The sequence below is a fragment of the Arachis hypogaea genome, chromosome 15, assembly GCF_003086295.3.
Source record: "Arachis hypogaea cultivar Tifrunner chromosome 15, arahy.Tifrunner.gnm2.J5K5, whole genome shotgun sequence".
Taxonomy (NCBI): domain Eukaryota; kingdom Viridiplantae; phylum Streptophyta; class Magnoliopsida; order Fabales; family Fabaceae; genus Arachis; species Arachis hypogaea.
The window spans coordinates 42,400-114,488 of NC_092050.1; the positions used below are offsets into that span (position 1 = coordinate 42,400).

At 33.0% G+C, this 72,089-nt stretch overlaps 6 protein-coding genes across 7 annotated transcripts; all 6 read left to right on the forward strand.

Moving 5' to 3' along the window:
• Nucleotides 1-10,812: 10,812 nt before the first annotated feature.
• Nucleotides 10,813-12,069, forward strand: LOC112746855 (uncharacterized). Its single transcript, XM_072217385.1, is given in 1 exon segment — nucleotides 10,813-12,069. A coding segment is annotated over 1 exon segment (504 nt). The 5' UTR covers nucleotides 10,813-11,190; the 3' UTR covers nucleotides 11,695-12,069.
• A 14,351-nt stretch (nucleotides 12,070-26,420) lies between these two features.
• LOC112747307 (uncharacterized) lies at nucleotides 26,421-28,919 on the forward strand. The gene is made up of 6 exons (XM_025795258.3): nucleotides 26,421-26,961; nucleotides 27,039-27,137; nucleotides 27,212-27,253; nucleotides 27,343-27,490; nucleotides 27,751-27,852; nucleotides 28,617-28,919. Exons 1-6 carry the CDS (start codon nucleotides 26,713-26,715, stop codon nucleotides 28,664-28,666), a joined length of 690 nt encoding a protein of 229 aa, XP_025651043.1. The 5' UTR covers nucleotides 26,421-26,712; the 3' UTR covers nucleotides 28,667-28,919.
• Nucleotides 28,920-31,000: 2,081 nt separating this feature from the next.
• Nucleotides 31,001-32,284, forward strand: LOC112746859 (uncharacterized). Its single transcript, XM_025794986.1, has 3 exons — nucleotides 31,001-31,525; nucleotides 31,755-31,825; nucleotides 31,912-32,284. Exons 1-3 carry the CDS (start codon nucleotides 31,001-31,003, stop codon nucleotides 32,282-32,284), a joined length of 969 nt encoding a protein of 322 aa, XP_025650771.1.
• Nucleotides 32,285-44,924: 12,640 nt separating this feature from the next.
• Nucleotides 44,925-48,162, forward strand: LOC112747308 (uncharacterized). The gene is made up of 6 exons (XM_025795259.3): nucleotides 44,925-45,483; nucleotides 45,585-45,683; nucleotides 45,978-46,019; nucleotides 46,570-46,714; nucleotides 47,429-47,530; nucleotides 47,868-48,162. Exons 1-6 carry the CDS (start codon nucleotides 45,259-45,261, stop codon nucleotides 47,966-47,968), a joined length of 714 nt encoding a protein of 237 aa, XP_025651044.1. The 5' UTR covers nucleotides 44,925-45,258; the 3' UTR covers nucleotides 47,969-48,162.
• Nucleotides 48,163-48,277: 115 nt separating this feature from the next.
• On the forward strand, nucleotides 48,278-53,463 carry LOC112747309 (putative GEM-like protein 3). 2 transcript variants are annotated; one of them, XR_011872629.1, is made up of 5 exons: nucleotides 49,660-50,239; nucleotides 50,329-50,430; nucleotides 51,132-51,403; nucleotides 51,617-51,777; nucleotides 52,992-53,463. XR_011872629.1 is itself a non-coding variant. In XM_072217387.1 (4 exons), the coding sequence occupies exons 1-4, from the start codon at nucleotides 49,939-49,941 to the stop codon at nucleotides 53,178-53,180; spliced, it is 864 nt and encodes a 287-aa protein (XP_072073488.1). In that variant the 5' UTR covers nucleotides 48,278-49,938; the 3' UTR covers nucleotides 53,181-53,463. The 2 variants fall into 2 exon arrangements, 1 of the variants encoding a protein (XP_072073488.1); XM_072217387.1 differs by lacking the exon at nucleotides 51,617-51,777 and having other exon boundaries at nucleotides 48,278-50,239.
• Nucleotides 53,464-66,243: 12,780 nt separating this feature from the next.
• Nucleotides 66,244-69,458, forward strand: LOC112747310 (protein MAIN-LIKE 1-like). Its single transcript, XM_025795262.3, has 3 exons — nucleotides 66,244-67,830; nucleotides 67,928-68,015; nucleotides 68,109-69,458. Exons 1-3 carry the CDS (start codon nucleotides 67,127-67,129, stop codon nucleotides 69,372-69,374), a joined length of 2,058 nt encoding a protein of 685 aa, XP_025651047.2. The 5' UTR covers nucleotides 66,244-67,126; the 3' UTR covers nucleotides 69,375-69,458.
• Nucleotides 69,459-72,089: the final 2,631 nt, after the last annotated feature.

The window sequence follows — 72,089 nt, forward strand, 5'->3', positions numbered from 1 at the left end:
ACAAATAATTGAGGTTGGCCTCATCTCGAGTTGTGTCACATACACATGGAGTCATTGCTTACCTCATCTTATTTTGTCATTAGATTAGATGGTAAATAATATTTATCCATCTTGAGAGATTACTATAAGGACATTATTTTAATTAAAAAAAAAAGTTTAGTAACAAAAAATTTGCAATTCCTAAAATTTTTTATAATTTATTTTATTTATTTTATTTATATTATTTAATAATTATTTTATTTTTTATTTTACTCTCTTATTATTTCACTTATCATATTTTTATCAATTTTACTTATTAATGATATTAATTATAATATCATATCCCTTACTATTAGACACTCTTGTAATCAATACTTAATATTCTCTTTTATAATTTGATTTTTATATTTAAAAATATAACAAAAATTAATAATAATAATAATAATAATAATAATAATAATAATAATAATAATAATAATAATAATAATAATAATAATGAGGTGTCAGGCATTCACCAAATTAAAATGATAAATATTAGCTATTCGAACGCCTATTCAAGATAAATTTACAAGTTACAACATTAATATCACACTTTTAAAATTAGACAAAAAATAAATTACAGTTGCTATCCTTCTCAACTAAGCTCAATATTATATGTAAGTAATATATATTAAAATTACTCTATAGATGATAAAATTTTATATACAAATGTAATCATTAATTATGTTAACACAGATACTGAAATTTAAAAAAAAATATATACTAGTATACTATTAAAAAGAGGCCGGTTAGAACATTAAATTTTTATACTATAACTGAAAAATTATTAACTTGCCTTTTCTTTGGAGGCCCTTCATCAACATTTATCATCTGTTGTATTTTCAATTGGCGTGTCAGCCATTGTCTCATTTTCTGTGGGTATTTTTTCGTACATATCTTGTTCATATACACTCTATTCCCCCAATGTATCCGTTTTGTGACTCTTGACTGCACTTTTTGTTTAAATAAATTGGAGGTTGAACAACTATAAGTGATAATAAAAAAAGTCACCTAATACAAATATAATCTGATCAAGTAAATCTAGTACGCTAAAACTTATAAATGAGTTTAATTCAAAAGTTTATCCAAGGCTGCTTCGTACAGAGTAAAATAAAGAATGGACAATAACATCCACAATTCCAATTAGTTAACATCTATAAGGCCACACGGATAACATCAGGTGTCAGTCATACATAACATCCGAACTAAGAAGACAAATATTAGCTATTCAAACTTCTATTTAAGATAACTAATATTAGCATTAGTTAGATCTTTATTAAATTGGAATAATGCTTATCAAACTATCATACATGTTGCACATTAAAACCAAAGTAGCTTAGTAACAAGGTTTTTAACTATACATATAAGGGAGAGTAGAAATGATGTTATACATATTAATCTGTCAATACTCACATAGTTTTCAAAGTTATTATTTTATGAAGTGAATGCTAAAACATAAAAAGATATATCTAAATATGTAAGGTCAATTGCCATGCTCAACATAAGTAGCTCCAACAGTTTTTTAAAGATGGATCTATAAGTTACAGCATCAATATCACACTTCTAAAATTAGATAAATAATTAATTACTCTATAGATGGTAAAAATTTATATACAAATGTAATAATTAATTATGTTAACGCAGATGCCCAAATTAAAAAAAAATTATACTAGTATACTATTAAAAAGAGGCAGGTTAGAGCATTAAAATTTTATACTATAACTGAAAAATTGTTAGCTTACCTTTTCTCTAGAGGCCCTTTATCAACATTATCATCTGTTGCATTTTCAATTGACGTGTCGGCCATTGTCTCATCCTCTGTGGGTATTTTCGTACATATCTTGTTCATATACACTTTATCCCCCTCAATGCATCCGTTTTGTGACTCTTGACTCACTTTTTGTTTAAATAAATTGGAGATTGAACAACTATAAGTGATAATAAAAAAGTCACCTAACACAAATATAATCCGATCAAGTAAATCTAGTACGCTAAATATATAAATGAGTTTAATTCGAAAGTTTACCCAAGGCTGTTTCGTTCAGAGTATAGTAAAAAATGGACAATAACATCCACAATTTCAATCAGTTAACATCCATAAGGCCACACGGATAATATCAGGTGTCAGATATACATAACATCCAAACTAAGAAGACAAATATTAGCTATTCGAACTCCTATTTAAGGTAACTAGTACTAGCATTAGTTTGATCTTTATTTAATTGGAATAATGCTTATCAAACTATCATACATGTTACACATTAAAACCAAAGTAGCTTAGTAACAAGGTTTTTAACTATGCATATAAGGGGGAGAAGAAATGATGTTATACATATTAATCTGTCGATACTCACATAATTTTCAAAGTTAATATTTTATGAAGTGAATGCTAAAATATAAAAAAAATGTATCTAAATGTGTAAGGTCAATTGCCATGCTCAACATAAGTAGCTCTAACACACTTCTAAAATTAGATAAATAAGAAGAAGAGATCAGTAGAGAAAGAGACAAAAAACTGGATCAATGACAAACAATAGGGGCAGGAACCTAAAATTATAGTAGAGAAGTTAAATGAAATCTACAACTTTGTTATTAATGATGTAGCAACAAAAAACTTGAGGCATCCTTGGTAGGACACTCTCATTGTCAAGCTTTTAGGTAGAAAAATACAATTGATAGCCCTAATTAAAAGGTTAGAAACTATATGGGAAAAAATAGAAGCATTGAAGTTATATATTTGGAAAATGACTTCTTTATTGTTAAATTTTTTTCTCAAGAAAACCTGGTTTTTGCTCTAACTAGGGTCCATGGAGAATTCATGACCATTATTTCACTATGAGGTTCTGAAAACCAACTTCAACCCACTCCAAGCTACCATTGAGGCTGTTATAGCCTGGGTCAGATTACTCGGATTGGTCATAGAGTATTACGAGGATGAAATACTGAAACGGATTGGGAATATCTTGGGAAGAACCTTAAAGGTTGACTCTAACACAGCAGAAAAGTGTAAAGGCAAGTTTGCAAGGTTGTGTGTGGAGTTTGATTTAGCCGAGTCTCTTGTTCCTAGTACTCTATTAAAGGAAAAAAACACTATAACATTAGTTTTGCTGGCAGAATGGTGGGACATGAGAAAGCTCAATGCCCCAAGTGAAATTTTGCGGTGGCAGCACCAGTGCCGGATAAAGATGCGGCCGTTGACGGAGACAATAGAGGTACGGAGGCTAGAGAGAACAGGTCTCAAAAGAAACAACCTATAATAATAAGATGCCAGAGAGAGTTCCTCCACAAAAGACAAAGCAAGTTTTCTAACTTGAATCTAGAATAAAGAACACTGCTATCCCCCCAATCCAAGCCCATAATGATGAAAAAAGATCCAACAAAATAAAGAAGCCCACAACCGTTTCTCAGAGTTCTCTGGCCCAAAACAAAGACATCAAAAAAATCTCCCCAAAGTCTCAACCCAACTCTGAACAGACCCAATAAATCTCCACCATAACCCATGTTTCAACCAGCCCTGAACCCTTACTTATATCTGTTTTGAACAAACACGTAGAGCACCAACAGCCCCACTCCTCAAACCACCCTATGCTTGCCCCCCAAAAGCAATACCTACCCCATGTCCAATCTGATGAAGGAACCACCATTCCGGAAACAGTTGAGATGGGGGAGGAGACTGAGGAGACTTCTGAACTTAAACCACCAAATCTACACTCAATAGATTCTACCATTACGGCTGAAGCAGCTTTGCTCTATGAAAGAAACATAAACCAACATGGTAAGAAAGAAGATGATTTACTTATGGAGGAAGGAGACGTAGGAAGGTAGGAAGAAGAAGATAGTAATGGAGAAATGAAAGAAGGAGAGGATGGAGAGGCAGCCCTCAGAGACGATGAGATGCTCTTGGAGCATTGAGGTTTGTTTCTCATTTTGGTTTTTTGCCTATTCTTATGATAATATTCAGCTGAAATTGTAGAGATGCTACGAGTGATGCTTTTGCTCGCACACTTAAAGAATATGTGAGACTATATAGTCAGAATATTATTATTTTGTTAGAAACAATGTGCAATGAGATCATGTGAGAAAGGTGGTTAATAGAAATAGTTTCATTTATAGCCATATCAAAGAAGCTCAAGGGTTCAGTGTTGGTATTTAAATCTTTTGGAAGGACTCAGATATCTCAGTTGTTATTGAAAACTCTACCAAACAGTATGTCCATATGAAAGTCTCAACTAATGATTATAGATCCTGGTTCATGACCACTGTGTATGCAAGCCCAAATGAAAGAATTAGGAGGCAGGCTTGGGGGGAGATAAAATCTATGCCTGATAACTTGAATGGAGAGTGGTTGCTTGTAGGGGACTTTAATGAAATAGCCTGTCCTACTGAAAAAAAGGGAAGTGGCAAACTAATAGGCAATAATGTGAGCTTTTTAAAAACTGGATTAGCACTTGTTGCCTCATTGATCTGGGTTATATTGGCTCAAAATACACGTGGAGAAGCCCACAATGGGTAGGCTTGGAAAGAGTTTATAAACGACTGGATAGAGCACTCTCAAATGGAGGTTGGAGAATTAGATTTGAAGAATCCAGGGTGGAGGTGCTACCAAGAACCAACTCGAATCATCACCCTCTATTAATAACAACAGAACCTCCCCCCAACATATAAAAAATAGGCCATTTCGTTATAAAGCAATGTGGAAGATGCATCCGAATTTTTATGGAGTCATTAAACATCATTGGATTCAGGGGGTCCTTTTTTCCTTGTGTTGGCTTCCCTAACTAAAAAGTTGAAACAATAGAATTTTGAAGTGTTCGAAAATGTGGGTAGATAAAAGAGAAAACTTTTAAACAAGATTGATGGTATTCAGAAAGTGACTATGCTACGAACTCCTTTCTGTAGAATTTAGAGAAAAGGCTGAGGAAAGAATTAGAAGAGATTCTAAACAAAGAAGAGATCATGTGGTTGCAAAAGTCCATAGAGAAATGGCTAGTTGAGGGGGATCAAAACATGAAATACTACCACACCAAAACAATTATCAGAAGAAGGAGAAAAAAGGTGTTGAAATTCAGAAATCATGCGGGAGAATGGGTGGAAGATGCTGAAGACCTGAAGAGGATGGCAATTAATTATTTCAAAAGGCTTTACACAGAAGAGGACGATAATCAGAGTGACATTAGCTTTGTTAATAACTACCCAACCCTCAACCCATCCATAAAGGAGGGAATTGATAGGAGATAGAACTAAAATCATTTTTTATGAAAAGATCTTGTCAATGTCTGGGGCCAGTTAAATGACCACTGTCAGTGGTTGATAGGAGATGGAACTAAAATCATTTTTTGGACGGACAGATGGTTTGAGGGAATATGACAACTTCAATATGAGACCCTTCAATATATACCTGAGGATCTAAAGAATAGAAATCTGAATTGTTTTCTAAACAATCAAGGAGAATGGGATCAACTGCTTTTGGCTAATACTCTCCCAAGAAATATCATTCAGAAAATCACCCAACAAGACCCCCCTCAACGGAGAAAAGATTAGATAGATTGAGGTGGAAACACAAAGCAGATAGAGAATTTACAGTAGCCTCAACCTATAAACACCTCTCTAATCAGTAACAAAGACTAAGTAGAATTTGAAAAGCTATATAGGGATGAAAAGGACTGAAAATGATCAAAACCTTCGTGTGGCAGCTGGGCCACAACAAGTTATTAACAACCAAAAAACGTGCAAGAATCATGGGAACCCTCCCCTTTTGTCATCTTTATACACAAGTGGATGAGACAGCCTTACATATTCTAAGAGGCTACCCAAGCACAGCCAAAATATGGTCAACTGCACCAAAACCTAATACCCTATCAGTGTTCTTCACAGCACAACTCGAAACCTAGATAGATTTCAATCTCAACTATGACTTAGGTCAGAACCTGGAATTAGAGTGAAAAGACTTTTTCGTGACCACAACTTGGTGGGCCTAGAGATGGAGGAACTAAGAACTTTTTAATAGACCATATTAGAGACCAACCAGTGCAATTACTATGATTTAAGACTATGCCAAAAAAAAAATAGAAATGCTTTCAACAGTTATAGCATGCTCCATAACAACCAAATTCCTATACATGTCAAATGGTATCCACCATCACAAAGATGGGTCAAATCCAATAGAAATGCATCAATTACAGAGGGGGATGACAGAGCTTAGTGTGGGGGATTAATCAAAACAAGCATGGGAGAATGGGTAAGTGGTTTTGTTGCTAACATGAATACTTGTAGTATAACGGAGGCAGAGTTCTCAACCATTCTTCAAGGGATGCGATTGACTTAGGATTTGAGTATGCGTCGAGTGATCTTCGAAGCGGATTCTCTGGAGGCAATTGAAGGAATCGAGAGAGCACGAACTACAGGAGCTAGCTTCAGTCCAATCGTTCAAGAGATCATTAATTTTGAACAAAAACCTTAGGAGATTCATTTTAACCAGTGCTACAGGGAAGCTAATCAAGCAGCTAATTGGCTTGCCCAAAGGAGATTCTAATACCAAGTTGACTTACAATTTCTAGATCTTCCTTCCAAAGGGCTAAAAAATATTTTGATTAATGATGATAATGGGGTTCCTATAACCCGCTATGTTATGCCTTAGTTTCCTTTGTTTTTTTTTGGGCTGTTGGCCCCAATGTTCACCGAAAAAAAAAACACACAAAGTAACTAAACTATTCTCTCTCTTCTCTTCATTTCTCTATTCTCTTCTCTCAACCACTTAAATCTCTTTCAAGAAAGAAAGCATGACAAAATAGATCTGTTAGGGTTCACTTTCTTAAAAGAAATAGGTGTTAGCTACAAAAAAGAAAAAAGAAGAAATCAGAAGTTAGGGCACAAAAGCACAACTTAAAATTTAGGCAAAATAAAAAAAATTCATTTGTAGTATCCAAAAATAGCTTGCTGAAGCTTCCTTCCCCCTCATACACATTTCTAAAATAAAAAAAATAGAGGCTATGGAGTTCTGTTGTGGAACAACGCTAAAAAAAAGAACTTGGAGTCAAAGCAAGAATAAATGGTTCAAATCTTTAGAGATATTGAAAAAAGAATAAAAGAGAAGATGGAAGGTATGAATGTATGAAATCTAAAAGCTCTGCTACAGTTTCATCTCTCTTCTACGTCGTTACTGCTCTGATTTTGTGAAAAGAAGAAATCAAATATGTAAAGTAAGCCTTATGTGTGGTAATTGAACTCATACAAAAAAAAAAGAACTCTTCAGAGTGAAGCCAAGGAGAAAGAATCATAATCGAAGTTGCATTGAGAGTATTTCCTGTGAGAGTTCAAATTTTAGATAATATTTTTACAACAAAGAAATATTTAGTCAAGATGAAAAGTTTTTTTAGAAAGTACTCAAGTTGGTTCTTCTTATAAGGTTTAAGACTATAAATCATCATCTCTTTCATAGTTTATTATTTTATTATTCTATTTCAATGTTTATCTTTTTCTGTTTTTTTTTTGAGTGAAAAAAGATATAAATGTGAGGCATTTAAAAAAATTAAATAGATAAAAGAGACCAAGAAAGAAACTTGAAGAAAAAAGTTAAAGTTGATTTCAAATTTTATTTGTTTGTATTTCTGTATTAAGAATTTAAAACGTTGAAGTTTGGTTTGTCTCCGGAGAAACTGAAAGCATGCAATGCAATCATCATCATATTTACGTGTCAAACACTCAAACTTCTCTTCGGTCGTTACATTTTTCTTCCCTAATTTCAAGTTGTGAGCATAGATATGGCTACCAATTTTTTGGGCGTGAGGGTGTCATAACGGGTATAATTTTTTAGGGTCTTGAAATGGGCATTACTTTTGAAGTACACCTTTTTGGGCCTTAAATGATCAAAGCCCTAAGCTGGGCCTTAAATTCAGAGTAATAGTTTATCATTCTCCGTCTTGGTAGGGGAAAAAAGGAACAAAACAATGTGTTCAGTACTTCAGTATATACTGCAGAGTCCAACCCAAAAAAAAAAAAAAGAAAGCGTGGATACTGGGTTATTTTTCTTAATTAAAAAAGGTTTTATTACATTTCTAAAGAAGTTCAGACGAAATAAAAAATAAAAAGATTTCATTTTCATCTTTTTAATACATTTATGAAATAATATGAGTTTTATTTTCTGAGAATTTTCAGTTAGTACAATGAGATGTATTTATTTATCTCTTGATTCTAGTTCGTAAACTAATAGTAAAATGTTTTACTAAGCCAGACAATCAGTTTGTTTTTTCTTTCTTAAATGATTATACATGTATTACATGTAAAAGGAAGCCTTTTTTAACTTTGTAATATGTAAATAAATATCTATAATTTTCCTTTACTGGCTATGTATCAATTAAATAATTAATACATTTTTATGAATTTCTCTTTTTTTTAGTTTAATTTTAATATACTGATAGCATAAAATTTTTTATACAATCATCTAATTAAATCTATGCATTTAGATGACTTTTTAAATAATAAATTTAAAAATCAATTATTTTTATAAATGAAATAATATACAATTATTTATAAAAAAATATTTTATACTGATAATACATAAAAATTAAAGGGTTTTTTATGAATTGCTAATGTAAGATTATTTTATACAACGTCGGAAAAGAAAAGTAAACTTATGATAGTGGAAGTGCGGTGACTTGAATTTTATAAAGTTGTAACTTTTTTTATTTCATGCAATAGCTTTTCAAAAGCCAGCACAATGTAAGGAACACAATCATAAATTAAATAACCCCCCCCCCCCCCCCACCCAAAAAAAAAAGAAAGTTTTCCAAAAAGTAAAAATGTAAAGAGCATTTCTTGCCAATGAAATATGCCGTCAATTCATATCGGAACCAAAAAAATCAGTATTATTTGATGAGAGATTATACCATTTTATTATGCTTTATGACGAATAAAATTTATTTATTTTTATATATTTTTAACTATATTTTATAATGATAAACTAGTATAAGATATATATATATATATATATATATATATATATATATATATATATATATATATATATAAGAAAGTGTGTTTTAATTTATGGACTTATGGTGGTGCAAATAAAACATATTCCAACTTTATAAAAAAGTAAATTCCATTTCTCAACACTCATATTTAGATAATTTAAACAAAAAATTTGTAGATATCATAAACTTGTCCATATAAGAATTACACGGAATTTAGAGACGGAAAACTTAACGATCAACCATTTGGAAAAACCGAAAAACAATGGTAAGCAAACACATGTATTTATCTAACCCACCGGTGGGGTTAGAGCATATATGGTAGGTTAACCAATAGCTAATCAGATCCAACCTTGCTTCCAATAATACGAATTCCTTGTTGGAAGCATCTATTTGCCTACTGTCTAGTACGTGCTTCCCACTACTTTCATATAATTTTTATTTAAAAAGTGATTTGATATTATTATTTTTCTGTTTAATTATTTTTAAGAAATAGTATGTGGAATGTGGCTAATATTTTTTTACATTTGAACCAATACTAACCAAGTTATTATTAAAGATATTAGTCTTCTAATATTTTTTTAAAAATTATCTTTCATCTTTGTTTTTTTTTTTAATTTTCTTTGAAAATAAAAGAAGACTCGTCAAAAATGAAAACAATTTAAAAATAATAAATAATAAAAAATGACATTATAAATTAAAGAGTGACAATATATGTACTATTATATTGAGCTAATAAATTAAATTATAGTATGTGATATTGAGCATAGAAGACGATGAACCCACGTTCCCTCCTTGACAAGCCCTTAATTTCTTCTTAATTTGTTGAAAATCATGCCTCATGACGTAATCATCACTTTCACATGGAGAAGACGATAGCATTCAACGCTTCATTATTGGCGAAATAACATACTGACTCCGTAGTTTACAAACTATATATCATAGCATAGATGTAGCTGTTCTTTTTTTGGTTTTCTGTTTCAATTTGCATATTATTTAATACAGAATTAGTGAAAATTCCTATATCTTTATGGTTTAGTCACCCATACTTAATTAACATGACAACTAAACTACTTGGAATAGGTGACATTATTGAATATATAGGATATAATTAAAAATTAAATCCTAGAATTGTTATTGCTTTTGATGAATATATAAAGTAATTTAACTAATTTTCACTCAGCTTTATGGCTTCATCACATGTGAGAAAATATGCCTCTCCCCTTTTCTGGTTACGCCAAAAGCAGAGTCTTTTCATTCAAGATATGTATAGTTAACAATGTATAGGATGAACTAGTACCAAGAAAAGAAAATCTAGGATGAGTGACATGTGAAGAATAAAATGAACAAATTTTGTTTGCCATTTTACTAAATTTTTGAATAAGCCTTTTTAAATAAGAGCTATTGCTTATATGCACTTTGTGTAAAAAGTAAAAACTTCTTAAAACATGAATTTATGCTTCTTTCAAATTTGATTTTTTAAAAGCAAATAATAAAACCAACATGAATAAGTTACACACATCTTAAGAAACACATAATTAACAAAGATATTTTTATCAGAATTAAATGAGTTGTAAAAATAGCATTACTCTTGTTCTTTTATTCATTTTAATTTAGTTTGAATATTGTAATTGACTTGGCTTCTATGTCTAATATCGAAATTTTGGTTTGGACAAGATCCAAAATATTTCAGAGAAAATTAAGGCAGTCATCAACATAAACAGCTGTCCTAGTAATAATATACTATTAAAAAAAAAAAGCCCGATGCAGAAGCAATTGAGGCCATAGGTGATACTATGAACACATTAAAAGGCTCATACTTATAAATTGAAGGCAAATTGTAAGTGAAAAGAATGACAAACTATTTTATTATTTAAATTATTAAATGTACAACGAAATCATCATGAAGGTCATCTACATACACAAGTGAACACCAAAACAATGAATCGCCAAATAAATCATCATAAATCATCGTCAAAGATATAGAATTAACAAACACCAGAGACAGAGAGAGAAATAAACAAAATTAAAAAGAAAACGCTACTCATCAACAAGAAGAAGAGCAGGGAGAATAAATCAAACGGATCCCGTACGTCCAAAAAAAGAATAAGATCAACAGCCACCGTGCCTCCACGTGGACGACTCCCCAGGGAAAGAATCTCATAAATCAAATCTTGTGAAATTACAAATCTAGGCCAACACCATGGCCAAGAAGGTTCCAGAAAGAGCAGTGCCAGCAATGGCCACCTTGCTCACCGAGAATGCACCGTTGCCAGCGGGTGTGTCAGAAGCAGCTGGGCCTGAAGATGGGCCTGAAGATGGACCTGAAGATGGGCCAGATGCTGGGCTAGGTGAGGGTGGTGAGGTTGAGGTGGAAGGAGCAGGTGCGCCAGCTGAGGGTGCTGGAGAAGATGCTGGTGGTGGTGTGACGGGTGCAGGTGCAGGTGGTGGTGGAGTTGCCTTTGGTGCAGGTACGGGTGCAGGTGGTGGTGATTGCTTCGGTGTTGGTGCCGGTGCCGATGATGACTTCGGTGGTGGTGGTGTGGTTGTTGGTGGCTGAGTGGGTGCAGCTCCCGGTGCTTGTGCTATGCATGACGTGGCAAACAGACCCAAGATCAAGAACAGTTGCACTGCACGTGAATCCATAACTGAAGCGGTTTTAGTGATGGAAAAGAGGAAGGGGTGGTGTAGAGAAGTTAGTGCTTAGTAGTAGTGGTGGAATGAAATGCGAGGGGAGGGTTATATATATAAAGAGTGAGATTTGGGAATAATGAAGTGAAAGTCTAGAAAGGCCAGCGATTAATAATGTGTCAAATAATGGGCTTAAGATTCCTTTCCAACTCTCTCTCTTTAAATTTATGGTATTTGTTAATAAATGATTGGATAAATTTGACAAAATAATACAAAAGTAATTAAAATTTAGGTGGTACGCATATGACATTTTCATTATTTGTGTTGTGTCTAAGTTCCAAACACTATACCATCTGTTTTCGTTGCATATACAGTTGTACATGTACCAAACCCACCATTATTCTAAAGGGAACAAAAATAAATGGTTAGTGACCTGTGTTCTTTTACTTTTTATTTACGGGTTTCTTCTAAAAGAGTTTTACATTTTTGCTTAAAGATTTTATTGAGATGACAATTTATAATTTAATAAGTATATGAAATATGAAAATCTTTTTTTGCTATCAAAGTTTAATTTGTATAATTAAATTGTAACAACGTATAAAGAACTAAGATATGAATGTTCTTGTTAATTTTATCATGAATGAGGGCATGGCCCTTGTAATGAGGGATTCAACACTTTTCTCCTTTTATTTTCATCTTTCTTTATTTAGTTTTGTTAGAGAGAAGGGAGACAAATGGTAATATTAGTGGAATGGTACCAATTCTTAGCTGGCACAGCAACTATGGAAGCTGTGTCCAAATTAGGGATTTCACAACATTTTGCATTGGCCACGATACTTTCGTGAGCGTACTTACTTTGTCCTCATGTCCATGTTAGTCGCCGAAAGATTAGCTTAATAAGCTTTGTTTGGTGGGTTGCGGAATCAGTGAGAAGTCGCTTTCTTAAGGCACGATTTCCTTAACCTTATTAGTTATTACCCCCCATACCTTAACGCGTTAACCTTCTTTTTCCTCTCAAATAAACTTCTTCAACCACTCTTGTCTTGCAGTCTTGGAGTCGTCTAGTTATTTTACCATATTACCCTTCTCACTTTTAGCCTTGAATGTTGAATCTAGTCCTCACGCGTGGATCTTACCATTTTCAATTTTCATCCATTGATTTGTTCCCAGTTGTAAGCGGCCATAGATTAGGTCGACACGCGGGTCCTTTTACATGCATGTTTAGGCCTTAAGGCATAAGGTGTAGATGCAAGTTGTAGTCTTGCTGTGTTCATTACTTTCCTCAAATGAATTAGCTTTGGATTACAAATCTAAATTCGATTACACACTGTGTATATATATTTCTTGTACATTTATTTTTAGAGAAAAAGACACATTTTTATTATGTATATTATATTTTTTTAGAAATAAAATAAAAAAAATAATTATTTTTTTTATATCTGATTTTTTAATTTTAATTTCTTAAATACGATTTTTTTAAACTCAAATTTTTAAGTAATTATCATAGTAGAGTACACAACAATACATAAACAACAAATATGACTTTTTCAATATGACCGATAATGACAACTATTATTATTATCTTCACAGTACATGGAATAAAATCATAAATCATATTTAATAAGGATTTTTTTCATTATAAATTAAAAAAATTATTATTTTTCCAATAAAAATATGACCTATATATTCTTGTGTATTCCTATGTATTTTGAAATAAAAATGATAATAATAGTTGTCATTGTGAAGTTTAAAAAATTAATATTTAAAAAATTAAAGTTAAAAAATAGAGTTTTAGAAAATAATTTTTTTTATTTTATTTCGAAAAAAATTCCTATGTATATTAGTAAAAATTTTAATTTTAAAAATTTATCGTTTCCTCAAACAAATAATAGATACAATGATATGAAGAATGATACAAATATTATTCATAGTAAAAAATTATATTTTGCATACAAATTGATGATAAATTATAAGAATCTTTATTTTTTATCATATGAAGTTAGTGTTACATTAAAATATGTTATATGATTCATTTACTGCCAAATATTTATTGAATGTTATCTTTAATTTATTATATTTATCAAAGTCTTAATATATATATATATATATATATATATATACATACGGCACACCCCTCCTAATAAGTAATAGAGATTGTATGATATTTGCATTATTGTCTTCTTATCTTTTGTAATTTAAGAGTGACTCTAATACTCTTTTGAGAGGAAGGTAAGAAGATTAGGAGAATTTATTATTTTTTTTGTTTTTATTGTTAATTATCAGTTAAATATTTTTAATTTAGTAATTTAATAATATATTTTTAAATATTAATAATTAATTGATAATAAAAAATAATAAATTTTATTGGCATATTCTTTTTCTTTTGCATGTATTATTGCTATTCTTTTACATTCTTTTTCTTTGTTCATTTGTTTTTAATTTCGCTCACAGCTTTCGAATGTCATATATAGATGGATTTTTTTCAATCGGTCACTTTTAGATGTGTTTCGGCTATTTTGGATTATTTTTAATTTACTTAATATTTTTTATATGCCTTGGTTAATAAAAGAAAAAATGAATTTTGAGCATATACTCATAATTAAAATTGAAAGGGTAATAAAGAAAAAAAAATACAGGAGACGATCGATTTATAAACTTTTGAAATATTATAATCTTTTGTGTTTTACCAAAATACAGGAGAGGATTTATAAAATAAAAAATATAGAAATAATTTATAAATTTTATTTTTTAATTTTGAAATACACAAATTGTTGGGAATGATTTGTTTTTGAAAAATATAAAAATAAAATTTCAGTTTTCAAGAAGTAATTTTTATTTTTAAAATAAAACATATAAACATAATTATTAAGAAATAATATATATATATATATATATATATATATATATATATATATATATATATATATATATAAAGTCATAGAAAACTATTTGTGAGGTTATCATAAACATGTAATTCACTAAAGTCTGCTGTTATAGTGCAATTCATCCACTATACCACAATATACAAATTAATTTGTGAAAAATGGGATATTGTTTTTTGAGAAAAAAATATTACACCATAAATATGAGATTAATTGATTGTATTTTTTTTAATTAGTGGATCATGTTAGCTAGCAAATTAGTTGAAAGTATATATTGGTCGAATAGAATTACTTACTACAAAGAAAGAATTTTAGGTTCTAAAGTAAAATAGAAATTAAAATTGTAACATCAAACATATTATTATGAATAATAACACAATGATTACTTTCATACGTAAATTACTACCCCCCTCCCCTAGCATAGAGCAAAAGTTCTCTCAATATTTTATTATTAATTTTTTTTGTTAACCTCTTGTCACCTCATTTGGGTTGTTTCTAATTATTATCTTTTTATTGTTATTACTAGTATTTTTCAAGATAGTATTTAAAATAAATATGATTGATAATTGGGGAGAGAGAAACAAATAATTAATAAAATACAAGAGCCGTTACAATTGGAAAACAACTACCAATCTAACATCATCATCCCTTCAACTCCTCCATGCAATATTTTTTTCTTTTTTTTTGTTTTAAAAATAAATTAAATTTATGGTGCATGTTTTGTTGTCGCGCTAGTGCTACCGTTGCGATTTGTGAACATGGTGAGTGATTAAAAGTTTAAAACTAAGAAAACATTATATTATGTGCGCAGCTGTAATTATTACCGGACAGCACAGTCATTAACAACACGCACGTGATGCGAAAATTGTTGAGAGTTGAGACCAACCATGTGGCAAAATGGGGAAATCCAATGTACCCCCCATGGTCATTTCTTGTACTCTAATCAGCAAAGTCTTCACTGTATACTATTTTTATTTTAAAAGAACTTTAACGATGAACTTATTAGGAGCTGGCAAAAGCTGGCAATTATTGGAGATCTTAATAATGTAAGTTTACTTGTACTACATACTTATTGTGCAATTTTTTATGTTTGTTCGATTCAATTTCGTGAAACAATATATGAGAAGTGATATCTGATGGTGCATGATAGTGATATATTATGATCCAGCCTGAAATAAAGTATATCATGAAAACTTTTATCTTAATTTGAATTGAAGCATACTCATTTTTTATGAATTATATTATGGTACATGTTATAGTGCTTATGGTTTAAGTAAATATGGTAATAACTATATAATTTTAACAACACTTAAAAAATATTGTTAAAATTAAAGTAATATTTTTTATTATTTAATATTAACTTTTAATTCAAAAATAAAAATATTGTCAAATTATAAAAAATATAACTTTAATTTTAGCAATATTTTTAACCATTATTAAAATTATTTATCCATCATAACCACCATAGTTATAAGCACTATAAACTCCACCTTATATTATAGGTTAAGATTGGGAATTATATGGGAATAATGTTTGATAGGAACAACATTTAATTGATTGAGTGATAGGTAAACTTGTCTCTTTTTTAATAGATCAGAATTCAAAAAATAAAAGTGTGAAAAGAAAGACAGTAATAATTAATTAAATTTTCTAAAGGAACTGAGGAAAGTATTCCTATAAAAACTTGACTTTATTTTATTTTCCACATAAATAAGTACATTAATAATATACTACTGTGTTGTAAAATGAATATAAAATAAATAAAGAAGAAGTAATATAAAATAAAAAATATAATTAGATAAATCTAGTAATAATATTCACCAGGATTTCAATATAAAAATGATTAATATATTATTAATATTATATGCTGTAGTATATATATATAAAAGAAAGAGAAAAATATTCGTAAAGAGAGAGTATTGATTTGTTTATTGTTTTTAACTGTATGTATTACTTCATATCAAGTTCTTATTTATAGGTATACACATGGACATCATTTTCAAACATTAATTAATATGATTTCCTTTGAAAACTTGAGACTCGTAGAAAATGGACATCCACCTCAGACAATCTTATCACAACATACTGCAATTTATTTTTTGATCGAGACTTTATGCATTGTACTACATTGATTATACCATCTTTGCACTTCATTTTTCTACAACATAGGGAATTGAAGGTCGATACAACTAATATGAGCCAACTGCCAACGTATATTGGTTAAGTTTAAAAAGTAGGTGGTTGTGTTTTTTGGTTCGTCTGAAAATATAAAGAAAGAGACACAAGCCTCACGCCCTCAAAAAAGTTGGTTGTTTTTTATAAACAAATAGACAAATAGAAGACCCAAAAAAAAAAGACAAATAGTAATTCCAGATATGAAAAAAGATAGTTTCATACTACCGGAAACTTGGAACATTATATTTCAAGATTGAGAATTGAATTGGATGTCACAATCATCTACCACACTATAACGTAAATAATGCAACCTAGTAGGGTAGTAATAATGTACTAATATCAATGTACATAATTAATCAAAAACGTGACCCCTGTTTTTCTTTTCTTAATGACACTACTACGTTTAATTATTTTTTTTTTTCATATTAACTAGACGATGCGTCTTATCTTTTGACCCAATATAAAAGAACCAATAAATAAATGTCAAGGAGGTTAACTCTCCTCCAAACTCAAATTCGAATTCTCTTAAAATGAAACATTAAAGCCACTTTGTTAAACTCCCAAAGGTTCATATATGGCTTTTAATACCACAACTTGAACTTGCAATTTATTGTTTATAATTTCAAGTTTGTTTCACTAATTATATACAATTGCAAGTGTTTTCTCACTAAAATGCAATTCCAATGCACACAAATAAATTAAAGGAATTACTAGGTCCTAAAAAGAAAAGGGGAAGAAGTGTTGTTTGAATCTTAGATCACTAACGCCAAATAATAGTGAAGAAACAAAAAGTGAGTAAAGTAGTTATTACTTGTTTATATTAAAAAGTAGTTATTATAATAGAATTTATACGAAAAGAAGTAACAGTTATTTTTTTTCCTTTAGTTCGTATATATAGGCCTATAGGGTGCTCAGCTTATATATTTTACACATAAATCACTACAAACTTTATCTAATTTTTTTTTATCTTATTTCCTTTTTTCTATTTATTCTGTTATGTTTTTTATCAACAGATCAAGAAGCTATCCAGAGCTTTAAACAGGGACGGATCCAGAAAGTTAAGTATGGAGGGTCGAATTTTAGATAATTTTTTTTATTTTATAAAAAATTAATATATAGTTATTAGAGTTAATTTTTTAAAAAATTTATTATATATATATAAATTTTTTTCATAATTTTATTTTTAATATAATAGTTACATAAAAAAATATAACAATATCAATAGTACATTATAAAATTATAAAGTACCAATAATTTATAGCGTGCTTAGTTAAAAATGATTACATATCTTATTAATTAAAATTAATTATTTTAAAAAATTTTAAAAATTTGAAAATAAATAATAAATTATTAATTATTTAAAAGACATAATACCTTTATAGAATACAAGATATAAGATATTTTTATAAAAGTTTTTCTTTCAACAATGTAAATTTAGAAGAAAAATAAATATTTTTTATAAGAACAAATATCTAAAGTACATAATATGAATACCAAAATATAACTATGTAGGTTATTATTAATATAATAATATAAATTTTAAAGATGTTAATATAAAATAAACAAATAATTTTTTTAAATAAATATAGAGATTATTATATAAAAATTAATTTGAAAGTTACAAAATCTTGAGGGTATGATATTGAATTAGTTAAGTTAAAATTATTAGTGAATTAAACAATTAAGACATAAATCTATCACATAATAAAAAATAATACATATGAAAATACTAAATTATATAATATTTTTTATTTTTTTAAATACATATCTCATATATAAATATAGTTTCTAAAAATTTTGGAGACCGAGGCCACTACTCGCCCCTCTCTAGGTCCGTCCCTGACTTTAAGTCCAGTAACATAGTAATTATACTGACAAATTCATCATCAACAAAATATCTTTTTCCATCCACTTCGACAAACTCGATAAAAACAACCATATAACATGGAAGCAAATTACACTTATCATACATTGTTCAAAGTTAAAACTTTGTTGATAATTTTTATTTGAAAAAGTGTCTTCAAAATTTGAGAATGATGCTGTGTCAAAACTGCAGACACAAAATCAACTACTTATAATTAGGAATGAAAGTTTCGAGATCTCTCCCTCATGATTTGGCTTCTTGTCTCAGTCTCTCCAACTATCAAGAACAAAATTATCAAATGAGGTCAATTTCATGAAATATGGAGCAAAATCTCATAATGTTTCACTGGTTGTTTAAGAGGCAGAATCAAAAATACAAATTAATGTAAGAAGCTATGCAAGCAATTCGTACGAAGCGATCTACGAACAGATCAAACAAAAAATAGAATTATAAAAATAACTTGAAAAAATCTCAACTACACGAAATCAGACTTAAAAAGAGAAATTAAAGAAACATGAATATTCAACAAAAAGTATTGAGGAACAAATTCTGAACATTACTTAAAAGTTGCCAAAATAACTAAAAATAAGGTAAAGTGTTCGAAAAAAGCTACGAGCTATTACAAAATAAAAACGTCAATATGTCTACAAGTCGGGCCATCTCAAGAACAATTACACAAACAAACAAGAGATCACAGAGAGTCAAAGTTCCCCCGACACGGCATCTTTAGCTGGAGGTGATGGAGGGAACATAGAAACCGGAATTGCCTCGATGATCTCAGGAGAAACATCCACAGTAACAACCTCTGGAGTGTCCTCAGCTCGGGCCTTAGGAATCGAAGAAGAAGGGCCAGGTTGGCCCTTAGGATCAGGCATAGGTACCTCGTCCTCATCAGAGGCAGGAACGATCTTCTCCTTAACCACAACGTTGTCCATATTAAACAAAGAAAGGTCAAGATCAGGAGCCAGAACTCGGATTTGAGTCTTGCGATTCTTATACATCTCATTCATCCCCCCGACCACATGGCCTTGAAACTCGGCAAAGTCATCCCAGACAGATTGAAACTTCTCATTCGTATCAAACAGCTCCCCATAAGTGCGAGAGTAGCTCTCCTCAGCCCTCTTTTTTATCTCCTCTGCCAAACTTGGAGCCGCCTCAGCCTTAGTAGCCCGAGCCTTAGCTTTTTCCATATCCGACTCAAGCATGGCATTCTTTTCCTCCAACTCGGCCTTTAAGCCATTCAACCTCTCCACATCAGCCCGAGCAGCGTTCATAAATGCCCCAGTAGCATTAATAGGAGACTTTCTCAGTTCTTTGGCAAAAGTAGTATTCCAACCAGCCATTCGAATGCAGTTGCGAGTCATATACTAAAGATGGTTAAGAATGGTCACATCATCCATGGACGCATAACTATAGGGCAAGATGTGCTCCTCACTCTAACCAAAACTATCGAAGTCCTTATCATTAATACTCGCCGACCTAGTGGTCTTTTGCTTCTTAGGAGTTGGCCCCGAAGCGGTAGGGGACGAAGGCGCACCCGAGCTCGCCAAAGGCAGATCAAGAGGTATTAGGTGAACAGCTGGAGTGGGAATGACCTTCCTCTGAGTACCAGAACCCAAATTTAGCTTTTTTGGTGAAGGTTGGGAAGAAGAATCCCCAGCTTCTTGGCCTTGAAGGTTCTTAGTAGCAACTGTCTTCTTAGTGTTGCGGAGAAATCGCATTGACGAAGTGGATTTCGAAGCCATCTCTGAAAAAAAAATAGGAATACACAAGTTATTAACATAAATACATAAACGACAAGGTAACACATAAAGACAATAGGTCAGAGAACTACCTAACTCAAACCGGAGAAGGCTGGGATCCCCTAAAAATTTCTTCGTATCCAAGTGAGGAGCTCGACCCCAGCACTCTTCCAACACACCAACAAAGGCTTGTTCGACCTCATCTAAGTTATCTATGCTATACTTAACCACTACAACATTCTCTTGCCAATAAAGGGAAAATGAGGGCTCATCACTCTCATCTAAAAAGAAAGGTCGGACATCTTCCACGACTCAGACCTTGAAGTAATAATTCTTGAAGTCGTGAAATGACTCATCAAAGATAGAGAAGACTTTCCTACCCGGATGGCACGGAAAGAGATCCAATAAGCTTTCGCCTTTTGTGCCCCGGGCTTTGTCAAAACAAATAGGTAAAGAAATAGACTAACAGAAGGTCGGACACCTAGCTCTTGACAAAGAAGCTGAAAAATTTTCATAAATGCCCAAGAGTTAGGATGAAGCTAGGAAGGTGCTACATTACAAGTCCAAAGAATTTTGGTCTCAAACTCAGTAAAAAGAAGGGCAATACCCAATTTGGTGAAAAAACAATCATACGCATAGAAAAAGGGACGCTCAGAACTATCCAAAGGTGGAAAACAAACCCTCTTCTCAGGGTCAGAAACAACTAACTCGTAATCCTTCTCATCTTCCCTATTGACACATATCCTATGAAATCTACGAAACTAGTCACATTACAGTCACGCAACAAAGAACTACGGAATCTACCCAGTTACGAAGGCTAGGAGGGACTTTGGTGGACATTTTTGTTAGAACCTTACGAAACATAAAGCTACACCTACAAATACAAACAGCAAAAGAAATTGTTACAAACAACCCGAACAAGGACAAAGAGGTCGGGCAAAATCTAAAAATTTGCCAACTACCCCCTTTTGTTTTTCAAAAAGGGTTACATTCAAGCCAGAAGGTGCCCTTCTAACGCAAGCAGTACAACATTGCAGTGAGACCTTCGGAGGTAGCACAGACAATCAAAGCAAAACCAACCACTTCCCAAAAATCCACAAAAAGATAAAACAAAGAAAGACCCCCTTTTTTCCTTCTTGCAAAAACAACAAAACGAAAAACAAAATTCCCAAAGATAGCAAGGCAGAATAAAGAAAGCGATGCAAAACACCATCAAAACAAGCACATAAAAAAACTACTAACGTTCGCCAAAACCATCCGAAACAAATAGCCAAGCAAGCAGAAGAGATGTGAAAATCATTAAAATGCCAACCTGGATAGAAGGCAAAAAGGGAGAGCACGTCAAGTAGCAGTATTGCAAACGTTCCCCTCCAAGAAGGAAGCCTCTCAGGAAATCCAAGAAAAAGATAATCTTGGAAGCAAGGATAATCGAAAAGCAACGAAAAAAAATTTTGTTCGCAAAGAGAAACAGAGAGAGAAAAAGAGTTGCAGAAAATGAAAGGAAAAAATAAAAGAAGAAGAAGATGCACCAAGTCTTTTATAAATGACGAAGAGTAAAAGTCCAATAATTGAGCTTTAAAAATGCACACAAGAATCAAGGAAACTGTCGCGCCAATCCAGCCCCGCATTTTATGCAGGGTAACGTTTGAATTTTTAAAACAAAAGCCGATTGCCCGAGCTGCCACAAAAGAAGCACCCGGCATCAGAAGCCGCGAAATGCTTGAGCACGACTTATGAAAAGATCGGCGCTCAAGCAAGGACACTGTTCATACTTGCCCCGAGAACAAGGTCGGGATCAATAAATGACGAAGGGCTGACCTAATAGGAGAGTCTTCCATCCCCTACCCGACCTCTTGGAAGAGGTCAGATACCGACTAGGGAGCCCAAAGACCCGCATACCCAACGTAGCGAGGTCACTGCTTCTAGAAGGCGGTGGCTAGGGGGGATAAGATCTCAACAAACTCCTAAGGTATACGATAAGATAAGATTATTGCCTCCAAGGAGATCATCAAACTTTAATATAAATACATTGGCACCTCCCAAATATAACTCACGTTCTAGTCTACTAAAAACCTATCTAAAACCCTTGCTAACTTAAGTATCGGAGTCTCTTGCAGGTACCACCACTCACCTCCATATGAGAAATTCGGACAGACAGTACATCAATGCCAGCAAGTCAAACACTGCCACTTAAAAAAATCTGAACCTCACATTCAGATCTAACTCAACGTTTTAGGTAACCTTAGAACAATCACTATAACAGGTTATTTCAGAAAATAAAAGGACTAATAAAATTCTTCGATGTCTTAGACCAAATTGATCAGGTAGTAGAACCAATCAATTATTCGAGTCAAAAACAAAAGTTAGAACAAATTCATGCAATATTACTATTTGAAATGAAGAAAGAATATAAATATCACTCTTATTTTAATATATATATTTTTTTATCAATTCATGCATATATACAATATCAAAAAAATATATATGGAGAATGATATTATTAAAAATGGGAATGAAATTATCCATTTCTCCAAATATATGTGCATATTCTAATAAGTCAAAACTTAGAACAAAAGTTAAGACCTAGTTTTCTTTTTTTTAAAAAAAAAGAGCTTCATTTTGTCGCGTGAAAGTACTAAGCTAACATTTAAAAAAAAAAAAAAGCTAATCCCAGTTATTCTCACTTATCACTTACATTCTTCACTACTACATTACTTTAATTAAAGTGGATGACCAAGACCCACCAATTCCAATGCCCAATTACCAACACTAAAATAGTATAGCGGTTATAATGTAAATTTATTTTTCCCACCATAGATTTGGGGGATAATCTTTATCCATTAGTAAAATGATATCCTATGGTGGCCAATTTGGCTGAGGCAAATGGCGACCAACGAACTAACGGCATTTGTAACATTAATTTAATTTATTTTAATTTGAAATTTCCGAATTGTAGAAAGTGCCAATTGAAACTTGAAAGTGTTGTCTTGTTGTTTGCTTTAGAACATGGGAGTTTGCATCGCAGGTTCCACTGTTTTCCATCAAAGGACGAATGGATGCTCAATGCAACGATAATAGCGTCAGAACAGTAGCGACAAATTTTATTCTTCCAACCCTCACTATTTCATTTAATTTAATTTATATATGATCGTGTATTACAGACCCGAATGTTGCATTCATGACCAAGAAATTGTAGACATTAGTCTCCTAAAAGTGGCCCTCACAACACGAATTTAACGTTATTTTGATCAAATTTTGGATAAGGCCTGGAAATAAAAGTAAATTAGATAAGATGTGTAGGCTATATAAGATTGGAATTGCCGTGACTAAACAAAATTCAAGTTCCCTACTATTGCATTTAGCTTGTCGAACACTGGTTATTACTTATTACACTTGTCCATTTGTCATACAAAATATGAAGAAGAAGATAATTAGCACCTTTAATTTGGATTCGTTACCATAGATTGAATGATGTTACTACCGTATGAGTGTAGAAACTTTGAAAAGTGAATTGACTACAAGTTTGTGCGGTATTTGATTTATGAACCAATCAGCGGGTGCTAAGTATATGCAAAAGATAGCTTCAAAAGATTCTATCCAATGCCATTAATTAAGCTTCCATCCTTTTCCTGAAGGGGAAAAAGTGTTATTAGATAATTTTTATAAAAATTTAACTGAAATATTCGATCACATCTATTTTTTTTATAATTGTTTATGTGATTAATATAAAAAATAATGATATGATATAACATTACATAATTAAATACGCATTTAAGATTATTTTATATAGATATTAAAATTAAATTCATTTTATACATATGTAATATAGACTATTTAACAAAAGGGTGATTCATCCGTACTATAAACACATACTTTACTACTTTAGGTAATGTCACAAATTTTTTGCTTTTAATATTGGAATAGTAATGGTATTTTTTTTAAATGTAAATTGTTGGAATATTATTCTCAAACCGTTTAATTAGAGAAGTAGAAATTAGACCGTTTTATTTGTTAGAAGTATAGAAATCGGATCGTCTAATTTGTAGAAATACAAAAATCGGACGGTCTGATTTGTATTAAAAAAATTAAAAAATTTGAAATACAAAAATCGGACCTTCCGATTTATATACTTTTCACAATTTTAAAAAATACTAAAAATTACAGTGTTAAAATATATCACTATTTTTAATTCTATATAAAAAAAATTAGCCTAATATCACTAGTAAAATTCAATTCATTCATTTTAAAGAGTAACCTCTTAACATATTCTTATCTAAATATGTAACTCTTTTTAATTGTAACTTACTTCAAGTTTCACACATATAGACAGTACAATGAAGTCCATGCAAAATATAATGGAGTAATAATACAGGGTATAAGGACGAGGGATTAGCACACTGAATTACATATTGCATTTAATCAATTTAAAGAAACCTGGATAAAATAAAGACACTCGCATGTCAATAATTTTTCGTAGAATTATTTTTTGGTATAATATTTTCGTAGCATATATTCACATATAATAAGACCCAAAGGCTAAAAGAGATTCAAACCCAGCAGCCTAACGGCGTTGAACATATCCATTTTTCTTTGTATCGAGAGTTTCACAAGCTAGCTTTATATTGGGCGGAAACCCATTGGAAAACTAAAGAAATTAGATACGAACAAGAATAATACTTAGTTATTGGATATTTTAAAGTACATCAAGTACTCTGTCCAAAACAAAACACAAAAAAAAGGTAGGTTAGGGTTTCTTTAATCAATTTTAAAAGCACTAAAATTCTGACAAAAAAAAAAGGCACTAAAATTTTAATTATTTAAAGACTATAGTTTTCTTGAAATACCATATTAATTCTTAATAAACTTGTAACTTCCATAATGTGCACTAAACCTTGCCATCTTGATTCAAAGTATATTAGAACTTTATTCTCTCATTTTAACAATCATTTCATTTTAAAAATTTATAATTCTTTATTTTTATATATATTATTAAATAATTATTTAAAAATTCAACTTGCATACAATTAAAAAAAAACTTTATAATATTTATAACAGAGAATTTTTCAACTATATTGCTACAAATAATATCGAAGCTAATTTAAACAAAAAAAAACAACAACAGCAAATCAGATCAACATCCTTTCATTTTTAAAAATTATAAAAAAAACACAAAATTTATTTAAATTTGATAATTGATATTTAGATTGCATATATATAATATATCTAATAAAAAGTTATCAAGTTGACTATCAAATGCTAAAAAATAAGTTGAAAAAAATTCAACAGATAAAACTAACATAACAATATCAATTTATCCTTATCAAATAGTAAAATAAATCTCTTAAATTTAAGCAAAGTACCTAAAAAGTAACTTAATATTTATTTTTGTAAAATAATTGTTGAAATATTAAAGTTGTCTATATATCAACTACTTGATAAAATATCTTAATTTTAAAATAATTTTAAGAAAATAATTGAGTTAACCAAAGGATTTGTGAGATTAATTTATAACAATAATTTTTTATATAGAGTCAAATTTATTAAAATAATTTTTATGAGACCAAATAAATAATATTATTATATATTACTAAATACATTTCTAAATTTTAATGAGTCACTTGACCCACTACCTTATAATACCTAAGATACGTCTCTTAACTTATGATGATAAAGCTTATTATTTAGTGTGGTAGCACAATATAATGGAGGATTGGAGGTAGGGAATGTAGAAGTTTTGTTAAAGAGAATAAGAATGATGGTGGTGGTAGTATAGTTAATTATTATCAGAACCGAATTAATAATTAATTTGATTAAAATATTAGGTTTTTAGATTATTAGTTTAACTATTAGATTATTGATTGAACTAATTTATTTGATTATAATTAAATAATTATATAATTTTTTATTTTTATTTCTTTGTTATGTATTAAATTAAATATTATTTTTGAATTTTAATAATACATTAGTTAATTTAAAAATTATAAAATTTCAAAAAATATTATGATTATAAAAGATATTTTTGTCTTTTTATTAATTTAAAAATTATGTATAATTAAAAAATATTAATTTAAAAAAGAATAAATACAAAATAAAATTAAAATTAAATAAATATAAAAAAAATATAATTAAAGGGACATGAAGTTTTACATTGCTCAGAACTAATTAGTGAAGAATATGTATAAGGCTTACGAGAGAATGGCAGCTTGTAGGAGACTAAAAGTTTAATCGCAAAAACGATCAGATTATCGGTTTATGAGTTGGTCTGATCTAGTTCTAATAGCTATTGGTGAAAAATATACAGTTTTAATAACTATGTGTGAATTAGAAAACCATTGAACTATATATTTATTTTAAAACAATATTAAATAGTATCATAAAAAAAAAAAAAATCAAATACACGAGTAGTTAAGAAATAAATTCCCCCAGAGAGAATGGAAAAGAAGTCGCATCAGTGTCGAATGATGGACAGACATCAAACCCAGAAAAAACCCAGAGTCCTCTGCCTCCACGGGTTCAGGACCAGCGGTGAAATCCTCAACAAACTTGTTTCACGATGGCCCCAATCTGTAACACAAAAGCTGGACCTCGTTTTCCTCGATGCAAAGTTCCCAGCACAAGGAAAATCAGATGTTGAAGCCATTTTTGATCCTCCTTACTTTGAATGGTTCCAAGCCAACCAGGTTCAAACTAATTATATCTTCAATTCAACGATGCATATATAATAATCTTCTCTCTAAGGCTTAAATTTGTGTCACAGGATTTCTCGGAGTACATGAACTTCGAAGAATGCTTAGCATACGTTGAAGATTTCATGGTGGAAAATGGTCCTTTTGATGGCTTACTTGGATTCTCTCAGGTAAGCGAAACCCCGAAAATATTTTTTATTCAAATACTTATTTTCGTTTGGTCTAATCATTGGATCTGGATCAGGGCGCAATTTTGGCGGCAGCATTGCCTGGAATGCAGGCTCAGGTACTATATAATTAAAGACACGCATCTTAAATTTGATTTGATTAGATTAGAGTGATGAATGATGAATGATGATGACGGTGATAATATAGGGTATAGCACTTGGGAAGGTAAAGAACAAGATCAAGTTCTTGATTTTGATATCAGGAGCCAAGTTTGGTGGAAACAAGTTTGGAGCTCCTAAACTAGCTTCTAATGCATTCTCAAAACCAATTGATATACCCTCTATCCACTTTATAGGTACTTGTCTCCTCTTTCTTCTCAACTCACTCATTTTTTCTGCTACTCTTCTCTCTTTCTCCTTTCCATCAAAAACAATATTTTTTTATCCCATTTTATTTTTGAATTTAATCTTGTTTGTTATGCTTTTTTTTAAAATGGTCTTTCCAAATTTCTGATATGAAAAAGTATAGACAAACAATGATAATTGTGTACAATGTGAATAATAAAGTAAAAAAAAAAATTAAAATTGATACATTTTGAGTTGATGTGTGGTGAAGGGGAAACGGATTTCATGAAGCAGGAGAGCACTGAATTGGGGGAGGCATTCTTGGATCCTGTTGTGATTCATCACCCAAGAGGCCACACTGTTCCCAGACTTGGTTAGTCATATACCATTACATATACCATCCTTTTCTTGAATTTCCTAATTCTAAAAATTTAAAAACCTCTAAGAGAAGTTAATGTTGTAGTTTACAAAATATACTATGTAAAGGTAGTATTGAATATATTAGTTATTAGCTAAGTCCTAAATCTTAGGTGAAGTCAATATATGTATTCAGAAATGGAGAGAAATTGGATTGACTTTTGAAATAAAAATACTAAGTGGACATTAAAATTATTGACCAAATCACTCGCTATATATTTGTGTATATATATTTTATTTAATTTATTTTTAATATATATTTTATATGGATAAATTTTGATATTTTTTTTATATACACATAATACGATTAATTATGATCGAATCATGGCCATATCTAATAAATTTTATTTGATTTTATTTTAACTTATCTTTAAATTAGAATGTTAAATTTAAAAATTGTTGATCGAAAAGTTTTATTTTATTAAAATATAAGATTAATGAATTAAGTCAATAGTAGTATGAATTTTAAATATATATATTTTTTTAATTTAAAACCTTTTAGGTAATTGAAAGATTTTCAAAATTGTCAAGAGTCAAATGCCTATACGCGTCTCCTCTACGTCCTTGCAGACACGTACAATAATTTGCCACAATCTTGTTGAATAATGTAGCTAGTAGCTTTGTTGCACTTTAGTTTTATGCATATAAAAGTAGTGAAAAGAAGCATGAGATTTTTAATTTGTTTGGTGGTTGCTTCAATTCAATTCCTTTTATTTGCAGATGATAAGAGTGTTGAAACTGTGCTCGGTTTCATTGAGAAGATTAATTAAGCAAGCAAGAGACTGTTATGATGATGATGTGAGATGCATTTTTATCATCATCATGTAAGTTGAACAATGCATCAGCCATCATGCGTCATAGCACTTTCTCTTTTCTATTTTATATGGTGTAAGATTGTTTAGAAAATGACACGAAAGAAAGAGGGGTAGGTTTATGCTATTAATGACTTAATCAAAGATGTTATCGGCTGTTGTTATGGAGAATGTGATTCATATGATTATTTAATAAGTGTTACGTTTACAATTTGTGTGTACTTAATATCCGGTCCATTAAGAATTGATGAATCAAGTTACCTAAACATTAAAATTTAAGTCACCACTCACCAATTAATTAACTATCACATAAAAATATGTAGTCAGTGTCTATAAAATTGTTTGATTATGGTGTTTTAAAAGATTTAATTATTTGTTATAATATATTTAATTATTTTGCTTGTCAAAGTTGATTATTTTGGTGAATAATTATTTTATTACAAAAATATATAAAATAACACACATATATATATATATATATATATATATATATATATATATATATACACACACACACACACACAAAATAATATCTAATATTTTGTGTTTGTAGAATATTTTTTATTTACAACAAACCATATTTGCATCCATCAATATTTATCGTTTTTGATCCAGTGGTAAGCCTTCTATACTTCTATTGCATTAGTTAAAATCTTGCCGTTATCTCTGATGCCATGCTTGTCTATAATGCTTATATAGTTATATTATGTGCAATTACTTCTTTAGTGAGATTCTTGTCTGAAAATGTCTGGAAGTCAAAGATGGGTAGTCATAATTTACTTTTTTTTACTTTTATTTGTATTAATTAATTATATATGATTAAAATAAATACATAATATTATATATAATACATATGTAATTGTACCTGTTAAGTTAAATAAAATTATTTTAAATTATTATTTTTTAGCACTATTTTTTATAAAAAAAGTCAAATTAACTCTATTAAAGTACATTTTTTAACTCTTTAAGTATTATGAAAATATTTATAAATTACTCATCAAAATAATGCTAATATATGCTGTGAATTAAACTATATTTTTCTTTTAACCAAATTATATTAACTATGTTTAGATTTTTTTTAAAAGGAGTTCAAAAAGCATGAAGAATACTCTTAGAAGACCTGCCAATGCAAAACCTATAATTTACAAGACAAACTTACAAACCATGTTACACGATTTGCCACCACAAAAACATGATAAGAGATGGTTATCTATCTATAGATATTTTTATGTAAAGATAATATTATAAATAGTTAATAATTTAATATGTTTAATTGAACCTATCTAATTAAATTAACTTTTAACAAGTTATAATGTTATTATTATCTTCCTATGAAGATATCTTTATAAAAATACTCACTATAAATAAAAGCACAACCAACAGCTACTATATTCAGTTCAATTTGAAATAATGATTTGCATGATTAAATGGCTAAAGATAGAGTAAAATTTCCATCCTGTTAATGATCACCCGGCCCCTAGATTAAGATGCGTAATATTAGAACATTAATATACGAAACAACATATCATAATTGTGATAAAAAAAATTAAAAAGGAAAAAACTGAATCAAACATGACCAGAATTATAGAAAGGATAAGTGGATAACTATGAATAAAAAATGAAAACATACGTTACACGTTTCCCACGCTCTTTGTCTTGTTCTAACTATCGGGTTGCTAATGGAGAAAAAGATGGATAAAAATTTTGAAAAGAAAAAATAGACAAAAATATACATAAATTTTTATATAATAGACAAAAATATATTTTAATTTTTTAATAAATTATTTATATATATTAATATTAAATTTTATTGTCATTTTTATCCTTCTATTAGTTGAATAATTTTTTTAACGATAATAGTTATCAAATGAGTTTATGCATTGTGTGGCGTAACCTTTTTGTATAAAAAAGTAAACTCATTTCACAAACTCAGTTAATTCTTTTATATAAAGAAGTAAATATTAATTTTTTAATCATTTTTTTATAAAATAATTAATTTTTTTCAAAAATAATATTAATATTTTATACAATAAAATAATAATTTTCTCGCACTTAACTAACAGAAAAAAATATTATGTCAAAACATTGTTGATTTATTTTATTAGAAATAAAAAAAAGTTTCTCGCAGTTAACTATTTGATTTTTTATTTAAAAAAAATTAAAACGTTTCTTGAATGATGTGAGATAGGCGGGTAAAACCCTTTTTTCTCGTAGCTTTGTTTTTTTGGACAGAAAAAAAGTTTTAATTATGATAGAGTCAGATAGAATTTTGTTGATATTGTATTTTAGAAGATGGAATTCGGCCACAGATGGAAGACTTGGGTGAAGGAGTGTGTCAGTACAGTCACTATGTCAGTCCTGGTTAACGGGTTGCCTTTCAAACCGTTCGAAATGGAGAGAGGCCTAAGACAAGGAGATCTTCTGTCTCCTTTTCTGTTTGTGCTTATGGTCGATATTTTGCATAGGATGTTGGGGGAAGCCGTCAGGAAGGGACGAATCACTCCGCTACTGGTCGGAGGAGATCGTATCGAATTGTCACATCTACAATTTGCAAATGATACTATATTATTTTATCCTCTAGAGACAGAGACAATTGTGAATTATAAGAGGCTGTTGCGGTGTTTTGAGCTGATATCTGGATTGAGCATCAATTTTGATAAGTCGAATTTGATTCCGATGAATTGTGAGCAGGAATGGGTAGATCATGTGTGTAGCTTACTAGGGTGCAATCAAGCAGACTTACCTGTGAGGTACCTCGGGGTCCCATTAGGCGCAAATGTGCACCTGGTGAAGACTTGGAAACCAATCATAGATAAGGTGAAAGAGAAACTCAACTTATGAAAAGCAAAAAGCAAAGGTTCTGAAGAAAGCAGGTAAGCTAGTCCTCATCAAATTGGTATTGAACAGCCTACCAATCTATTATTTAAGTCTGTACAAGATGCCGAATGCGGTGGCCGACAAGTTGATTGCGTTATAGAGGAGTTTTATGTGGTGTAAGGAGGACGGTAACTATGGTATCCCTTTAGTTAAATGGGAGGTGATACAGGCCCCGAAAAAGGTTGGGGGTTTGGGAGTTGGGGATGCAGTTCTTAGGAACACTGCCCTGTTGTTTAAGTGGTAGTGGCAGTTTTCAAAGGAGGAATGCCCACTGTGGAAGAAGATTGTTTGCTCGTGTAACAAATTGAATCCTAATGTAATGCTAGCAAATCAAACTCTACCGGTAAAAGGAGGGCCCTGAAAAGACATCTACAGTTGAATGTAAAAGAGCAGAGGGTGAAGGCAAAAATGATTAGTGGCCTGACAATGGAAATAGGAAATGAAAGAAGAACACTATTCTGGAAAGATAACTGGGTTCAAGGTGGTCCCCTGAAAGCGAGTTTTCCAAGGCTCTCCTCTATTTCAAACCAGCAGGGATCTGTGATTAGGGATTGTGGATTTTGGGACGGGTTAGATTGGATTTGGAACTTTCAGTGGAGGAGAGAGCTGTTCCAATGTGAATTGGAACTTGTCCATCATCTTCATGAGAGATTAAGGCCAGTAAAGCTATCAACTGGTAGAGAGGATAATGTTGTTTGAAAATTTGATCATAAAGATGTTTTTTCTACTAACTCTTTTATGCAGGTGCTACAATCGGAGACCCTATCGGACGAGATTACGAGCTATAATTTCACAAGTTCAATTTGGAGAGGGGTGGTACCTCTAAGAATTGAGCTTTTTGGATGGTTTGTACTAGTGGGTAGAGTAAATACTAAAGAAAGGTTAAGTAGACTAGGCGTTGTTCTTAACATTGATAATATATGTGTACTATGTAAAAAGGAGATAGAATTTGTGCAGCACTTATTTCTGTTTTGTGAGTTCACAAGGCAGGTATGGTGCGCATGGTTGAGGGCTTGGGATAGAGATTGGACCATTCCTAGAATCATTAAAGAACTGTTTGAGAGTTGGACCAGCATGCACATTAGAAAAGACATGCAGAAGACATGGCTGACTAGGTTCTTTGCAGTGATTTGAAACGTCTGGTTGGAGCGCAATGTCAGAATTTTCAATAATAAAGAAACAGGTGTTGATATCATAAAGACAAAAACGTTTTTGAGCTACAAAGAGTGGACTGATAGTGATCCTTTTTATTGTTGATGTCTATGCCAGAGATGACAGAGGATTCATAACTTTTGTATGCAGGTTTACTTTATGTTTGTTTTGCTCACGTTCCACTCTAATGTGTTGAGCTTTCTTTACTTCAAAAAAAAAATCCATTGATGGTAAATAGATTTTGTATATGGTTTGGTGCCTCTTCATCCACACAAAATTTGAATTGGTAAGAGCCATTTTAATTAGTTCATGAGCCACTATATTTCCATTTCTCTTGACATGACTAAAGGAAAATAATCTAAGTCGTCCTAATATTGTTAATGTGTTAGCAATAAATGTTCTAAAACAAGAATTTATTGGCTTTCCTTGTTTAAGAGCTTTCACTACTTTATAGCTATCACTCTCTATGATTACTTCATTGAAACAAAAATATTGAGCAAATTCTGCTCCTAAATAGATTGCATATGTCTCTGATGGTTTCAGTGGCTAAGAGAAGGGGGGTTGAATCTTAGCCCCTTTTTAACTTGCTAACACTTGCTGGACTTTGAAGAAACTTTTCTGTTTTTAGCTCGTCCCTAGCCACGAGACATTTTCATTTTGTCTCGTCACTTGACACGAGACATTTTTTATTTTTCATCTGAGCAGCAAAAACAGAATTGAGGTAGGAAGAGAGAGAGAAGATTACACACGGATATATCCTGGTTCAGCTGCTAAGTGCAGTGCAGCCTACATCCAGTCTCCATCACAACAATGATGGAATTTCACTATAATCACCCAGATTACAACTTGTAAAGTGCTAACCCAACTTACAAGGGGATTCCCACAGAATCATGAAACACAACACAGATGTACAAAGGAACTCTAAGACATCTATGGCTTTTTCTTTTAATTTTGCACTCTCTGCCTTTTTTCGCTCTATGGCTTTTTCATACAAACCTCACTGTTTGCCTTTTTCCATGAGACTCAAGACATAACAAAATTAAACAGAAAAATATTAAACAGAAAACATTGAAGGAGAAAAAGAACTGCTAGCTTAGGTAGCTCTGAGACTTCTGTGCCTTGCACTCTCAAATCTTACTCCTTGCTCCAAACAGTGGCTGTTCTCCCTTTTTAAAGAAGAGAGAAGCCTCCACACTTGAAGCCAACACCCAAACCGACTTCTTCCTCCTTCAACAAACAGAACCGGTTCGGCCACATAGAGAGAAGAGATAACCATGCAAAACCCAACATGCAATTACCTCTAGTCCTTTCTTGATCATCACCCTTCATCAATCCGGGCTCTCCATCCTTGGCTTGCTCTCCAAGATGGATTTCAGGCCCTTGATGCCTCATGATGATTATGACTTCATCTGATGCCTTCAACCATCACTTTGCCACTCTAGCTACTCCCTGTGGTGGTTGATCAGAATCGAAGACAAGCCACGCCTCCAAGATCTTCCTTGCTGGCCGAATCTTCATCCTTCCTTTTTGAGCATGAAGGACCCGAGATTACCTCACCAAATCTTACCAGATTAGGTGATAATCTCAGCCACAGCTCATTTTTATTTTAGTATGTTTTCTTGCCATCATTAGCTTGATGGTCTTGTAGCTTGTTCTTCCCTTGCTTCGGTAGCTCCATTTTGCTTTTATGGAAGCCATTGTTTCCTGTGTAATAACCGAAGAGAGAAGGAAAGAGATGAGAGAGAAGAGAGAATGTGAAGAAAAAGTAATTCAAAGTGATTAAACAAATTAATTAAAGATAGCTTGCTCTTTCTTCCCTGGGTGGCGTGTAAAGTTAATGCCATCAATCATGTCAATGATCCTCTCTCTCATATTTCCCATGCACTTATCAAATTTGTTCTAATAAATTTGAAATCCATCATGATGAGTAAAGGAGTTCCGTTGGAAGCTATGGAACTATGCTTTACATGCTTAGTGGATTCGGATCATGCATAGGAAACTCTCATCAAATGTAAAGTTGGGCTTGGTTGCAACAATTATTAATTTTTGGCCCAATAATAATTCAGCTCTACTTTGTTGGTTATAATCTTTGAAATCAAGGCTGAACAAAATTCACACTTGGGCTTTGCAACATTTCTTTTGTTTTTGTTCGGCCCAAATTATAATTCAGCTTCATAGCAGAGAAGCATGTAGCAAGGCTAATTGGGCTTAATCCAGAATTTCATTTTCGACCCAAATAAAATCTGCACCACAAAATTATTAATTAAGCAAATATGAGTTGAGATCAAATTAATAATTTTGTAATTAAATATTTAATAATGTTTGTTCATCATCAAAATTAAACAAGAGTTTTCCAAACTCATCAATCTCCCCCTTGATGACAAACATTATTAAAATTGAAATGGAAAGAAATTTAAAGATTGAGTACGAGTACTCCCTTTGAAGATTGAATTTCTCCCTTTCCAAATTGTTACATGGTCCCCCTTTATATATGCTATTTTACCAAGGGAAGCATAAACCTGTAACATTTTAATCAAGCTTCAAAATAACAATGTTATTTAGCATACTTATTCATAATGCTAAATGCTTGATTTATGAGCAGTTTTAATTGATAATCAAAACTCATTTGATATCATAACTGATTTACTGCTCAATATACACATCAACTAAGCTCAAATAGTGTTGTTCAAAAAATTCAATTATTTTCCAGTCAAAGTATCAGAGCTATATCATTCAAGTAAGGAAAATATTTTTGAATCTCATATGAACAAAATATGACAGCTGTTAGATATCACAGTTTAAAGGAACTACCAAAAATATGTTTTCAGATCAATATATTTACCAAGATGAATAAGAATATCCCAAATAAAAACATGTTCATCAAGATAAATCAACAATCAGGCATTCAATAAATCAAACATCATTATAAACCAAATGCCAAATGCAATATGCCGCAGTAATCATAGTGAAACAAATATGATGACAACATGCATTCTTTAAACAAGGGTGATCATGAATTTTCATCAATTGAAAATTTCATCCCCTGTTTTCATTATCCTCCCCTGTTTCATTAGTTCCAATTTTCAATTTTGGAGACTCGTTTTCCTCCCCCTTTTGTCATCAAGGGGCACCTACACAAAATATGAATAATACCACAAAATATTCATAACAAAAGTAACAAGAGTGTGTCAAAGTATCACAGAGCAGGGAGTTTCAAGTCATGCTCATACAAAAAATAGATTGAGCCTAATAGAGCCAATATCAAATAAAAGGAAAACAGTCATTAATCATCAGACAAGTTATAATCAGAGTCTGCAACATCTTCTTCACTGCCAGCGCCCAGATCCTTTTCCAAGTTCTCCAGCATCATACCAACTCGCTCTCTACATCTCCCCCAAGCACGTTCATTTTCATAGGCTAGCTTTCGAGAAGCCCTATGAAATTGAATCATGAGTGTAGACATGTTAGAGAATTCGGTGAGGATTTCCCTTGTTGACTCAGTTGCTTTGGAGGATTCAAACTGGCTTTCAAGGTCACTGTCCATTGGCATCGATTTCTTACCCTTTGTTCCTTTTACAGCACCACCGCCTTTAATCATAGAAATTTTGTTCTCCACAGTCTCATTTGTTAAATCTACCTTATAGTACTCAAAAATACACGTGAGAAACATTCCATAAGGTAAGTTAGCCTTTTTGGTACTTTTTACACAGTCCCACATATGTCTGATCATGAGATAAGCAAATGAAATAGGAGAAGAAGTAACAAGGGCAAAAATTATTAAGGAATCAGATACAGTTACCCTATTGTGAGAACCACTTTGTGGAGTTAAAATGTGGGTAGTGATGCGATGCAGCAATGAGTTGGTTGGTCCAAGAGCTTTGTGAGTAGAAACAGTGCCATATAATCCAGACATGTTTGCACAGATTTGAGAGAGAACTTGCTTGTAAGTAATCCCAACATGATCATCCCATTTGTCACTCATGTATACCTTCGGTCCCTCGTCCGTGTAACCAAGGGCAGCACTGATGGTTTCAGTGTTCAGAGCCATATGCACACGTTTCACATAAGAGTGAAGAGTACCATCAATCAGTATGAGATTCGCATAAAATTGCCTGACCAATTTTGGATATACCATTTTGTGAGTGTGTAGTAGTGGAGACCATTTGATGTTATCAAACAAGGGTTGCAAAATAATTCCTTTGGCTGACAGTTGATCAAGATTCACCAAGTAGGAGGGACAGATATGCCTCTTTTCCAAAACTTCTTGATGGAATTCATAAAATGCACATGTCAGGAATCTGGATGGATCATAGTGAGAATGTGGCTTGTGAAACTTGTTCTTGAATTCCAGTGACTCAAGATTTGCCGGTTCCCGAGTTTCATTCATCACGAAACCTTTGGGCTTCTGAGAGCTTCTGCCTGAAGTGTGTGGTGTTGCCTTCTTTGGTGAGCGCGGTGGTGGAGAAGGAACGGGTGAGGTTTGAGACGATTCTTCTTCAACACTGGGCTCCTTGTTTTTGCCACGGCTAGAACTCTTGTGAGCAATCTTCTTTCTCATGGTTGGTGTTTGTTTGACAGATTGAGAGGGAGAGGAAGAGGATGTAGAGTGAATGTGAATATGAGTGTGTGTTTGTGGAGTGAACGGTTTTTGAGAGAGATTGATTCTTCCACTCTTTCTTGATGCAGTTTTCTTTTTCATTATGGGGAGAGAGATAATGGGGGTGGAAGAAGAGAGGTTGGCCGAAGGTGGAGAGTGGATGGAGGTTAAGGAAGCAATAAATGTTGATTGGAGAGAGATGATGGGGGGTGGTTAATAGTCATAAAGCACGGTTATTAACCAAAGCGGTTTCCCAAAAATTTGAAAAGAGAGTTCCTTGAATCAAGGGATTAGTTGAAAAGGAAGGATTTGATTTGACATTATCCCTTTTTCAACTAGATATGATAGGACATCTTTGAGATTTGGTTTTCAAAAATTGAATAACTAACAAAACAGTCAGAGATGGGTCAAAGGGATTTTGTGGGGCCCATTGGAATTTGTTTCTGCGCAGTCTCCCCCTTAAGCATAGCTCTCCTATCATGCATTTATTTTTATCTCGTCTATTCCTGCGAGATAAAATTAAACAGAGTCCGAAATTCACAGATTTTCAACTTGATTTAAATCAATCATTCCCAAGCTTTTCCTCAACAAACAGAATCTATCTTCACAGAGGGGTTTTGTAAAAATATCAGCAAGTTGTTCTTCAGATTTTACAAATTGAATATCAATAGTACCCTTTTGCACATGTTCTCTAATAAAATGATATTTAATTTCAATGTGCTTTGTTCTAGAGTGCAGAACAGGATTTTTGGAAATATTTATTGCACTCATGTTATCACAAAATAAGGGTATGCTATTGATTTTTAATTTGTAATCTTCCAATTGAGTTTTTAACCAAATTAATTGTGAACAACAAGCAGATGCGGATATATATTCAGCTTCAGCTGTGGATAGAGCCACTGTGGCTTGTTTCTTGCTTGACCACATGTTGAGTGAGCTTCCAAGGAAGCAACACATGCCGGAAGTGCTCCTTCTATCCACTCGATCTCCCGCATAATCTGCATCACAAAACCCTACTGCACAAAAATCATCAGATTTTGGATACCACAAGCCATAATCACATGTTCCCTTAATATACCTAATGATGCGCTTAACAGCCGTTAAATAGGATTCTTTTGGGTGAGATTGAAATCTTGAACATACACCCACACTTTGAACAATATCCGGTCTAGAGGATGTAAGATACATTAATGAGCCAATCATTCCTCTATACCGTGTCTCATCCACATCTAGGCCATTATCATCCTTTTCAAGTTTAGTGTTAGGATGCATTGGAGTTCCCATTGATTTGGAATTTTCTAAGCCAAATTTCTTTATCAATTCTTTTGCATACTTGCCTTGGTGAATAAAAGTACCACTAGGAGTTTGTTTAATTTGGAGGCCAAGAAAGAAAGTTAGTTCTCCCATTAGACTCATTTCAAACTCAGTAGTCATGAGTTTTCCAAACTCTTCACACAAGGACTCATTGGCTGATCCAAACACAATATCATCCACATAAACTTGAACAAGAAGAATGTCATCATTAGAAACTTTAATGAACAAAGTAGTGTCGGTGGTTCCCCTTTGAAAATGATTTTCTAATAGGAAGGCACTAAGCCTTTCATACCAAGCTCTAGGAGCTTGTCTAAGGCCATAGAGAGCCTTTGAAAGTTTAAAAACATGATTAGGAAAATCTTTATGTTCAAAACCGGGGGGTTGAGCCACATACACTTCTCTATCAATAAAGCCATTAAGGAAAGCACATTTAACATCCATTTGAAACATTTTGAAACCCTTATGGGCAGCATAGGCAAGAAGCAACCTAATTGCTTCCATTCTAGCTACCGGAACAAAAGACTCATCAAAATCAATTCCCTATTCTTGATCGTAACCTTGGGCCACTAATCTAGCCTTGTTACGAACAAATTGTCCATCCTCTCCAAGTTTATTTTTAAATACCCATTTAGTACCCGTTACCTTCTTACCATCCGGATGAGGTACTAATGTCCAAACCTCATTCTTGTCAAATTGAGTAAGCTCCTCTTGCATGGCCTTGACCCAAGATGGATCTTCAAGAGCTTGTTTGACATTGTTGGGCTCCATTTGTGACAAGAGAGCAAAGTTGCTAGGTTCGGCTTGCCTTTTGGTGGAGGATCTTGTTGTTATTCCTTGAGAGGGATCACCAATGATGAAGTCATGAGGATAACCCCTCATGGATTTCCATTCTCTAGGCTTTCGGACAGGTGTTGAGCTTTGATGATTTTCTGGTGGTCTCACTGTTTCAGTTGCTCGTGCCTGCTCAGGAGACAAAATGGAAGTTTCTCCTTCGATCTGACGAGACAAAACTGGGCTGACAGATTCTTCATTTTGTACAGATTTGGGATTTTCTTTATTTGTTCCATCTTCTGCACTATCTGATTCATTATCCTTCACAGTATTGGGAATTAAGTTAGAATCACAAAAAGTAACGTGTATGGATTCCTCTATGGTTCTATGTTCTTTAAGATAAACTCTATAGGCCTTGCTTGTGGTGGAATATCCAACAAACATTCCTTCATAGGATTTTGGATCAAATTTTCCAAGGTTTTCTTTATTGTTAAGTACAAAACATTTGCATCCAAAAACATGAAAGTACTTAAGGTTTGGAGGGGTTCCTTTCCATAGCTCATAAGGAGATTTCTTTAACCCTTTTCTAATAATTGTTCTATTCAAAATATAACATGCTGCGTTCACAGCTTCAGCCCATAAGAATTTGGGAATTCCATTCTCACATAGCATGGCCCTAGTCATTTCTTGAAGGCTTCGATTCCTTCTTTCAACCACCCCGTTTTGTTGGGGGGTTCTAGGGCATGAAAAATTATGAGAAATCCCTAAGTCATCACAGAATTTTTCAAAGTCTTGATTTTCAAATTCTCTTCCGTGATCACTTCTCAAATGGGCAATTTTCAAATCCTTTTCATTTTGAATTTTCTTACAAAGGGTGGAGAAGGCATAAAATGCATCATTCTTATGAGCAAGGAAAAGTACCCAACCAAATCTAGAGTAATCATCTACCACTACAAGACCATGGTGTTTACCTCCTAGACTTTGAGTTCTAGTAGGACCAAAAAGATCAATATGTAACATTTCTAATGGCCTTTTGGTTGAGATTCCATCTTTTGATTTAAAAGAGGATTTTACTTGCTTGCCCAATTGACATGCATCATAAGTAAGATCCTTATCAAACTTGATGTTTGGAATTCCTCTAACCAAATTCTTTTTAACTAGCTTAGAAATTTGATACATGCTAGCATGTCCCAACTTTCTATGCCAAAGCCATTTTTCAGATTCAAAAGATGTAAAACATGTTACATTTTGTTCCTTTAAATCCTCAAGAGTTAATCCATACACATTGTTGCATCTCTTGGCTTCAAATAAAATATCCCCAATTTTCTCACAAACAACCAAACAAACAAACTTCTTAAAAATAACATCAAAACCTAGATCACACAATTGACTAACACTAAGCAAGTTATGTTTCAAGCCATGTACAAGAAGGACATCATTTATACAAGATGAAAAATTTTTACCCACTTTCCCAACAGCCACTATTTTTCCTTTTGCATCATCACCGAATGTGACAAATCCTCCATCATATTCATCAAGCTTTATGAAGAAGGTTGTCTTTCCGGTCATATGCCTAGAGCATTCGCTATCCATGTACCACATATTTTCTTTCTTCTTGGATGCTAGGCATACTTACAAAATAAGCTCAAGTGACCTTGGGTATCCAAATTTTCTTGGATCCTTTCACGTTAAACCATCTCTTATGTCCCAAATCATTGTAATCAAAAACAACTTTGTAAACTTTGTCACCGATCATTCTTTCACCAAAGAAACATTGAACTGGAAAATGACCACTTCGGTTACATAGTCTACAAAATCTTGGAGTTGCTGTTTTGTTAAAGTAAGTTGGGTCTTGATATTTTACATCATTTGAAGATGAAGCAATGTTTTCAAAATGTGATTTTTCAGATTTATAAAATCCCAACCCAGCTTTATCATAAAGAGGTTTTTGACTAGCCAAGATTTGGTTCAAATTTTCAGAACTTTGGGTGAACTTAGCTAAGTCATCTTTAAGTCTTTTAACTTCTTTGAGCAACTCTTCATTTTGCTTAAAACAATTCACATATGCAAGAACAGAATGGTCACTTTCACAGCTTCTAACTTGGGCTTTTAACTGCTTATTTTCTTCCACGAGATCACAAGCAGTTTCGGCCTCTCTTAGTTTTTCTTTGAGGAAATCATTTTCAGCTTTAAGAATGAAGTTTTGTTGTTCAAGATCTTGATTCTCAGTTAGAAAACATCTTATTTTTTCAGAAAGATGAACTATCATAAGATGAAGGTCTTCAGTGTTAGGGTTTTGAAAGGATACCTGCTCTACCTCATTTGCCATGAGACAAGGCTGTGACTTAGTCTCAGATTCTTCATCATCATCATTGGAGTCATTTTCCAAATCTTCCCATGATGCCATCAGTCCCTTTTTCTTTTTCCTTTTTGGCTTTTCTTCCCTTTTTAACTTGGGACAATCAGATTTGAAATGTCCCTTTTCCTTGCAATTGTAACAGATTACTTTGCTAAGGTCCTTCTTCATCTTCCTTGAGCTGCTGCCTTTGCCTCTGAGTTTCACCATTTTTCTGATTTTTTTTGCAAACAACACAAACTCATTTTCAGAAGAATTCTCACTGGATTCATCATCCAGAGGGTTAGTCATAGAAGAAAAAGCAATTCCTTTCTTTTTTGAGTCTTTTTTCAAATAACTGTTTTCAAAAGCTAGAAGATTTCCTCTCAAATCATCAAGTGTCATAGAATCAAGATTACTGCTCTCAGAAATAATTAAAGCTTTTGTTTCCCACTCTTTAGTGAGACATCTCAGCACTCTTCTCACAAGCACAGAATCAGAATGTGTAATTCCCAGAACATCTAAGCCAACAATGATAGTGTTGAACCGTTCGAACAGCTCATCAATAGATTCTCCTTCCTTCATTGTAAACATTTCATATTCTCTGTTCAACATATCTGTCCGAGTCTTCTTTACAATAGTGGTTCCTTCATGAGTGATTTGTAGCTTGTCCCAGATTTCCTTTGCCGTTGTGCATCGTGATACCCGTCGGTACTCCTCAAAGCTGATAGCACAGTTGAGCAGGTTTACTGCCTTGGCATTTAATTCTACCTTCTTCCTATCTTCCTCGGTCCATCTTGCTTCTGGTTTGAGAGAGACTACCCCTTCAGCATTTGTGGTAGTTGGAAATTGATGTCCTTCAAGAATAATCTTCCAAAGTCTGTAATCTACAGCTTGTACAAATATCTTCATCCTCTCCTTCCAATAGGTATAATTTTTCCCATTGAAAAGAGGAAGTCTGTTGCTTGATTGTCCTTCGGTCAGATTATAGGACACCACATTTGCGCCACTGTTTTCTGCCATAAGGATCTTTACTCCAAGCTGCAAAGCTTGATCTCTTTGAGACCAAGCTCTGATACCAATTGATGGTTTCAGTGGCTAAGAGAAGGGGGGGTTGAATATTAGCCCCTTTTTAACTTGCTAACACTTGCTGGACTTTGAAGAAACTTTTCTGTTTTTAGCTCGTCCCTAGCCACGAGACATTTTCATTTTGTCTCGTCACTTGACACGAGACATTTTTGATTTTTCATCTGAGCAGCAAAAACAGAATTGAGGTAGGAAGAGAGAGAAGATTACACACGGATATATCCTGGTTCAGCTGCTAAGTGCAGTGCAGCCTACATCCAGTCTCCATCACAACAATGATGGAATTTCACTATAATCATCCAGATTACAACTTGTAAAGTGCTAACCCAACTTACAAGGGGATTCCCACAGAATAATGAAACACAACACAGATGTACAAAGGAACTATAAGACATCTATGACTTTTTCTTTTAATTTTGCACTCTCTGCCTTTTTCCGCTCTATGGCTTTTTCATACAAACCTCACTGTTTGCCTTTTTCCATGAGACTCAAGACATGACAAAATTAAACAGAAAAATATTAAACAGAAAACATTGAAGGAGAAGAAGAACTGCTAGCTTAGGTAGCTCTGAGCCTTCTGTGCCTTGCACTCTCAAATCTTACTCCTTGCTCCAAACAGTGGCTGTTCTCCCTTTTTAAAGAAGAGAGAAGCCTCCACACTTGAAGCCAACACCCAAACCGACTTCTTCCTCCTTCAACAAACAGAACCGGTTCGGCCACATAGAGAGAGAAGAGATAACCATGCAAAACCCAACATGCAATTACCTCTAGTCCTTTCTTGATCATCACCCTTCATCAATCCGGGCTCTCCATCCTTGGCTTGCTCTCCAAGATGGATTTCAGGCCCTTGATGCCTCATGATGATTATGACTTCATCTGATGTCTTCAACCATCACTTTGCCACTCTAGCTACTCCCTGTGGTGGTTGATCAGAATCGAAGACAAGCCACGCCTCCAAGATCTTCCTTGCTGGCCGAATCTTCATCCTTCCTTTTTGAGCATGAAGGATCCGAGATTACCTCACCAAATCTTACCAGATTAGGTGATAATCTCAGCCACAGCTCATTTTTATTTTAGTATGTTTTCTTGCCATCATTAGCTTGATGGTCTTGTAGCTTGTTCTTCCCTTGCTTCGGTAGCTCCATTTTGCTTTTATGGAAGCCATTGTTTCCTGTGTAATAACCGAAGAGAGAAGGAAAGAGATGAGAGAGAAGAGAGAATGTGAAGAAAAAGTAATTCAAAGTGATTAAACAAATTAATTAAAGATAGCTTGCTTTTTCTTCCCTGGGTGGCGTGTAAAGTTAATGCCATCAATCATGTCAATGATCCTCTCTCTCATATTTCCCATGCACTTATCAAATTTGTTCTAATAAATTTGAAATCCATCATGATGAGTAAAGGAGTTCCGTTGGAAGCTATGGAACTATGCTTTACATGCTTAGTAGATTCGGATCATGCATAGGAAACTCTCATCAAATGTAAAGTTGGGCTTGGTTGCAACAATTATTAATTTTTGGCCCAATAATAATTCAGCTCTACTTTGTTGGTTATAATCTTTGAAATCAAGGCTGAACAAAATTCACACTTGGGCTTTGCAACATTTCTTTTGTTTTTGTTCGGCCCAAATTATAATTCAGCTTCATAGCAGAGAAGCATGTAGCAAGGCTAATTAGGCTTAATCCAGAATTTCATTTTCGGCCCAAATAAAATCTGCACCACAAAATTATTAATTAAGTAAATATGAGTTGAGATCAAATTAATAATTTTGTAATTAAATATTTAATAATGTTTGTTCATCATCAAAATTAAACAAGAGTTTTCCAAACTCATCAGTCTCAGCCTCAGAGGCCTCCAAGTGAAAGGATATAGCCCCGCTAGCTGCCTCCAAAATTAAGCCCATCTCATTCCTTGCAATCACACTCACATCTCTATGCACATTTCTTAGCACTGATGCATTAACATTAATTTTCACAATTCTAATTGGTGGCATCTCCTAAGTCTCTCTTAATTGAGCCAATGAAGAGTCAACTATCCTTAATTCCTTGTTTCTTGAGTTTATCTTTAGAAAATCTTCAAATTCCTTTGTCGCACACTCAATCTCCTCTTCAATTGTTGCATTGGTTCCTTTGAATACCAGCTCGTTGCGGGACCGCCAAAGTTGATTGCACAGCTTTCTTGAATAGTACGAGATGTAATAAAATAAATTTAAAAGCCTTTTTATATAGTGCGAGGAGAAGGCCCATGATACCTAAAAACACCACCTCACAATCCTATTTTGGACCACATACATCTCCAATAGTATTTCCATATTAAATTTTTTCGGCCAAAAACGATCCTTGGTAAAAGGACGTAACAGGCATCAAATTAAAAATAAATTAAACTAAAAAAATCAATCTGAAAGCAAGTTATAGGAGCAACATGGAAGATAATGAAAACCAACAACGAAAACCCAGAGTCCTTTGCTTCCATGGATACAGGACCAGTGGTAAAATCCTCAAGAAATCAATAATGTCACGGTGGCCAGAAATTGTAACACAAAAGCTGCAACTTGTGTTCCTCGATGGCAAGTTTCCAGCACATTCAAAATCCGCAGTCGCTGGTGTTTCCGATCCTCCTTACTATGAATGGTTTCGAACCAACGAGGTTACTGTTATTATAAACTTTATAGTGAAATAGTGACGATGAATTAACTCAATGTTCTAAAACATGTTGCTAATAATAGTTGCTTATGTATTCATATACAGGATCTTTCACTGGTCAGCAACTTCGAAGAATGTGTAGCATACATTGAAGATTACATGGTAAAGAATGGCCCTTTTGATGGTTTACTTGGATTCTCTCAGGTAAGCCTCGATTAATGATTTCTTCGGAGATCTTTAGGTGTTTTAATTATAAGAGAAAAGTTCCAGCTTTTAAACCATTCAATACTTAATTAGTACTTTTAGGATTGTTGACTTGAAGACAAAAAGATAAAGTAACAGCTAGTATTTGTTGGACATATAATCATCATTCACAGAAAATAATTATATATATCTAATATTCTTTTTATTATTATTAAGTTCAGTATATATATGGTACTCCCCTTCTCTTAAATTTTCCTTTTTCTTCCCATTTGATTAACCAAGCAATGATCTCAGGGCGCACTTGTAGCTTCTGCTTTGCCTGGAATGCAAGCTCAGGTAATTGTCTTCAATCCATTTTGTGATACTTAATCGATCTTGTTTCACATATAACTATCTTAGAATTGTATAAAAATATTGAGGTATACAAGTTTATTTGTAGTTAATAAAAAAGACATACATATATTAAGACAAGATGTGACTTCAAGAACAATTTTTCACCCACCAAAAATGTTAGAATTGAACAATGAATGGATAGTAGCTTAGACAGGAAGTGGTTGTGTGATGAAAAACAGAGAAAAGGAAAGGAATCTTAGCTTAGCTTTTACAGATAATGTAGAATTGTATTGAATGAAGACTGTAAATCAATCAATATTTTGGATTAATATTTTATATTTATACTATATTAGAATTTAAGGGTTGAAGATTTAGATTTTAATATAAAAATATTTTTGTTAGTCAGATGTTAATTAAAAATAATAAATTTTATTTATCACGTAACATTATTCTTATTCATTCTAAAATACTTACTAGTTAGACTGCAATCTAAATTAAAGATGAGCTATATTTGATTTGAATTGATTAACTTGAGTGACAATGATGACTTTAGGGAGTAGCACTTGCGAAGGTAGAGAAGATCAAGTTTTTGATTTTGATATCAGGAGCCAAGTTTGGTGGAAACAAGTATGAAATGCCTAAACTGGCTTCCAATGCATTTTCAGATCCAATTGATTGCCTATCTCTCCACTTTATAGGTAGGTTTTCTCATCTTTAAGAGAAAGTATAGGGAGCCAATAACCTAAGCGTATAATGTGTGTACAATAAAGATTTAGAAAGTATTAGAGATATGATTATTAGTGTTACATTGTCTTATCAGATTACACTTTTGGGATGAGTGGTTTCAGGACATGGTATTAGAGTTTCAGATTCGGAAAGTCAAGCGTTTACGTTTAGACCATTGGCTCCCTAGCACTACTCCATCTTTAATTTTCTCTACCTAACTTTTCTTTTTTAAAATACAGGTTTTTCTTAAATTCATAAGCGAAATGTTTGTTATTTCCAAAATTTGAATTCAAAGAATTTTTTATTACCAAAGTAAAATTCTTAATATTTTGACTAATTATATTTTTATTACTAAAAATATTTGAAAGATAATAAAAAATAGTCTAAAATAATAAAAAATTATCTTATTTTATATTTTTTAATTACTATTTACTTTATTTTTATATTCATTAATTGTCGTCTAAATAATTGAATAATATTAGATATAATAAAAATATAATTATAAATGAAACACATATAAAATTATAGATATTAAATTAAATAAGATAATTTTTAGTTATTGTTTCTTTAATATTACTGTTTTACTATTATTAAATGATACACGCTGAATAAAAAAGGGTGAATTAAGACATGTAAATATCTATTATTCCACTAGTATTATTAATAACAAGATATGTTTTGTGAAGGCGAATCGGATTTCCAGAAACCAGAGAGCATAGCTTTGCTTCAAGCATTTAGAGACCCTATTGTCATTCGTCATCCAAGAGGCCACACAATCCCCAAACTTGGTTAGTTTTAGTATCATTTTTTGAATGACTACTAATAATTATAATGACCGTGATTGTAATTTATTCTATACATTCATGGATTGATACAGTTTTATATATAAAAAAAAATGGAAACATTTTTGTTTATAACTACAAAAATAAAACTAAAATAGTTTTAAAGCTATCCAACTTTAAAAAAATTCTTAAATAATTAATAACATTAGCAGGTGTCTTTTAGTCTTTATCGTTTTATTTTTTGGTGACTCGGTGTCTTTTATCTTTAAACACTGGTTAGTCAAATTCTTATTTATATATTATATTTATTTATTTGGATCCGATGGTTGTTGTTTATTTGCAGATGATAAGAGTCTTGAAATTATGGTAGGTTTCATTGAGAATATTAAGAGGATTCCTATGGTAGTGAGTGACCGTCGCGTTGGCCCATTGTCACTTCTCTGAAACTTGGAAAATATCTGTAGAAACTATTATTATAAATTTATTATAACCACTCTTTTTTTTTTTTTTATCAAAGGTAGTTATGTCATTTCATTACCGAAAATGGGTCCAATTTGGACTACAGACATAAGGACAATATTGGGAGTTCAAATTTTAATAAATGCAAATAAACATAAGAAAAAAATAATAGTGAAAAACTCGCTGTCTTTGATATCAATGTATGTAATAATAATAATAATAATAATGGGCTGTTAATATTAGTGAAAAACTCGCTGGTTTTTTATTTTTTTTGGTCTTGAACTCGCTGGTTAAAAGTCATAAATATTGTTGATGTAATTAACTGAGTTAAATTATAAAAAAAAAATATTTAAAAAACATAGAATATTGTCAGTGATGGCCCATTTTCTTCAGAAGCATCTCCTTAGCGATCGATTACAGTGAGTGCTTTTTTTTTTTTTGGTATTACAGTCAATGCTTTTGTTTCGACAAATGCCTAATGATGAGGCCCAATATAAGGGTTCAATTAGAAGAAATCCGACCTTAGGTCCAAGACGTAGATCCTTCACACCAATAAGATTTGACAAAAACTTTTAACCATGAGTCCATGACTCATAAAATTTCTTAACCAAATAAAACTTATCAAAAATAAAAAGTTTTGTATTATTTTTAATTAAATAATATATTTTTATTATCATTGAACTAACTATGTAGTATTAAATTCATAGATAAGATATTTGTTCATTTTTGTGATATTTGTAATAAATTGATATAAATACATTTATATTTTATTAATTGAATGAGTTAAAATTTTAGACTTGTGATCTTTTGAAGAATTTTTTTGTCTCATTTACTAAAATTTCTATGTTATTTTTAATTAAATAATGTATTTTTGTTATCATTAAACTGATTGTGTGGTGTTAAACTCATATATAAGATGTCTAGCTTTTTTTGTGTTATTTGTAATAAATTCATATATTTTTTTATTCAAAAGATATTTAAATGTATTTCGTTAGTTGAGTGAGTTAAGATTTTTATCTTATGATTCTTTAAAAATTGTTTGTGTTATTTATCAAAAATTTATATATCATTTTCAATTAAATTATGTGTGTTTATTATCACGGAATAAATTATGTGGTATTGTACTTAGTAATTTTTGTGTTATTTTGCAAGAAATTGATATGTTCTTTTTAATTTAAAATATATTTAAGTGTATTTTGTTGGTTGAGTGAGTTAAAATTTTGGATTTGTAATTTTTTAAATTTTTTTGTATCATTCAAATTTTTTTTATGTCATTTATAATTAAAATCTGTATTTTTTATTATTGTTAAATTAATTGTGTGCTACTGATTTAAGAAAAAGAAGAAGATGAAGATAATTATAATAACGAATATAATAAAAGAGAAAAAAGAAAATAAAAAAAATGAAATAAGGAAGAGAAGAAGCAAGAAGAATAGAAAAAGAAAGAATGAATAAGAGAAAAAAAAAAATAATGATAATGATAATAAAAAAAAGATAAAACAAAAAAAAGAGAATATACAAAAAAAAATGTTGAAGAAGCACACTTACTTAAATTTGACTTGACAAGATTTGATTAAAAAAGTTGGGGGTTTAACATTTCTAATAATTTTATTAATCTTTCATCAAAATCCAAAACTCATATGTTTTAAGTTCTAAAAGGTACGATTTCTTATAACATTTTAATTAAATGAAATTACAATCATGTCGTTCTCAAATCCCGGTTTGCAACTTACAAGTTCCAATTTTCAAGTAGAAGCTTCTCTCTGTTAAAAAAAAAAAAAAAACTTAGAAGCTTCTTATTAGTTCTTTCTGTTTTACTTTACTTTTGTTTTTGCTTCTCAGCAAAAGAGACACCCGTACTTCTTTACCAATTCAACACACAACGAAGGCGTTCAAATCCAAAATCAACACGCGCCGGCTCACGCGCTACCCTTCACTCCCCAGGCTCCGCTAAGATGGAACAAACCACGCTGGAACAAGACCGACGACCTGATCCGAAGGATCCAACAGCTCACGCCCTGAACGGAAACGCGAAGAGCTCCGATGAGGCCACCGCAGAAAAGCCACCGGTTTCGTCGGGATCGGAATCGATGCGGTCGACGGAGGGATCTGTTGAGCACGCAGCTTCACCGGGAAGCGTCAAGAAGTCGGTGCGGTGGAGTCCTGACTTGGTGACCGAATCAACCTTCGTGTCGAGTCCCGAGGAATCTCGTTCCAATCCCTACTTTTCTTCATCTTCTTCGTTCAACGTCACGGGTGAGTGACTGTGCCAGCTGCTTCTAGAATTTTCGGTGCCTCTATCTCCTTGAACAATGTTTCTGAATGTTATACATGTATATTTTCAGATAAGGTGGAAACCGTTAGGAATGTGCTTGGCAGGTGGAGAAGGAAGGTGGGAGAAGCTTCCCGTAAGGCTGAGACTCTTGCCGGAAACACTTGGCAGCACTGTACGTGTGTTTTTTTTTTCTCCTTTTTCTTTTTAATTCGTGTTTTGTTAGTTGTTTTTATTTCCAAGGAATAGGGTTAGTTGATTCTATAGGATGAAACATGGAATTTGAACGACCTGTTGTGAGAATTCGGAACCATCATGAAGAAATTTAGGTATATTGTGGAAATTTTACTCTGTTTTACATGTCACTATGGAGAACGGTAGGAACTAATATTACAGTGTTGTAGAATCAAGTATGATCATGGTAACGATTGTGAGCCTGCATCTAAAGTGAAATACTGAGGTGTTTTTACGTTCCCAGCGGTGCATTGTTGGATTAAGTTCCTCTAAAGTGAGAAAGTGAAAGTTTAATCACCCTTGAATCTAGGTAGTGGGGCTCACGATGATAAAGGTTACAAATTCAATTGTGATTAACCTCTTATTTTATCACTTTAGACTCTTTAGAGAATCTTTTTCCGCAGCTGTCATTTAAGTGTGCCATACCCATTTGCTTAGGTGGTGTTTTCTTGCTGATGTATAACTCCTACATGTTTTCCTATTTTCATGAGTGACCATAGTGTCTGTTGAGTTTTTCGGTATTAATGATCACTGTAGTTAGTGGATTGTCTGTCTCTGTTGTTTTTGTCCCTATTATCATTCTTGATGACATTGAATCTCCAGCATAACATGACTGGCCTCTTTCACTTATGTCGTGATCAGTAAAAACAAACCCAAGTTTCACTGAAGCTGCTGTGGGACGAATTGCCCAGGGAACAAAGGTACTTGCAGAAGGTGGTTACGAGAAAATTTTCCTACGTACTTTTGACACAGTTCCAGGGGAACATCTTCAAAATTCTTTTGCATGTTATCTATCCACATCAGCTGGACCAGTAATGGGAATTTTGTATATATCCACTGCAAAACTTGCTTATTGTAGTGACAATCCTCTTTCCTATAAATCCGACAACCAAACAGAATGGAGCTATTATAAGGTACCTATTAAATAAAGAAATAAATATTTGAAAAATAAACCATTTTTTTCAATCTGTCTGGGTGACTTGTGTATTTGTTATTGAAAGCAGCTATATCTATTTATATTGGACTTATCTAAAGGTATTAGCCACAATGAATGCAAATTCCAGATAATGGTGATTTTTGAAACTTAGGAGGCTCATTAAAATCAATGACTAACCTTGCATATGCAGCTATTCTGGTTCTGGGAAAATAACAAGAGTTTTTTCTTTGGTGGGGAGAGACTAAGAGTTGTCTTTTGAGGTGTCATTTGCACCAAAATTTAATTACCCTGTGTTGTGCTGCTCAAAGACTCACTGATTTGAACTTTTCAACAACTGCTTGCAGGAATAAGGTTGTGTTTAACTTTCAACTGTTTGTTCATTCCGCCAAAGTGGCAATCTTTTGTACTGGTCTGATTTTGAATTTAGTGGCAAGTTTAAAATTTGTTTAATTAAATAAGCTATCCATGGAAATGTGAGCCATGGAGCAATGATAACTTTGCTTCCTTGTGACTTGGTGGCTGGTGGTCATGGGTTCAAGTTCCTACTGGACAGGAAATATCAAATCTGATTTCAAGTTTGAGAATTTAAGCCCAAGTATCTGTTGATTAAAACTTGAGCTCAAGTCTCAGCTTGATCCTAGCTATGCTTTCAAATTACTTATACAATGATATAATTATTTTATGACGATCAAATTGTTATACAAACAAAAATGTTTAAGTAAATGTGATGTAACAAATAATAAACGGAACATTTTTATTTAAACGGAACATATTTCATCTAGGACACTGTTGAATACATATATCAATGAATATGGAAGAATCAATATTCTTCATATGTTTCATCGTGAAGGGCTTCTAGGAAGATTGTTTCTGCATTTTCTAATGTTTGATGATGTAATGGTTGATAAAAGATATCCCCCAAGTGTCTTAAATTGAATGCCTTCATTATTAAGTTATTAACCTAGTGCCCTATATTAGCATGTGTTTGGGACTCTGGGTATTATGGGGTGCCCAAAGTCTTAGATTGAGTAGTATGGGATGTTTGATGTTATATTTAAGAATAGTTCTTCTCCTTTAATAGCTAGTTTTTAGGGTGTGGTTTCCCACTTGTTTTAGATACTTAACAATGGTATAGATTGAGGAGTATGGGATGTTTGATGTTGTATTTAAGAAGAATAGTTCTCCTTTAACAGCTAGCTTTTAGGGTGAGGTTTCCAACTTTCTTTAGATATTTAACAATGGTATTAGAGCCTAGCTTGCCGGCGTCATGGAGCAGGATACCTATAGACTGGATTAAGGTAAATACTGATAGCTGGTGGCAAAGTGGCTAGTGTCGATAGAGTGAAGTGGCCATGGATGTTAGCTCTCCAAAGGCGGTGTATTGTTAGGAACTTGGGTATTATGCGATGCCCAAAGTCCCTAAGTGATTGAGAAGTGAAGTGACAAAATAAGAAATCTATGTAACTTATATATATATTTTTTTTGCTGTTAAATTTGATTGATCTTAAATCATTTTCTCGCCATTTGTTCATTCTTTTTTTATTGATTTGTTGTAATATCTGTAGGTAGTCATCCCATTACATCAGCTAAAAGCGGTTAATCCTTCGGCAAGCCGAGTCAATCCCTCTGAAAAGTACATCCAGGTGATTTCTGCTGACAATCATGAATTTTGGTATATGGGCTTCTTAAACTATGAAGGTGCTGTTGAATGCTTGCAAAACTTGTTTGAAGCCAGCAGATTGCAATCTGAATAATGGTCTGTCTGTAATATTTAGACTTTCATTCACATTACATGTGCATGTTGTTACAAGAGTTATAGGTTGGTGGATTCTTTTTTCTTTTATTTTTTTTCTTTTTGTGTAGCTGTTGATAAATGCATTTGGCACCATTCAAAGTTTTGCCAATTTTGTTGATGTTATTGTTAACTAAACCACAGGTTGTGTCTGGATGAGTGGATCATTTAAGGGGATCGATCCGTTAGAGTAGTTTAGATAACTATTTTACAATTTTATTTATTATTTTATGGAATTCTAATCAGTATGTGTCAATGTAATTTCCCTTATCCCCCCCCCCCCCCAAGGAAAAAAAAAAAAAGAAAACCCTCTCGTATTCGGGCCTTGTTTTATTGCTTATCATAATTATAGAATGCATAGCATAACTCTTCGAACTAGGATGTTAAGCATAGTTGTAGGCCTTTTACCTAGTTGCACCAGGGTTTAAATCTTAGAAATGGAATATAGAACCCTTTCTAGTGTGTAGTGAGTCTGTGTAGTGTAGCTTCTTAGGTAGCGTTTGAAAGAGAATCTCTAAGAGAGTCAGAGATTGAAGGATAGAAATTAAAATAAGTCTCAGTATTATATTTGGTGTAAAGTAGAAGACAAAGACTGAAATAAGAATGAAATTTTAATTTAATTTATACAAAAGATAAAGTTAGAATTAATTAATTAAAATTAGGGTATTTTAGGTATAAAATGTTATTAAAATTATAGTCTCTGTTTTTAAAAATTTCAGTCTTCTTGTCATCACTTTTTGGAAGTATTGAAATAGTGGAACTTTAAGGACATAGATAAAAATTTTATTTCCAGGATCAACAAACATAATACTGAGTTCCAGTTTTTTAATCTTGGTTCTAATATTTTAAAATAAATGCTACTTTAGTTTCTCAAACGATGAATTTTTTTTGTTGTCTAAAGGAAAAAACAGAAACAAAGAAAGAAAAAGACTAGCTCAAAGAGCAAAACACACTAGATTAAACTACACTCTCTTTCATCGGAAGTTCTAATTCTTCTCCAGGCTTGATCCAGGTAACATAACTCATGTCACTCTTAGCGCCAGTTTTTGCTATCTAATCAGCAGTGCTATTTTCCTCTTTTCGGATATGATGAAATTGAATATTCCAATTCATCTTGACTACAATGTCATTATCACTATGTGAGCTATGACTATTAATATTACTCAAAACTAGATATCCAACTAGGGAATTTGTTTCACAAATAATATATCTGTAACCTGCTTCCCAAGCCAAATTAAGCCCCTGCCATGCTGCCAACAACTTCTAGCGTGTTATGTGCTAAAAGGAGAGAGCGTCCGAATAGTTTAACACCCAACTACCTTTGTCATTCCTCAAGATACAACCAAATCCAGCCAATTGAGCATCTCAGAAGACACATCATAGTTTACTTTGTGGGTATGATTGGGGGAGGCTCCCACTTGAATCTCCTATTTATAGTAGTGATGACGGATCTGTTGTTCTACAAGGACATCAACTCATAACTCAAGACTTCTAGCAAGCATCGCTACCTTCTTCTTCGGCCAAAGCTCTTCAAATTAAAAACATCTTGGCACCGATGTCGCCAAATCCACTAAATACCAGCTGCCGTAAGCCATTCTCTTCTTGGTATATTCCATCTAAGCCTAGATAAGAAGTCAATCAATTTATTATTGTCAAGAAGAGAGGGATCAAGAATGTTCCAAACAACTTTAGCTTTCTCATAGTCTTGGAAGCAGTGGAGGATCGATTCCAGTTGACTCTTGCACCGATGACAAGAATTGCTGACAGAGAAGTTATGGTTGTATCCAACACTCGAATTTTAAAATCTTATAAGACATGGATACGCATACATATAAAATATAAAGTATTTTTTAGATAAATAGTAATGATATTTTGATATTTTATTAATATTAAAATATAAATTAATTTTTTAAAATTATTTTTAATGTCTTATTTTAATTATATCAAATACTTAAAATATTTTTTGTTTTAATAAATAATAATAATACTATATCTAATTTTATTTCAAGAATATATATTAAGAATAAGATTGAACACACTAATACGTGATGGTATTTGGGTGTTTTCAAGCGTTTCTAGAAAAAAAATTTTATTTTTCATTAAGACACGGCTGGACATAGCAGACACGCATGTCGGACGAGTGTCAATGAGTGTCGTGTCCAAAATGTGTCCGATATGCGGACACGACAACTCATTGGAGTGTCCGTGTTTTATAGGTTGTATCAAAGCACCTCCGTCAAAGAATTGAAATCAAATAAATAAGTAAAAATGAAATATTAATCCAAATGATAGGATTAAATGAAAGAATTTTTTCCAGGACTTCTACTATATTCTAAACTTAAAATGAAACTTTTTGCTTGTTTTTTAGATAGATAACACTCACTTACCCAATTGGGAAGTGAGGAAGAGATGAATTACAAGGTTAACAATCAGAAACCAAAATTATTGAGACAGCAGCTCGGATAAACTTGTAATGAGATTTCCTATATACAAGTTGATGCCCATTTTTATACTGAGTGGTAATATTGATAACTTACTAAATGATACCTCACCTTTAAGAATGGTAAAAGTGCTGTTACACACAAAACCAGCTTATTTTGGACCATCAGTCCATTCCTTCCCTCTCTATCACTCATCTGTCAATTTAACAGCTATGAACCAATCTTAGTTATGTAAACAGCAAATGCCCTAATCTTTGTTCCTCAAGGTATGCTTTGACATTATAGCCCGTGATCATCTTTAGGAAAATGCTAAATAGTTAGATTTTTTTATTTGGATTTATCTGTCACAATGAATTGATGGGACATATTTGTTGACCTTTCATTGGATGTAGTTGGTAAGTGGTAACACTTTATTTCATTCAATATAATTATAGATTTTTATATTTTGTCAAAAATTTTCAAAAGTTTTCTTGACACTGTAACATTACTTCTCATCTATATTACCAAATTTTCTTCATGATATGTTATGATACAGTAAGATAAATTATGAGGCCCAAATTTATAATAATAATAATAATAATAATAATAATAATAATAATAATAATAATAATAACTCTTATGGAATTTGTATTATTAAATTATTTTGGTTTATCATGCAGCAAGTTACTTGGTGCATATCATTCATGATTCAGTTTCTTGTTTTCAAATTGTTGCAGTTGATTAATGGGAGATATTTTGGTGTCAATGATTTTTTATCTAAATTGTCTAAAAATAAAGATAGATGATGGAACACATCTTTTTATTTTCGAATTCTCTATAAAATTTATGCACCGAAAAACACTTTGATTAATCATGTTCCTTGATTATTTTTCCTCAGTGAAGGAATCTTTTTTGCCCACTCTTGTTATCAGTGAGTAGATTCTCTAGACCAAAAAAGAGTCATCAGAAAATTGAATGAAAGCCATTGTCCTCTAATGTTATAGATAGGTCTTGTCATGCAGCTATGTTCTGACATGTGCATAATGGATAACAGAGTGGCACTTCTCAACAAAAGTAAACACAAAACATTTCTTAATTTCCAAGACCCTAGTTATCATATCATAATTATGAACCTTCCTTAAACCATGTCCAATAACTTTGAAAGTGCTCTGTTGATGCACCATGCACCATTAACTATTAATGAACCTAAATTATTAATAGTAGTTCATAATGTCAAAAAGATGTTTAATTAAGAGAGAGACATTCACTAATTAAAAAGAACCCCTCCAAAAGTTTCTCCTAGTGGGACAGGTGTGAATCATTACAAGCTTCTACTAAGTACTAACCCAATTCTTTTTCTTTTTTCTTCTTTTTTTCCCCAAAAATTTATTCTCCTCTCCTACACGCTTGGCTGAAGCTTCTAAGTCCAAATCTTTTTGCTTAAATTATGAGTGATGTTGGTGATCCTTATGGCAAGAGATTATTAGTCTCTTTACGAAGTATTCCTTCATATCCCCCGTAGATTATCATTTTTTTCTATTAAAAAAATTAGGTGAGTCTATAATTTAAAGTAAAAGTGTGAAACGAAAAAAAATGTAATCTCTCAAATTCAGTACAATTCAAATTGCAATTTAAAAAAAAAAAAAAAGAGAGAGAAGCATTTACATTTGATTTTGATTGTATCTTGATTCTTGAATAAAATTGTAGCTCTGTCTACGTTATATTAAGCTTTTAGCATAGTCGTCCATTTTCATGACATAGATCAAATAAGTGATAATGTTATTGTTTCTTGAAAAAGAAACATGTTATATACATGTAAAATCAACTATGATATTAAGTTCTAGCTCTCAAATTGGTTTAATGCTGTAGTCGGCCCAAAAATATATTTTTTAAGATCACTACAAAAGACGTACTCTATATTATATTCACACGAAAATTCTGTGTATATCTCATATGAATTTATTCGAATTTTTTTTAAGTTCATTCTCTAAATATTATATATAAAAATAAGATTAATCTCTACTTGCACTTACAAGCATTACAAGCTTGAAAGAGAACGAAACCTACTAAACACGCTGTTTATGTTACGTGCCTCTTTGACAGACTTTTTAAATCAATTCAAATTAATTAACACGCAAATATATAATTTCCATTTTTCAAAAGATTTCGTTTCTTTTTTTCAAATTTCTTACCAAATTTGTTGGATCTCATTCTTGCTTCGTTTTTTTTTTCGATTTTCATGATTTTTGAAATCAAGTTTTGAAATTGTTTTGAAGATAATGGAATTTCAGAAATACATTCAAACGGTTACAGAAAGAATTACAGATATACATCCAAACGGTTACAGAATACACCCAAAAGATTACAGAAATATACCCAGAGCATTTAAGAAATACACCCAAAACATGGGGGAAACAGTATATTTCTTCTTAAAATCTTTTAATGTTTTGCTGGTTAAGGATGAGGCACATGGCAGAGACAATCTAGAAAAAAAAAAGCCTAGAAGAACAGTAAAACAGTACGTTGAATAATGTTTTTTCGTTTTTTCTGATAATTTTTTATGGAGATTTGTATCTTTTCTTCTTGATTTTTTTTACTCTTCGCGAAGAGTTGGAATGTGTCTTCAGAATCGTAATTTGTTTGGAATGTCGCTTGAATTTTGACGATTTGCGTTTTGATTGAAGAAGAAGAGCGTGTGTTGGACGCTCGATTTTAAAAGAGTGGTGTGCGTGTTTTTTCTTATAGTTGGACCAACTTATACAGCTTGTAAACAAAAAAGGCTTGTATATATACGGACCTCATAAAAATATGCAATCTAACCTAAATCGTTATATCTCTTAGACTAATATTAATTTGAGTGTCAAATTTTCTTATAGGTACCTCACCGATCGGTTCGAGAAGCATTATCCAAAAGTCTCTATTTCCCTCATTTAAATTCATCCAGGTAAATCTTCACTGAACAATATTAATAGTTTAAACAATTTACGATTGAATACTTTAACATTGTTTGATTCATGTTGTTAATCTTATATAATGGTTAGCACTTAATTGTTGTTGTTATATTTAGCAATTTTTGTGTGTGTTTATATCTTGAACAAAATCATCCTAGCAAAAAATATCTTTTGATTTTGATAATGTAAAATTCAAAAGTTTTTTAGGATAAACTTGTTATATCAACACTTCATAGAATAAACTAACAATTGAGATTGAAATAGACAATTAAATTTTATAGGAATAGACTAAGAAAAAGATAGAACATTTTACACGATGACTATCAAAAACTTATTTAAAAAATAATTTTTATTTTCTTTGAGAAAAATAAATGTGCGGAAAAATTAGATATAGGCCGGTGTTTAGGGCCTGTCAGAGCCACTAAAACTTAATAGCAATTTATGACCTCTGCAAGTTGAATGATATTTGGGTCATGGCCTATAATACTGGTGGACCATAATCTACTACTATATGGCTTTTGATTAATTCACAGGCCCGCAATGTATCTATCTATATGCTTTGAAGAAAAAATGAACGGTTAATTTCATTAAACACTCTTCTCTGACAATGCAGGAAGGTGGGGTATGGCGGCAGGTGCATTATCCCATTTTTTGTTTTTTGTTTTTAGAATCTAAGTAAGTGCTTTGCACTAATCATCTTTTAGATTGCCATGATTATTGAGCATGTAATGTCTTAATCAAAGTATCAAATTAACTGTGTATAAAGCAGGTTTAGATCATTTCATTTGCACGCGGGAATGTCATTTCTTAAGATCTCATACTCTACACCAATTTCATTTCAGCTTTTAAGTGAAATTAAATTAAAGCTGCTATGTATATAGCCTAATAAAAAGTGAACTCAGAGCAAACAATTTTTTCTTTTTTTTTTAAGGAAGCATGCAATGTTAAAATGTTAACTGTTTTAGGTTATGTTCATCTGCACCCAATGATCATAATAGTTGTTTTGGAAAAATTTGATTATTAGCTTGAAGTAATTACAATGTAGTAAAATAATCAGTGGATATATGATCAAATTTATGAGAAGCCAAAGCTTAATTTATATTTTTGCGTAAAGGAATAAGGAATGGTTACTTCCTGATCATGTTGCTATAGATGAGAATTTAACCATTTTTTGGTAAATAATATGTGTCTCGGAATCGAATTAAAAGAGTTTTCATCTTTTTGTGTACATAAAAATGGTCAAAATCAAATAAAAGTGACAGCATAATATTCTTTTTTATTGTTTTTAAGATGAACAAATAATTAAGTATAAATAGAGTTTTAAAGTTTTGGTTTTTGAGGTTGTGTTTGTTTATAGACATGAAATATATAGATACAAAATTGTGTTTCGCATATTTAATATATAATGTTTTTTGAAAATTTAAGTTAGATGATCGTAGGATAAAAATAAATGTTTGAGTATGTGAATTCTTTAGTGTTTTAATGATATGTCTTGAACAAGGTTGGATTTTGGTTTGATGTTGATATTGGTGTTGTAATTTATGATGATGAGTTAATGATGTGGCTAATGTATGAGCATGAATATGAGTTTGTGATGGTTGATTGAGAATCTTATTGATTAGGTAATAAGTGTTTGTTTGGTTTTTGGTCGAATTTTGACAAGCCATAACTTTAGCTTCCAAATTCCCAAATGGTTTTAATATTGTTTTATGTGAAAATAGGGTCCGTGAAGTTTACGCCGTTTGAAAAACAGAGGAAAAATAATTTAAAGGGTAAAGTATACTTTTTGTCCCTGAAGTTTGACAAAAGTTTTAAAAATACTCTTAAGTTTTATTTTGTTTCAATTTTGTCCCAAAAGTTTTCGATTTGCATCAAATATACCCCTAACAGCTAATTTTTCAAAAAATTTAAGACCAATTCAACAACAATTTCATAAGAATAACCATCAACACAAACAACTCATTTATAATTTTTATGCATTATTGTTAGATTGGTCTTAATTTTTTTGAAAATTTAGTCGGTAGAGGTATATTTGATGGAAATCGAAAACTTTTGGAACAAAATTGAAACAAAATAAAACTTAAGGGTAATTTTGAAACTTTTGTTAAACTTCAGGGACAAAAAATATACTTTACCCTAATTTAAAATGAAAAAGTTATGTGCGTCGAAAGTTTGGTGTTTAATTTTAGCAAATTTGCAGATTTCAGACTTAGCCAAAATTTTGATAAAAATTCACGCCCACGCGTATGCGTGGCCGACGCGTACGCGTGGCAGGGGCAATTTGCGTACGCGAAACCTTCACATGCATAGGGTAGCTATTGCCTGGCGTGTATGCGTGCACGAGCAAGCCTATGCGTACGCGTAATAGGCTAAGTTTGCACGCTCACGCCTACGCGTGACTTTCCTGTTTTCAGCAAAGGTATTTTGTGTTTTAAAGCTCAGTTTCAAACTTTCAAACCTCTGTTTTTACCCTTTTAGCCCTAGAACATAATGATAAGCTTAGTTATAAGTTGGAGCTAGGAAATATAGATGATTTAAAAATGAAGTAAAGGTTAAAAAATGATAAATTGTATAAGAAGGATGTGCATGTTTGAATGACGAATTCTGATACTAAGGCTTGAATGATTGATTTTTTACAAGTAATATGAAACGTATGAGGTAAGTAAGAAAGTAATGTAAGAAATTGAGAATAATAGAATATATGATTAATGAGTAAGTGATTATGATTTGTTGGGGAAGTGAGGTAATGTCGCGAGCACGCCGGAGATGCATATGTGAGTTAAAAGTTGAGTATTTTGAGCTTGGGATACTGTCTTTTTCACGTCACCCGGGATTTTTTTCGTGGATAATATTGAGTTTAGGGTGTTATCTCCCTCATGTCTGCTTGGGGTATTATTTTTTCCATGTCAGCTTGGGACTCTTCCCATGGATGTTATTGAGTTTGGGGTGATCTCTTCCCCATGTCAGCTTGGAGATTCTCCCCATGGTGTATTTTTTAGTTTGAGAACATGTTGAGATGACTACGTAACCGACAGTTGATATCAACAGCCATAAGACACGCATGCATTATGTGCATATTATTTGAATTGCTTGCTTGTGAATTATTTGGGATTGCTTACATGATTATAATCTACTATCGATTATAATTGTTATCTGTATTATTTGTAAATTACCTGTATTTGCCTTGTTTGTTTATCTATTTGTGCATATTCACCGGAGATGGAGGAACGGAGGAAGGATAGATGGGTTTAGTGTTTAGGTCAAGTTTTAGTTAAGTTTTGGAACCCTTTAGAAGACCACCTCTTATGGTTTTTGTTTAATATTTTAAGATTATAATTTTAGTGTCGGCGTTCTAGGATTGCCTCTGGTATTCCCATAACCTTATATCTTATATGCGTGGCACCTTTATCATGCTGAGAATCTTCGTTTCTCATCCCATACTGTGTTATTTTTTAGATGCAGGTCGAGAGATTTCTCGGTAGGCGTCTGGACTTCTGAAACAAAGCTGTTTTTGGGTTTTCTTTCTGTATATAATTTATGTTTATATATATAATTTACTCTTCGAATAGTCAGTTTATTTTGTACCTTTTAGAGATTTAAGGAGAGAATTAGGGTGTATCTTTATATATTGGATTTTGGGATATATATATATATATATATATGTATGTATGTATGTAAATATTATCCGGCCAGCCTTGACTTTGCAGGCTGAGTTAGGAGTTAGTTATTTTGTATCCATGACTCTCTATTCTCATTTTCTGTCTGGTTATACTTATTATCCTTAGATTTCTTAGCACTCAAGTTATCTCATTTTCTGAGCGTTGCGCTTTTGGTTTGTGTTTTTATTTCACCCGTTTTTCAATGCTCCTAGTTAAATATCTCTTTCACTATTATTATATATATTTTTACTTTTAGAAGTCGTAATACTTTACTATCTCAGTCTTATGACTTAAGTATAAGATTAAGTGTGGTAGGGTATTACACTTGGACCCAATACGAGCCCAATTCGTTTGGTTTGACCCGTTTAACCCAATCTTAGGCCAAATTCTTTGAAATTATTGTCAAAATTCTTATTTTAATTTTCTCTATTACCTTAAACTATCAAATTTCATTTTTAATTAATTATATTAGTTAGTTATTTACTAATTATTTAGAATTTACATCATGCATATTAATCAGCATAAAAGAAGATTTATATATGATAAAATTACATATACGTATTAACGGTAAAAGTGTACTTGAGTAACTAATTAAAAATAAATCAATACTTATTATTTATGCAAAAAATAATCGGTCAAAAAAAATTTATTGTTTGGCCAAATAGCAAAGATTGAATCTTGTGTTTATTTTCTATTTAATTTTGTAATCATTAATCGGCTCAAATAAAAGTTGGTATTTGATCTATTAATAGAAAATATATGGGATAATAAATAGATATAATTTTTAAATTTTTATGTAAACAATGAGTCAATTTAAAAATAGACTTATTATTTGAGAAAATTTTGTTGGAATATTTGATAAAGCATAATAACAAATAAATAAGCTTTTGTATATATAATTTTTGCGGGCACAAATCAGTTCAAAAAAAATTCTGTACTTAGTCAAATTACATGCATAATTATAATAATAAATATGTGATAATTATCTAATTTTGTATAAACAATAAATTTATTCAAAAATAGACATAGTATTAGATATAATTTATTATTAATGTTTAGTTATTGTATTAAAAATATCACTTATATACTAATATTTTTACCTAAATAATAAATATTAATATTATACTAGGTATTTATGATGGACCACTTCATATAATATATGACTTGTGTGAATATATTGTTTTACTTTAAAGTTATATGTATTAATATTAATTTCTTTTTTTTAATAGAATTTTTTTTGGAAATTAAAAAACATAATTATCCTCCTTTATTCGCTACATGGATTTAGACTTTACATTAATGATTAAACAATTCTTCTCTTTTATGGATAAAGTCTTGGTAGAAGAATTGTTCAAATTGCATAAATCTTATTATCATAATGTATAAAATTTAAGAAAACTTATGAGCACTATATCCGAAATAAGGATTATTACTATTCTAAAGGAATTTTGTTATTAAGAAATACAAAAGCTCTTTTATTGAAACTGATAAAGTTGGAACAAATGTAATATTTTATAAAACTTGATTTCTATAAGTTATACATAAAAATATAAGTGAATATATTCCGTAAATTTTCTTTTTTATTTTAAAATTAAATATACTAAAGTTATAATCGTCTAATGATATAATCATGCATTTAGTTTTTATTTTTCTTTTAAATTAATTTAACGTTCGTCAGTTATCAAGTTGCAATTTACAAAAGAAAAAAAATATCTTTATTGTGTAATAAGAGAGAAAAAATTAAATTAAAAAGAGGCTAAAGTACTTTAGTTGACAAATATCTTTTAAATATATAAACTTAAAAAGTAATAAAGATGACAAATAAGATTATAATCCCTTAATTTTAATACTCCATAAATTTTTATTGTACACATTGTACAAATATTCTATTAGCTCCTCATAATTCTTTTTTAAAAAAATTATAATAAAATTTAAAGTGTATGAAATTTTTTATACTTTAGCACTAATATAATAAATACTGAGTCTATACACTTATAATTATTATGTATATTATTAGTATCTTTAGCAGATATTTAAGTAAATTAAAAATAAATTTTTAAATAATAGTCAAGTAAATTTTATTACAACAGAACATTACATTTTTACATATACGAAGTTAGAAAATAAAGTTAGAGATTATTTAGTATTCAAATTTTGACTTTGTTGGATATCAAATCAATTTTAATCCATTACATGTATATTCATATACCCATTAAAAGAGTTCTTTAAAAAAATATTGAAAAGATACTTATTACTCTTTACACTAAAGCACTTGAATATACAAATATCTTTTGAAGATATCCAATTTAATGACTATAAATACTTTTTATATATTGTACGTGAAAATAGATTTAAAAGACCATTTAAATTATTTTGTTGTAACGTGTTAATAGTTTAATATTTTAAATTATTAAATAAAAGAGTTAAGAGTGTTTAAGTGTCTTTTGATTATATTAGCACAAACTCCATAAATATATGTATATCTATCAAGTAAGAAATAAACATCCAAGATTTTTTGCATGAATATTATTCAAGTGGGTGTATTTTATTTCACTGAAAGTGTGCATTTAAATACTCATATGATTTAGACAAATTTATGATATAGATATTTCTGCAGAAATAAAATATTCATTTTTGTTTTCACTTTGACTTATGATTTTATAAAATTTATTAAAATTGGATGAATAAAAAATAGACATATATGAGATTATTTTTGTGTGTAATTTTTGAATTACTCATCTAAATTTAATCTATGTCAGTAAATATATTAGTATAGTGATCATTGTAATTTAATTACAAATATAATGTGATAAAAGCTGTGATAATTCTATAACTGATATATGAAATAGACTAAATTATTAAAGTAATAAAAAATAGGTAATACCTATAATTAATTATAATTACATTAGTTATTTTATATGATATCACTTATATAAATAATTTTATTTATTATTATAAATATTAAATAAAATAAATTATTATTATTTTTAATTTGAATTTAAATAAAAATATAATTAAATATTTTTACTCTATTATATTTTCCCTTCTTTATTTTCTCTTTCTATTTTTACTCTACCTTTTTCTTGTATTCTTGTTCTCTGCTCTCATCTTCTATTTCACCAATTTCGTAAGTGCCACTTGGGAGATGGAGCCATCAAACTTGTTGCACTTCCAATTCACGGGTGCTAGAAAGTGGGTTGGAGAAAGGAGATTTCTCCTTCCATTTTGTGTGCATAAAAAATGAGTTGGGATTCAATTTTATTTCCTGGGACCTTCCACAAGTTAATTCTATACATTTTAGTACTCATTTCCTTGGGCAAAAAACTGAAATGAGCCAAGTGGAGCTCAAATTTACCTAAATCAGCCAAATGAAAAATCAATACGTGAATCAACCAGGACGAATTACTATATAATTCGAATCAATATGATTCGAATTTGATTTGAACGTAATCCGAATCAATATGATTCGAATTACTAGGAACGCCAAAAACGTATGAAGTTCGAAACAACTTGTTTCGAATTACAACTATAGAATTCGAATTTAGTTAATTCGAATTACTAGGAGAAGCGCATGTGAGAGGAGTTCGAATCAATTCGATTCGAATTAGGTGAAAACGGGCTTGCATAGTAATTCGAATCAAGTTGATTCGAATTACAAGGGAATCGGCTATAAAAGGAGTTCGAGCCTAGTTCATTCGAATCACTTTCTCATTCTCCAACCCCACCAAATCCCAGAGAAAAAGACCAGCGTTCAGTACGAGCTTGACCAGAGCGGCTGTTTCTGTCGATGGGGGACGATCCGGGAAGGCTTTATCGTCTGGATGGAGTAGCTCATATCGCCGGTGTTATCAACGACGAGGTTAGTGGTTTATGAAAGCGGTTTATGATAATGGTATTTGTTAATGGTTTTTTAGAATGGTTTATGTTACTGTTAGTGGTTTAGGATAGTGGTTTAGGAAAGTAGTGTAGGGTAGTGGTTTTTGTTGATGGTTTTTGTTAATGGTTTTTGTTAGTGGTTTTGTTTTAGCGGTTTATTGTAAATGGTTTTTGGATAGTGGTTTAGGAAATTAGTGTAGGGTAGTGGTATTTGTTGATGGTTTTTGTTAATGATATTTGGTAATGGTTTATTGTTGATGGTTTTTGTTAATGATTTTTGTGAATGATTTTGTTTTAGCGGTTTATTGTTAATGGTTTTAGTTGATGGTTTTTGTTAATGGTTTTTGTTAATAGTTTTTGTTAATGGTTTATTGTTGACGGTTTTTGTTAATGGTTTTTGTGAATGGTTTTGTTTTAGCGGTTTATTGTTAATGGTATTAGTTGATGGTTTTTGTTAATGGTTTTTGTTAATAGTTTTTGTTAATGGTTTATTGTTGATGGTTTTTGTTAATGGTTTTTGTGAATGGTTTTGTTTTAGCGGTTTATTGTTAATGGTTTTAGTTGATGGTTTTTGTTAATGGTTTTTGTTAATAGTTTTTGTTAATGGTTTATTGTTGACGGTTTTTGTTAATGGTTTTTGTGAATGGTTTTGTTTTAGCGGTTTATTGTTAATGGTATTAGTTGATGGTTTTTGTTAATGGTTTTTGTTAATAGTTTTTGTTAATGGTTTATTGTTGATGGTTTTTGTTAATGGTTTTTGTGAATGGTTTTGTTTTAGCGGTTTATTGTTAATGGCTTTTGTTAATGGTTTTTCTTAACGGTTTATTGTTGATGTTTTTTGTTTATTGTTTTGTGTTAATGGTTTTGTTTTAGCGGTTTATTGTTAAGGGTTTTTGTTAATGGTTTTTCTTATGTTAGTGGTTTGTGCATCTGTTCTAATTATGCGTTTTATGTAATGGCCAGCCTCGTCGTTGCATATCCAGTGTTAGGCGGCAACAGGGAATGCGTCTTGATGAGAGGTATGTCCCGTACTTGCAGATGGCGGGACTTTACCATCTTGCGAGACTCAACGACAGATGGTTCCGACTAGACGAGCCCCTAGTCAGCGCATTCGTCGAGAGGTGGCGGCCTGAGACGCACACCTTCCACATGCCGTTCGGAGAGTGCACTATCACGCTTCAGGACGTCGCATACCAGCTGGGGTTGCCAGTCGACGGAGATTATGTTAGTGGTTGCCTTACGGACTTCCACATTTACGTTGAGGGTGGGAGACCTGCTTGGCAGTGGTTCCAGGAGTTGCTCGGTGTTTTACCGCCGGAGAACCAGGTGCAGAAATTCGCAGTCAACTGCACCTGGTTTCAGGAGACATTCGGGGAGTGTCCAGATGGGGCAGATGAGGAGACGGTTAGGCGATTTGCCCGGGCGTACATCATGATGTTACTGGGTACGCAGCTGTTTGCCGACAAGTCCGGCAATCGTATACACATCAGATGGCTACCATATGTTGCTCGGCTTGAGGAGATGGGTCGCTATAGTTGGGCGTCGGCTGCACTAGCATGGATGTACAGGTGCATGTGCCGAGTCGCCAACAGACATGTGGTTAAGTTAGCTGGCCCGTTACAGTTATTACAGTCATGGATTTTCTGGCGGTTTCCTACACTTAGACCATCTGGGTATGATGAGATCAGCTGGCCCCTTGCATCGAGGTACCGTTATTGTTTTGTAGTAGATATTCTCCTTGTTATTATTTTGTAATTATGCCCTATATTCTTCTGTTATATTCTTCTGTTTTCTTGTACGCAGATGGTCTGGTTACAACCCTGGGATTAGCAACAAGGGACCTCGGGTACAGATGGCTCGCATGCAGATCGACTTGCTACAGCCTCGGCAGGTACGTAAGCAGAACTTCTCCGTATCTAAAGTCAGTGTTTCACGTTATATCACTTAATTGAAAGTACAAATGATTTGATTTTGATTTTTGCAGTTCGTATGGATGCCGTATAGCGGAGTGGACGTCATCCAGGTTGTTCATCCGGAGGTGTTGGAGCCTCGGCATACGATGTTGTGGCGATGCAGGACGGCCGTTATTTATTTTGCGGTTGTCGAGTGGCATCAGGTTGACAGAGTTTTACCTCAGTTTGGCGGCGTTCAGCCCATACCGTCTCCCGCCCTGAACATCGACTTTCTGATGTCGAAGGACGGGAGAGGAGGGGACCGTTGGTTCCCGGCACAGTACCCCGATTGGCATCTTTACTGGCAGGAGCGTGCTGATTATATTCTACAGTTTGACATCGTGCCCGACCCTGGTCCGTCGCATGAGTTCTTGACATGGTGGTATCAGCACGGGAAGAGGTTTTTATCGCCGGAGATGTTATTGGGGGATCCGAGAGGTGTTCCTATTCCAGATGAGGCGACGCAGAGGGGTGCTGGCCGACTTCCAGACATGGACCGGGTAGAGGATGTTCCTGACAGACGTCGCATTGAGAGGAGAGCACGAGTTGGGACACGTCGTAGCCAGCGTGAGTGGAACTGGGTAGATCAGGCTATGGATGCCGGAGACGACCCAGTTAGGGGTGTGGGGAGAGGTCGTGGTCGAGGAGGCAGGAGGAGGGTGGGTGCTGCTAGACATGGTGCGCAGATGCCTGGGGGAGGTGATGTTGCGGGAGTTCCTAGGGCACCTCAGGGCGGGCATGATGGTGGGTTCCCTGGAGCCGGTATGGGAGATCCCACGAGTCACATTGATGCTGGGCTTGGTGGTGGTGGTCTTGGAGATTACTTCGTAGGTGTTCCCGGTGATGATCATACCCTTCAGGATAGTACTCCATGGGTGAGTCCTGGCTCGATGTTTGGGGACTTACTTGCTAGTGATGGCATTGTGCACGAGTTTGGTGGACCACATTTCCTTGAGGATATCCGTACCATCATGCAGGAGGATGCGGCTGCTTCCGGACGGGTTCATACGACAGGGACACAGGCACCACTAGACGTTGATCTGAATGAGCCTGCCACGGTAGTTCCTGCGCATCCTTTTGCCATGGGTGGGACCCCAGCATCGGCACAGAGTATTGGATCACACTCGGTTGCCGGCCCGTCCTCTTCCAGACCCGTCCATGTACCGCCTACGACCCCGAGACAGCCAGTTCCTGATGACAGCGACGAGTCGATTGAGGATGAGGAGCCACTTATTCGTAGGGGCTACCGGACACGGGTGCCACGCCGTTGCGGCACTGGGTCGCACCTGTTTAGATGACTTCATGGATATTGGTTTACACATTGTTGTCTTTTTTATATTTTGTACTTCGTTGGTTTGTTATAGTTGTTATGATATGTACTTTCTTATTATGTTATTTGAATTTATGTTATGTAGTCTCATTTACGTCGATGTATTATACTTTTATGTTATGATTTATAGTTTCATGTTATGTTATTCGTTATCCTTTTACCGCTATATAATGTTGTTTGTTCTAGTTATAAATTTCAATGATGTAAAATACTTTAAACAGAAATATTTGGTACCATTATCAAGTTTCATTACACAAACGAAGCAAAGTTGTTCCATACAAGTTGTAATACATTAAAAGTTATAAACAAATACAGGACAAGTGCTACTACAATAACAAAGAAACACATACATAGCAAATCGCCTACTGATTTCTAGCAGTCCCGCTTGGGCCTGCGGCTTGTGGACAACTACGCCTGGTGTGTCCTGGCTGCCTGCAGAGGCCACATCTCTTTGGCCGGTTCGGATCTGCTTCATCCATGTTGGTTCGAATTCTTGTGGATCTAGGACGACCCTCCCTCGCACGCCTCATACTCGGATCCGGGATAACTGTAGGCCCGGCATAAGGTGGCCAGAAACCCTCCGGTATGGGAGGGGCAAATACCATCTGATAGACGCCGAAGACGGAGCTAAGCCGGTATACCTCGTGCACGTAAGGCTGCCATGTAAGCCGTGAATAAGCACAGCATGCCAGTGCATGAGGACAGGGAAAATGAAGTGCTTGGAAGTATCCACAATCACAAGTCTTAGACCCTAATGAGACCCTGTACGTACCAAGAGAGAATGAGCCTGTCGGACTCGTCTCAGCAACGGTGTACTCCGAGTTGTCTCTGTCGTAAACAGTAACCGTGAAATGCCGGGCTGTTCTCAGGTTGGCCTCTATACACTTTACTAGGTATTGACTGAATTGTTGTCCAGTACCCATCTGAGCCTCGGCCTCCCTCCCCTTACGGGCAAATAGCTCAGCGAGCCTTCCGTATGTGGCCTTCACCAGGGAGCATACAGGGAGGTTTCTAACCCCCTTCAGGATTGAGTTGACACACTCGGAAATGTTGGTTGTCATGTGCCCGAATCTCCGACCCTCATCACAGTGCTGTGTCCACAACGAATACTCGATTCGGTTCGCCCAGTCACACATTGCCGGATTCTCAGAGCGCAGAATGTCAAACCAGTAGTCGAACTCCACCTCGGTCTTGGCATATGCGGCGTTAACAAGAAGCCTCCGGGCATCTTTTCCCTTGAACGTCAAGGCAAAATTCGCTGCAACATGTCGAATGCAGAAAGCCCGGTACGCAGCAGGCGGTAGCCATCCCCCATCCGGAGCCTCGAGGGCTGCCTTTATGCTGTTGTGCCTATCTGAAATAACTAACAGACCCGGCTGAGGTGTCACGTGCTCACGGAGGTGGGAAAGAAAGAAAGACCATGACTCAGCATTCTCACCCTCAACTAGTGCAAATGCCACGGGTAGGATGTTCGAGTTTCCGTCTTGTGCAATGGCGACTAGCAGTGTTCCCCCATACTTCCCATATAAATGGGTGCCATCAATACTCACCAAAGGCTTGCAATGACGGAATGCCTGGATACAAGGGGGGAAAGTCCAGAACAGCCTATGAAAATAAACCTGAGAATCGTCAACCTGTCCCCCAACTCGAACAGGGCAAGTCCTGAGGACGGCTACAGTGCCAGGCATCGTCAGCTGCACTCCTAAAACCCACCTAGGGAGCTCATTGTACGACTCCTCCCAGTCCCCATATATCACGGCAACGGCCTTCTGCTTCGCCATCCATACCCTCCTGTACGTAGGCCTGAACCCAAAGTGTGCGGCCGTGGCATTTTGGAGCACCTTGATGTTCACACCTGCATCAGCCCTAACCATCGGCATAATGAAGGTGGATATGACATGGTAGTCCAGACTCCTATGGTCGCTGGAGATGGAGCTGGCAAGACATGTATGCGGTCCGTTGTATCGCTTCACTTCCCAGATACCCTTCCGCTGTCGGAGACTCAACCGAATTAGCCATGTGCACCCATTCCCAAACTCAGAACACTTTCCCACATACCTGCGATAGTCAGACTCAACGACCTTGTACTGGACCCCTCGACGGATACTGTACGTCTTCACACTCAACAGCGCCTCATCTTTATCTTGAAATTGTTGGCCAACCTGGAACTCGTTCATACCGGCAGACCCCTCGGTATCTCTAGCACCAAATCCTGAGGCCTGCAGATCATTGTCGTCTTGCCGCATGGCATCCAGGTCCAATGAGGAAAAATGGGGTGGATACTGCTGTGTGCCAGAACTAGATCCACCTATAGCCCTTGTCGGAACAGTAGTTCCAACATCATCGCCGCTTTCATCAGCGATGAAATCCGGCTCCACGTGATCGTCATCTGGATCATCAAACAAACCATCACCAACACCAGCCGGTGTGGGACAATGTACCTCGGTGGGAATATGTTCCCCATACCGAACCTCATCTCCAACATTGCCGCTCAAATCAACGGCAAACGAAGGGGACGCAACAGGCTGCATCGGTGGCTCATACACAGGAGCAGAGGATGAAGCAACAGCAGGTCTCGAGCTCGAGCCGGCAACCGCGGCTATAGTAGTGGCATTCCGGTTCGAACCACCCGAGCTAGATACCACATCAACCAACTTAGCCAATAGCTCCGGAGTCCTTACCT

What these genes read in the sequence shown, in the direction of transcription:
- LOC112747307 (XM_025795258.3), top strand. Translation starts at nt 26,713, where the DNA reads ATGGAAAAGAAGTCGCATCAGTGTCGAATGATGGACAGACATCAAACC. An exon ending in GCTTACTTGGATTCTCTCAG is followed by an intron (nt 27,138 to 27,211) that starts GTAAGCGAAACC and finishes GATCTGGATCAG; the next exon opens with GGCGCAATTTTGGCGGCAGC. An exon ending in ACCCTCTATCCACTTTATAG is followed by an intron (nt 27,491 to 27,750) that starts GTACTTGTCTCC and finishes TGTGTGGTGAAG; the next exon opens with GGGAAACGGATTTCATGAAG.
- LOC112747310 (XM_025795262.3), top strand. Translation starts at nt 67,127, where the DNA reads ATGCGTCTTGATGAGAGGTATGTCCCGTACTTGCAGATGGCGGGACTT. An exon ending in AGCTGGCCCCTTGCATCGAG is followed by an intron (nt 67,831 to 67,927) that starts GTACCGTTATTG and finishes TCTTGTACGCAG; the next exon opens with ATGGTCTGGTTACAACCCTG. An exon ending in ACTTGCTACAGCCTCGGCAG is followed by an intron (nt 68,016 to 68,108) that starts GTACGTAAGCAG and finishes TGATTTTTGCAG; the next exon opens with TTCGTATGGATGCCGTATAG.
- LOC112747309 (XM_072217387.1), top strand. Translation starts at nt 49,939, where the DNA reads ATGGAACAAACCACGCTGGAACAAGACCGACGACCTGATCCGAAGGAT. An exon ending in CGGAAACACTTGGCAGCACT is followed by an intron (nt 50,431 to 51,131) that starts GTACGTGTGTTT and finishes TGTCGTGATCAG; the next exon opens with TAAAAACAAACCCAAGTTTC. An exon ending in CAGAATGGAGCTATTATAAG is followed by an intron (nt 51,404 to 52,991) that starts GTACCTATTAAA and finishes TAATATCTGTAG; the next exon opens with GTAGTCATCCCATTACATCA.
- LOC112746859 (XM_025794986.1), top strand. Translation starts at nt 31,001, where the DNA reads ATGGAATTCGGCCACAGATGGAAGACTTGGGTGAAGGAGTGTGTCAGT. An exon ending in GGAAACCAATCATAGATAAG is followed by an intron (nt 31,526 to 31,754) that starts GTGAAAGAGAAA and finishes GAGGTGATACAG; the next exon opens with GCCCCGAAAAAGGTTGGGGG. An exon ending in ACTGCCCTGTTGTTTAAGTG is followed by an intron (nt 31,826 to 31,911) that starts GTAGTGGCAGTT and finishes ATGTAATGCTAG; the next exon opens with CAAATCAAACTCTACCGGTA.
- LOC112747308 (XM_025795259.3), top strand. Translation starts at nt 45,259, where the DNA reads ATGGAAGATAATGAAAACCAACAACGAAAACCCAGAGTCCTTTGCTTC. An exon ending in AATGGTTTCGAACCAACGAG is followed by an intron (nt 45,484 to 45,584) that starts GTTACTGTTATT and finishes ATTCATATACAG; the next exon opens with GATCTTTCACTGGTCAGCAA. An exon ending in CCTATCTCTCCACTTTATAG is followed by an intron (nt 46,715 to 47,428) that starts GTAGGTTTTCTC and finishes TGTTTTGTGAAG; the next exon opens with GCGAATCGGATTTCCAGAAA.